General features: G+C 44.2%; 1 protein-coding gene and 1 long non-coding RNA gene across 3 annotated transcripts; both read left to right on the top strand.

Annotated features, from left to right (window-relative positions):
* Window positions 1-22,213: 22,213 nt before the first annotated feature.
* On the top strand, window positions 22,214-52,155 carry prkd1 (protein kinase D1). 2 transcript variants are annotated; one of them, XM_037486136.2, is made up of 21 exons: window positions 22,214-23,150; window positions 32,715-32,853; window positions 37,257-37,388; window positions 37,470-37,639; window positions 38,075-38,098; window positions 38,259-38,466; window positions 38,814-38,891; window positions 39,034-39,226; window positions 39,320-39,443; window positions 39,864-39,941; window positions 40,358-40,525; window positions 40,936-41,047; window positions 42,514-42,566; window positions 43,656-43,728; window positions 44,101-44,207; window positions 44,681-44,842; window positions 45,445-45,543; window positions 46,374-46,534; window positions 46,632-46,738; window positions 48,838-48,923; window positions 49,467-52,155. In XM_037486136.2, exons 1-21 carry the CDS (start codon window positions 22,929-22,931, stop codon window positions 49,692-49,694), a joined length of 2,724 nt encoding a protein of 907 aa, XP_037342033.2. In that variant the 5' UTR covers window positions 22,214-22,928; the 3' UTR covers window positions 49,695-52,155. The 2 variants fall into 2 exon arrangements, with proteins under 2 accessions (XP_037342033.2, XP_037342032.2); XM_037486135.2 differs by having other exon boundaries at window positions 38,256-38,466.
* Window positions 52,156-54,595: 2,440 nt separating this feature from the next.
* On the top strand, window positions 54,596-59,626 carry LOC134104007 (uncharacterized). The gene is made up of 3 exons (XR_009941586.1): window positions 54,596-54,815; window positions 58,463-58,611; window positions 58,786-59,626. It is a non-coding gene; the product is annotated as an uncharacterized LOC134104007 (long non-coding RNA).
* Window positions 59,627-72,089: the final 12,463 nt, after the last annotated feature.

Here is a 72,089-nt window from a genome sequence, read left to right as displayed (position 1 = left end):
AAACCATCCGGACCCCGTTGTGTTTTCTATTGGTTGTGTCTTCTATTGGTCGTATTCTATTGGTCATGTCTTCTATTGGTCATGTCTTCTATTGGTCGTGTTTATTCGAGGTAAACACATGACACAACTCGACCAATCGAGTCTTTGCATTCCAGGCAGGACGATATCGTCACTTCACAGATTATGAAAACGACAGAAAGCGACATTTAAGAAAAGACAAGTGGGACGTAGAAAGAGAGAGAAAATGATTTTCTGCAGCACTAAACAAGCACCACAAGGAGGCCCAAGGAGCACCTCCTCATGAGGAGGAGAACAGCCTGCATGCATTCAGGCCCAGGTTTAAAGTCCTGGCACCAAAAGCAAAAGTTAGTGGAAGATTATTCTCTATCAAACTGGTAAATGTGTTTTTATTCATAAACCATGTGGCGCAGAGAGCACCAGAGTCACACGTATGTTCATGTATGTAACATGTATGTTAATGTATGTAACATGTATGTAACACGAAAGGTTCATGTGTGTAACACATATGTTCATGTATGTAACACGAAAGGTTCATGTATGTAACATACATGTTCAGCTCGTTGTGATCCTGTTATTATCAACAGAGTAAAGAAGCATCTGTTTTTTTCTCCCGTTCACTTTGTGGACCTTGTAGACGTTTTCATTGAAGTCGAGACGGCGCTTTCGAGAGAAGGAAACGAGGGGACGAGAGAGAAGGAAATGAAAAAAGGAAACAAGGGGACGAGAGAGAATGAAATGAAAGAAGGAAGAGGTGAATGTAGGAAGAGGAAAAATGGCGGGGAAGGAAGGGTGGAGAGGAGAGGAGGAGAACGTGGAGAGGACACATAAGGGATTATTCTCTATTTTTCTATTTGATATCAAATCTCTTTAAGCACAGACCTAATAAACTGAAGAATAAATGATGGCGTTAGTGTCCCACTGCTGCAGTGCACTCTGGGTATTTTCTTTAACTTTTCCAGGGTTTTATCACAACTCTAAAATGTTTAAGGATCATCAGTAGATGCACCAGGAGTCTCTTTGAGTCGAGTGAGTGAATAAAGTGTCACTAAGTGCTCCTTCGTCTCCATAATTCAGATTTCACGCCGCTAAACGTCTCCACTCGTTGACACCTGAGGCACAAAAAGGTCTTTACACCTCAGAGTCCCACCATCGCCTTCCCTCTACTAATAATCACTCATTATTAATTCATTAATTAAGTTCTCCAACTCGGCGCCACTAATCTTTTTGGTGTTTCTGGGGGGGGGTGGGGGTGCAGGTGCTAACAGCCGGAGCTAATTGGGGCGCGGAGCCAATTAGAGGAGGAGGAAGCCTGACGGTATTAACGGTGATGATGCTCATAAAGATGGCGGAACCCGCAGCGAAGCAGTGTGAGCCGGAGAGGAGACAAGGACACAAGGAGGGAGGAGACAAGGAGAGCTTCCGACCTGTCAGGTGTTTGGGTAGAGTCGAGAAAACGTTGTTTGAAAGTGCAGAAGAGATGTGTGCAGATAACAACTTATACTGTCAGAGTAAATTTAATTACTGCAAATGACTCCTCTGCTCCCATAGACGTCTATGAGGAAATGACTCTACTTCTGTGTAGTGACCAGCAGGGGGCGACTCCTCTGCTCCCATAGACGTCTATGAGGAAATGACTCTACTTCTGTGTAGTGACCAGCAGGGGGCGACTCCTCTGCTCCCATAGACGTCTATGAGGAAATGACTCTACTTCTGTGTAGTGACCAGCAGGGGGCGACTCCTCTGCTCCCATAGACGTCTATGAGGAAATGACTCTACTTCTGTGTAGTGACCAGCAGGGGGCGACTCCTCTGCTCCCATAGACGTCTATGAGGAAATGACTCTACTTCTGTGTAGTGACCAGCAGGGGGCGACTCCTCTGCTCCCATAGACGTCTAAGAGGAAATGACTCTACTTCTGTGCAGTGACCAGCAGGGGGCGACTCCTCTGCTCCCATAGACGTCTATGAGGAAATGACTCTACTTCTCTCTTGATTCATTCCCTTTGTAAAAAACAATCCGTCTCTAGTCTCAGGCCGGTCAGGGCGTCCTCAAAGCAGAAAATTCTTCTCTACCTCATTTAAAGTATTTTAAACTCCAGGATGTTCCAGAGGTGAAGGAACTTCCTCTTCTTCCTCCTCCCTTTTTTCATGTTCTTCTTCCTCTTCCTAGTGACCTTTTGTCTTCTGATTGCACTCAGTGACATCTTCATGTCATCCCTGACCTTCCAATCACAAAAGTCAGCTCCCCCCCCCTCCCTCACACGCTGTCACCCTTCTTAGTTGCTAAGCAACGGGGACCTTGTATAATTTATTTACCCGCTGCATGCAAATATGTGGACAATTAACCACTTCTGTTTGCATAATAGATTTGGGAGGGGGGGGGGGTATTTAACTCCCAGTTCATCAAATCCTACCTGATGACACAAAGCAAACGAGGGGAAGTAGAGAGAGATAAAGGGAGAGCAGAAACCCAATAACTCCCCCTCCCTCTGGTTACAATCATTGCAGCCTCGATACCTTCATTCTCTGCGTTCACTCGTCACATTAAGGAGGGAGGAGGAGCTACACACACACACACACTCACACACACACACACAAACACTCACACACACACACACACTCACACACACACACACACACACACACGCAAACCCTGTAATTACCGCCCTCGCTCAGCCTCCGCTCGGCAGCCATTGATGTGCAGATAAAGATGGCCGCCGCGGCTGAAAGAAAACTTGTTTTGGTTGCTCTCTGTCAACCGAACAGCTGGATTGCCATTTTTCACTCAAATTAGATTTCGGCTGAAGCACCGGCGCTGGGGGAAATTAAGCGAGAGAGCAGCCACTTTCTCTCTCTCCACCTTTTCAACACTCCCTAATTCTGGTACAAAGGAGGGTTCAGAGCAGGGCGCTGTGGCAGCGGAGCCGCATCCATCCACCCATCCATCCATTGTTCTATCCATCCATTCATTGATCCATCCATCCACCCATCCACCCATTCATCCATCAATCCATCCATTCATCCATCAATCTATCCATCAACCTATCCATTCTTTCATTGATCCATCCACCCATCCATCCACCCATCCATTCATCCATTGTTTGATCATCCCTCCACCCATCCATCCATCAATCTATTAACCTATCCATCCAATCATTGATCAATCCATTCACCCATCCATCCATCCATTGTTTGATCCATCCATCTATTGTTCTATCCGACCATGCATCCATCCATTCTTACCTCCATCAATTAATTCTCTCACCAATCAATTGACCCATCTATTCATTCATCCTTCCATGATTCATTTATTCTTACATCCATCCATTTATTTATTGACACCTTTTCAGTTTTTAATCCTGCTGGTTGGGACAAAAAGAGAAAAAAACACGAGTTGAAGAATCCTGTCAAACTCTACAATGTTAAAAATGTCCTCTGCAAAAACAAGAAGAAGAAGAAGAAGAAGAAGAGCGGTGACATCAGTGAGGATTTAAGCTGCAGGAGAAACGTTTAGTTACAAGCAGATTGTGTGTCTATGTGCTACATATGTGTACTTTTACTACAGGATCAATACATCAACACTGAGGGCGAGCTGCTTTTAACCTGTGAGGCCGCTTTTGTTTGAGTTTTGTTAATGACGTCATCACATCGCTCTTCACATTATTATTGCTTTGTTCATTTTTCACCATGTGACCTGCCTTGAGTGTGTTTAGAGCGCTGCACTAGTTCATGTACCAATATTATGTTTATTGGTATTGATTAGCGGCTCAGGGCCTTACTCGATGTTAGTGATTGATCTTTTTTGTAAAGTCAGCATGAATCCAAACTTCCTCCGATGCGCTGTGAGATTTATTCTCTGAGAACATGTGATCAACACGTGATCTTTAATAATAATCTGAATGAATCTCCTCTCCGGATGATGACATCACAGTTTGTAGATCACTTTCTATCACAGAGAAGTAAATCCACATGAGAATCCAGATGTGTGTGTGTGTATTTTAATGTGAGTGTGTGTGTGTGAGCTTGTCCTGTAGTCCCAGTTGCCGCCTGTAGGTGGCAGCAGAGAACAAAGAATGAGCAGCGAGACGACTTCCTTTTATTGCTTCACAATTCTGTTACATTAACATTTACATAAACATGTCTATTGTTATTTTAATATGTGGGGAAACTATTAAATAATGATGTATCTTTTAATGGTTTTTTTTAACATTTCAACATGACCCAATGTATTGGTTTATTATTGACAATCACTGAATAAGTATATTAAATAAATTAAGTGAAAACAGAAGCAGGTAAAATATGTCAAATACATAAATAAACACATTTTTTTCTAAACATTTTATTTTTTTATAAAAAGCTCTACTGAAAAGCATTTTTCAATCATATTTAATAGTATTATTTAAGCATTTTGATTGAAAAACTAGAGAAACAAAATAAATCATTCATTCATAAAATTTGTTTACAAATGAACCTTAATCCAAAATGAACAAGTTGTCTGTTGCTGTTACAATAATAGACTTTATATAAAGAAGAAAGAAGACATGTAAAGACATACAGCAGCCTCCAATAAGCACTGTTTCAGTTTGATATGGGAGAGACAGAGAGGGAGAGAGAGGGAGAGGGGGGGTGGGGTGAGAGAGAGAGTCCTCTGTGGGGCTCGTGGTGTGTTTACTGTCAGTGGGAGTAAACACCGCCGCTGTTTGTTCTCTTTACGTTTAAAACAAACACGACGGAGGCTTCAGGCTGCTGCTGTCAGCGTGTTTGAGGTTCAGACGTCCAATTATTACACAGCACCAACCTTCATCCAATTATCATCCACAGACACACACACAGACACACACACACAGACACACACACAGTCTATTATCACCGCTCTTTATGTGACGGCACTGAACAACAAGAATTATACACCTTAATTAACCAGCCAACATGTCAGCGTATTTATAATAACTACTGACATACAGAGAGAGATTCAACAACTACAACACACAAACACACACACACACACAAATACACACAAACACACTGTAAAAAGAGTTGGAGTCAAGCTGTTAAAGAAACTGTTGAAATAAGATTTAGGTCTCTCTTTCAAACAGTAACCGTCTTTGTCTCTTTAAATCCTTCATGAAGACATGTGCATATCCAACATCTACTTCTCTATAGATAGATAGATGGATGGATGGATGGATGAATGGATGGATGGATGGATGGATGGATGGATGGATGGATGGATGGATAGATAGATAGATAGATAGATAGATAGATAAATAGATAGATAGATGTAACCAGTGTGAAGACTAAACACACTTTGTCTCCTTAAAAGTCTCCCTCCTGCTGCCTCAGGAGTCTCAGCCCATCTGTCTCCTCTCCACTGGGAGCCTGTGAGGGGGGGGGGGGGGGGGCAGGGGGAGGAGGGGGGGGGGGGAATTAACAAGTTGCCACATGTTTCCAGGCTGGTGAAAGTGTCTCTGCTGCTTTTAATTACACCTGCATGTCCCTCATGTGGTCTCAATGTGAGAGAGAGAGAGAGACAGAGGCAGTCGCCTCCATCCCTCTCTCTGTCTCCAATGTCTCATGAGAGGGACAGAGACACATAGAAGTCCACATAAAGCTTCATGATATGATAAAATACCTGTGAAAAACCTCTTCTTATCATCCCACAACATCGCCAAACTCCGCCCACTTTTACCCTGTCTGACACAGAGAAGCTAGTTCACGCCTTTATCTCCTCAAGAATGGCCTGTAACTCACTCTTCAATGGGATCACTGGAAAATCCAGAAGATCCAGGACATAAAAAAACAAATAAAACATCCAGAACTTTAAGAACACCATAGCATCCCGAATATTAAGATTATCAAGGACATTAAGAACATCTAGAACACCCAAAAGAGACTTGAGACACACAGAGACTTGAAATCGGATTAAGTATCTTTAACCAAGATAACCCACCTCCTTCCACCTGTATCCCACCAACTTCACCTCTATCTCCCTCGCTTCCCTCTTTCACCCCCTGTCTACTACCCAAGTTCTTACCTTGGTAACCTCTGCCCGTCCCACCACCTGCCCTCTTGACCCTATTCCATCCTATAATCTACAGTATATCGCTCCTGACCTTCTTCCTTTCCTCACCTGTCCCATTAACAATGCTCTGTTATCTGGCTGTTTCCCCAAATCTCTGAAGGAGGCGTTAACCCACTGAAGAAACCCACCCACAACCCTTATGAAGAAAACAACTACAGACCGTACAGATCTCTTCTTCCCTTTCTGTCCAAAACTCTTGAACGTGCATCTTTAACCATCTCTCTTCCTATCTCCACCGTAACAACCTCCTTGACCCCCACCAGTCAGGCTTCAAGGTGGGACATTCCACAGAGACTGCTCTTCTCGTTGTCTCAGAGCATCTCCACGCTGCTAGAGCCGCCTCTCTCTCCTCCGTCCTCGTCCTTCTGGACCTGCAGCATTTGACACAGTAAACCACCAGATCCTGATCTCCTCCCTTCAGGAATTTTGTGTCTCAGGCTCTGCTCTCTCCCTTCTTTCGTCCTACCTTGATGGACGCACCTACCAGGTAACCTGGAGGATCTGTGTCAGAACTTTGTCCTCTTACTACTGGAGTTCTTCAGGGCTCCGTCCTGGGTCCCCTCCTCTTCTCTATCTACACCAACTCTCAGTCATTCACTCGCATGGTTTCTCCTACCACAGCTACGCTGATGACTCCCAACTAATTCTCTCCCCTCACACAGATCTCTGATTGTCTGACTGACATCTCTCAGTGGAGGTCCGCTCACCACCTGGAGACCAACTCCGACAAGACTGAACAACTTCTCTTCCCCGGGAAAGACTCCTCCCCAGGACCTGACTGTTAACTTTGGCAACTCTGTGTTAAAGCCCACTCTGACTGATAGGAACCTCAGTGTGACACTTGACAGCCAACTCTGCCTGACTCCCAACATCACAACACGATCCTGCAGGTCCACGCTCTACAACATCAGGAGAATACGACCCCTTCTCACTCAGAAGACAGCGCAGGTACTGATTCAGGTTCTTGTCATCTCCTGGACTATTGTAACTCGCTCCTGGCAGGTCTCCCTGCTCCATTCCACCTCTGCAGCTCATCCAGAATGCAGCAGCTCCACTGGTCTTCAACCTTCCAAAAAGACTATACCTAGACTAAAGACTAACACACTGTAGAAATAACAAATTGTATCACTTAAATTGTACTTATAATGGCTCTTATCTATAATATCTTTTGAAACTGCTTATTTGACAAAAATTGCCCTTACTTGTTGAATTTGTATCTCTACGGTGGAAATGCACAAAAATCTCCTACCGCACCTATAAATCTACCAAAAACTTGGTCCCCAAACCAAGCTCCTCACCAAGCTCCACACCAAGCTCCTCACCAAGCTCCACACCAAGCTCCTCACCAAGCTCCTGACCAAGCTCCTCACCAAGCTCCACACCAAGCTCCTCACCAAGCTCCTCACCAAGCTCCACACCAAGCTCCTCACCAAGCTCCACACCAAGCTCCTCACCAAGCTCCTGACCAAGCTCCTCACCAAGCTCCACACCAAGCTCCTCACCAAGCTCCTGACTAAGCTCCTCAGCAAGCTCCACACCAAGTACCACACCAAGCTCCTGAGCAAGCTCCTGACCAAGCTCCTCAACAAGCTCCACACCAAGCTCCTGACAAAGCTCCTCAGCAAGCTCCACACCAAGCTCCTGACCAAGATCCTCAACAAGCTCCACACCAAGCTCCACACCAAGCTCCTCACCAAGCTCCTGACCAAGCTCCTCAGCAAGCTCCACACCAAGCTCCACACCAAGCTCCTCACCAAGCTCCTCACCAAGCTCCTGACCAAGCTCCTGACCAAGCTCCACACCAAGCTCCACACCAAGCGCCTCACCAAGCTCCTGACTAAGCTCCTCAGCAAGCTCCACACCAAGCTCCTGACCAAGATCGTCAACAAGCTCCACACCAAGCTCCACATCAAGTTCCACACCAAGCTCCTCAACAGGCTCCTCACCAAGCTCCTCACCAAGCTCCTGACCAAGCTCCTCACCAAGCTCCACACCAAGCTCCTCACCAAGCTCCTCACCAAGCTCCTCACCAAGCTCCTGACCAAGCTCCTCACCAAGCTCCACACCAAGCTCCTCACCAAGCTCCTGACTAAGCTCCTCAGCAAGCTCCACACCAAGTACCACACCAAGCTCCTGAGCAAGCTCCTGACCAAGCTCCTCACCAAGCTCCCCACCAAGCTCCTGACCAAGCTCCTCAGCAAGCTCCACACCAAGCTCCTGACCAAGATCCTCAACAAGCTCCACACCAAGCTCCACACCAAGCTCCTCACCAAGCTCCTGACCAAGCTCCTCAGCAAGCTCCACACCAAGCTCCACACCAAGCTCCTCACCAAGCTCCTCACCAAGCTCCTGACCAAGCTCCACACCAAACTCCACACCAAGCGCCTCACCAAGCTCCTGACTAAGCTCCTCAGCAAGCTCCACACCAAGCTCCTGACCAAGATCGTCAACAAGCTCCACACCAAGCTCCACATCAAGTTCCACACCAAGCTCCTCAACAGGCTCCTCACCAAGCTCCTCACCAAGCTCCTGACCAAGCTCCTCACCAAGCTCCTCACCAAGCTCCTCACCAAGCTCCTGACCAAGCTCCTCACCAAGCTCCACACCAAGCTCCTCACCAAGCTCCTGACCAAGCTCCTCAACAAGCTCCACACCAAGTACCACAACAAGCTCCTCAACAAGCTCCTCAACAAGCTCCTCACCAAGTTCCTCACCAAGCTCCACAGTAAGTTCCTCAGCAGGCTCTTCACCAAGCTCTAATAAATGTTCCAAACTCTCTCTTCTATTTCCAAACATTTTTTATCTGGAACTCTGAGATTCTTGTGAATTAAAAAGTGCGTCATGAATAAAATGGAATTCTATTATTATTAAAAGTCAAGAAAGTTAATAATGATCAAACATATTTAAGGGTTAAATTAACAAAAAACTATAAACCTTTATCACATTATTTTTACAGAAATTAGAATTCATAATTTTTCATCAATCTATTGTTATTGATATTCTTCAATACATATCTGAAATACTGAGACCTGTTTATTATTCAGGTTCCCCGAGGATGAACCGTATGAAATTTGGCAGCTTCATCACATCACACAATCCATTAAAAAAGAAACCGACAAATGAACATATCAATAATAAATACTAATAAAAATATTGTGCTGAAGAATAAGTGCTTTCTGTATATGTATTTATATATTTACTGTTACTTCAATGGGAGGGTCAACTTGTCCCTCCCTCTCACCCCCCCCCCCCCCCCCATCTCTCTCCCTCTCTAATTGGTCCTGTTGTTGTTCTGCTCGTATGCTACATTAATTATCACAGCAATCAGACCAGCAACAATATGGCTTTATTTGTTCCTGTGGGAGAGCCTGTGTGTGTGTGTGTGTGTGTTTGTGTGTGTGTGTGTGTGTGTGTGCTGACAGGTAAAATTCACATGCATGTTAGGTACAGTTGAGCACTTGTATGGCTCATTATAAGCTCTAACAAGGCTTCAGTAGCTGGATGTGTGGAGCCCGCAGGGAACTGTGTGCGAACAGGGAAACACACACGACAACAACACACAACCAGTGAAACAATTACAGAGACAGTCCGTGTGTGTGTGTGTGTGTGTGTGTGTGTGTGCTGGGTGTCACAGGAAATGTTTATTTTATTTTCTTCCTCAGTGTTTCATAACTCTGATCGTTATACGCTGAGAGGAAATATAACCAGTCTGTTCATATTAACCTACAAACATTTGTTTGAACATCATGCTGAATTGATGAAGACTTGAAACTAGAGACTGAGACAATAAACTCATGTTTACAATGTTTACTGAGGGAATAAATCAAGAGAGAAGTAGAGTCATTTCCTCATAGACGTCTATGGGAGCAGAGGAGTCGCCCCCTGCTGGTCACTACACAGAAGTAGAGTCATTTCCTCATAGACGTCTATGGGAGCAGAGGAGTCGCCCCCTGCTGGTCACTACACAGAAGTAGAGTCATTTCCTCATAGACGTCTATGGGAGCAGAGGAGCCGCCCCCTGCTGGTCACTACACAGAAGTAGAGTCATTTCCTCATAGACGTCTATGGGAGCAGAGGAGTCACCCCCTGCTGGTCACCACACAGAAGTAGAGTCATTTCCTCATAGACGTCTATGGGAGCAGAGGAGTCGCCCCCTGCTGGTCACTACACAGAAGTAGAGTCATTTCCTCATAGACGTCTATGGGAGCAGAGGAGCCGCCCCCTGCTGGTCACTACACAGAAGTAGAGTCATTTCCTCATAGACGTCTATGGGAGCAGAGGAGTCACCCCCTGCTGGTCACCACACAGAAGTAGAGTCATTTCCTCATAGACGTCTATGGGAGCAGAGGAGTCGCCCCCTGCTGGTCGCTACACTGAATGCAGCTTTCATTGCTTCCATCTGTTGCTGATGCCTGGTTCTGGTGCTCGGGGTGGCGTAGTCCTCTACGGGCCCCAGGGTTTTGACCCACTGGTTTCCAACATTTCCACATGTCATTTTAAGCATCATTGCTTGTACACCTTTACAAAAAACGACTTATTTGTCCCCTCAGCAGAGGGATCCAGCCTGTGATTGTTGTTAAAAGCCAGAAACTTTTATTGGCTCTTCTAAGACCTGTGTAGCTCCTGTTCATCTGTTGTACACAAAACTCACCTCACAAAATCTTCATTTCTTAACTTAACCAACCCATAGCTTTAGCTTACTAACCCATAGCATATATTTCACTATATTTTTATCTTATTGATGCACTACTGTCTGTTGTCATTGTCGTACTGTCTGTCAAGTCAAATTTGTCTGACATATGATGGCAATAAACGATTCCTGATTCCTGAATAAATAAGCGTTGTATTGCACTAGACCACCAGGGTGCGCTGCCCCCCGAGTATGTGACGCTGACACACAGACACACACAAACACAAAGTCATACTCACACGCACACTCCAACACCTGTGCTAATGAAGCTGAGCTGCAGCACACACCGTCCTCGAGTCTGTCAATCAAGTACTGACTGATGGGACTCAACACACAGTGGGACACACACACAGTGAGACACACACAGTGGGACACACACACAGTGAGACACGTGCAAACACTCAATAACAGACACACACACACACTCACACAGCTGTACCTTACTATTAAGAGGAGGGTTTCATTGAAAAGGCTGTAATCTGCCCACACGGAACGATAATGAGAGAGAGAGAAATCTTTATTTTACGTAAACCTAATTTTACACGTGGACAATCTAACAGGTATATCATATAAAATGTGTCTAGTGTAATCAATTAGGTGATCTGGACTCCGCCGTAGTCCTCCATCACCTTCTGTCAGTGGGCCGCCCCCCCTGCTCAGGATCCTCCTCAGCTGGACGGCCCACTCGGTCCCGGTAGTGCTCCCCCCTTCCTGTTTGAGCTTGAGGAGGAGCTTCCTCAGCCTGAAGACCTCCTGCTGGATGAAGTCTCCTAAAAGCCCCCCCCCCTCCATCTCCTCCTCGCTGTCGGAGATGCCCATCCCACCAACGCGCCCCCCCGAACTCCTTTACCGTCGCTCTCCCGACTCACCCCACCCATCCCATCTTTCACTCAGTCACACACGAGACTGGCCCACTGGGCTACATTCACCCCCCCCCATCCACTCCTACACTCACCCCCCACTCACCTGACAGACCGGCCGGGTCTCTACCATCCCCTCTTCGTCCTTGGCGTTTCTGGTCCTGAGAGGAGGGGGTCTTCACTGGACAACCCCTCGCCAGGCGTCCCCTCTCCACCTCAACGGAAACACCTCCCATCGTCCGATGTAGCGAACATCACGTATTCAAACCCCTCGATCCTCACCTTGGTCACCAGGTTGAGAGCCTGGGTCTTGGTGAGGACCATGTGGAGCTGTCTCCTGTGAGACACCACATGTCTCAGCAGAGGAGACTTACACCCTGAGGACACCTTCCTCATCTGTTATACCACCGTCCCGTGCCTCACCAGCTCGTCGAGCAGCGCATCGTCCGGTACGAACGGCGGAACGTTCGAGACGTGACTCTGACCGCCGGCTCAACGAGAGGCAGCACGGGAACGAGGGCGCCGCTCGCCACCACGGCTCCTTCTCCACGCTGTCCGTACACAGAATGACGCTTTAACTCATTAAGCTTTGACTTCTTTACGGGTGCACTCTCTCCTCTGTGGAACGTGCACAGGTAACAATCTCCCACCTGTACCTGAGAAGATAAACTGAGGGTTGTAGGAGCACAAAGGTGTCACAGTGTAACACCTGTTGGTGTGAGTAAGCATACTTTCCCTCTGGCTTTAATATGTGTTATCATCCCCCTTTATTCTATTTTATATAGTATTCATATTTGATTGTAGCCTTGTTGTTCATTTGAATACAGCTTTGTGTGAATGTATCACACGAGAAGTGTAGAGGTGAAGATGTATGGTTGTAAGTATTCAAAGAAGTTCATTTCTTTCTTACATTTTGAATTAAAATGTTGTAAATCGGTGGTGTGGTGGTCAGCACTGTCACCTCACAGTGAGAAGGTCATGGGTTCGACTCCAACCAGCAGGAGTCTGCATGTTCTCTCTGGTACTCCAGCTTCCTCCCAAAGTCCAAAGATATGCGCTGGAGATCAGGCTGATTGATGACTCTAAATTCCCTGTAGGTGTGTGAATGGTTGTTTGTCAGTCATGTGATTGGCTGACGGCTGGACTCCGGCGTATGAAGGATACGCGGTTTGAAGATGGACCAACGGACATTAACTATGTAAACATTACTTACTCTGTCTCTAAAGTTTTAATTCAAAAACTAATTTAAATATGACAAAAAAGGTGCACAAACAAGCAAGGCTGTGTGTGTGTGTGTGTGTGTCTGTGTGTAGTAATTGGCGTGAGGCTGTTTAGGAGGCGGATGACAGCAGAGTTAACGAGCTGAGCCTCAAGCTCCAATTAACCAACAACCTGCAGACATGGACAGAGAGGAGCTGCTGCAATTAACACACGGACTCACAAAGGTCCGTTTACAGCTAGCAACTGTAGACGTGCTCGTGTCCCGGTGGACTCCATTACACTGTGTTTTGTGCCGGAGACTGATGCTCTACACACACACACACATACGCAGACACACACACATACACACACATGTGTTAGTCCGAGGAGAGTAAACAACACACATTAAACATAGATGGACTGATTCTGAATTAGATATTTCGGTTTAATTAATGAAATATAAAAATATGTAATGGTAGAAGATATGCCTTTGAGTTTGTGTATTTCAACACAAAGAAACACAATATATTAAGTAGTGCTGATACACACAAACACAAACACTCACAAACACAAACAACCAAATTCAGAAATCTTGTGTTGATGGAATGTTTTGACAGAAAAAAATGATCCCTCCACTTGATTCTCCCTCAGATGTTTTGAAGAGTTGTGTGCACAGTGTGTGTGTGTGTGTGTACAGTGTGTGTGTGTGTGTGTGTGCTTCCTGTGTGCGTGTCCTCCTCTGAAGTGAATCACATTAATTATTGTGTGATTAAAGCTGCTGTTTGTTCTTATTGTCGTTCTTATGGTGACAAATATTCATCAGAGCAGAATCCACCGGATCCACCGCAGCAAAAGGTGCTTCATTAACTGTTGTGTGTCGTCCTTCATTCGATAAATGATTGTCAGCTATAATGCACACGTATATGATTCATGAATCATGAGCCTTCAGGTCGCCAACAGGAAGTCATTGTTTTGTTGATGACGTTTTTGTTCAGTGAGATTTAAACAGAACCAGAACCTCCCCTCCAGAGGGACCTCAGTGGGCCCATGAGTTCCTCTCTGGTTTGGTTGCCTGGTAACGTGACTTATGATCCATATGCAGCTCATACACTAGAATTTGTTGTCCTAAAACAGTCATTGAAAATACAAATTATTGACATTTAGGCAATAATGTTTGTTGTGAGCACAACAAAGCTAGAAAGTTGTATGACCAACCAACCTTTAAATCCATTAAAAGGCCCATTTAAACAGGACAGGCATGTTATCTTCTGACTGGTTGGTATTGAGTTAGTTCACTAACTTGTTACACCAGCAGCCATTAGTGTATTAATGCTAACTCTATAGTGCGGTCGCATCATTAGCTGACGTTTAGTGTCATCTGGTGAGTGTTACTACACAGTCAGCAGGTGAGCAGGCAGGTTTATGGGGACACGGAGGACAGGTAGCACTTTGCTGCCTCTAGTGGCGGCTGCTGCTCTTTCAAAGAGGGGAAGCTAACGGCCCACATCCTAAAGTATTAGCATTAGCATTGTCTGCCATCGTGTGCAGCTTGCTAGCTGGTAAGTTCACCCCTACGAGCAGTGGTGATTTCTTTAAGAATGCAATGGAAGCTCCGCTTCCCCAAAAATGTAAAAAAAGATCACATATGTTCAATTGTGTTAACCTTTTATTGACTAAAAATGCGTTAAAAGACTTTCATCTGAGCTTCTGCGTGATGATCGGAGGGTCTGTCGGGCATCTTCTTTTGATTGACAGTGCTTTTGTACTATAAAAAGTCGTTGTATAAATATTTCCATGTCCGACACCTTCTAGGTTACATTAGAAGTCAACTTACGTGTAAAGTCAATCGATAATAACACTCCTGGTTGCACTGAATCATGTGTTTGAAAACGCTGAAATGCATTGAATTGACTGCTCTGTTTTATACTGACGGCTGACTTTAATAACCTGGACTGTTGTAGTGTTTTAAATGAATATACGTTAGTTATAATTCATCTTCACAGCAGCAACATTTATTAAAAATGGGACAGAATATTATATTGTCAACTTTAGTGTCCAGTCTACATTTTACATTGTCATTAAATTGATAAAATGTTTGAAATTCCTTCTGACTGCTTTACTAAGGAAATCTTTGTTTTTCAGATTGAAATGAATGAATGAATGCAAGTTCACCCACACCGATGAAGCTGTTCTGCTGTATGGTCTTTTACACATGACTCATGTTTGATCTTTTATTCAATCTCAAATTTTACAAGTATATAAATGGAGCACAAGTCGACGACTGGGAGAATTGGGACTCATTAGTTTGGGATTTGATGCTGCTTAGTGTAAATAAAACAATGTTAAATGCTAAATTATAAAGTTGACTTGCATGTGATTAAACTATGTGATTTTAAATTCCTCTTAAATTATTCTGCTTTACTAACGTAACCAAATTAAAGTGGAGAGTTGTTACAATGTAACATTATAAATTAGTACAATTTACAAGAGAATTTACAAGTGAGCAGAAGTAAGGATTAAAAATGATTACAATGTAAAATCATGAGTTATAAAAACTTACTATTGAGTTGACAAAAAACTGATTTCAGAGTTGAGCAAAAAGCAAAACTTTAAATATTTGGTTTAACTGCCCAACTTAAAATTTTACTTAAGTTTGTTGCCTTGAAATTTGGAGTTCACCCCACTTTTTTTCAGTGACAGGTGAGTCACAGGTGTCCAACCTTCTGAACAATCTGTAGGGATTTGCTCCTCTAAATGAACTTGGAGAACAGGAAGAAACAATAAAGATGCTTTAAGTCGTTGAGACGACGTCACATGACGACTGAGAGACGTAATCTAGAGATGCTGCTGCAGACCTTCTCCACACACACAGCTCCCTCAGGTCATCTGGGTGAAGACCATTGTTTCATGATGACGCCACATGGAGGATGTCACAACTTCATGGCCCACCGTCCTCTGATCGCTGCTCTAAAGATCTTATTTCTGATGTATTTTAGTGTAACAAAAGACTTGTTCAGGAGGAGCTCGACATATGTTCACTTTGGAATAAATTACCAGATGTCTTCATTTAATCCCCTGCTGGAGGTGACGGGGCTCAGTAACACGTGGAGAAATGTTTAATGCATAAAGGCAACACTTCTGCAGCTTTGTGAAGATGAATATTAGCAGTTTTTCTTACTTTGATATCTGTGGAATGCTCAGCTTTGCTTATTCTGTCCAAAAAATCTGTAGAAAGTGAAGCTCGCCTCGTGGGATATAATGGAAACAACATTATTCATGTATTTCTTAATTTCTCTCTTTAACAAAACAACAATGATATGTATAATTCACTCTTTTCTACATTTTTTCTACTTATTAAGATTTTATTTTTTTACTGTAATCCCCAAAAGATTTTCATCCAGAAAATGTCACAAAATAGCGAAATTTGTGATTTCACGATGGGCGTATTCTACCAAACAGACAATATATTATATAATAAATGATTTTGCTATTAACGTATTATGAAATGAGTCCTCAGAAACCACACAAACACAAGCGACAGTTCAACCCCCCCGGCCCCCATCAAAGCAATGTGTGTGTGTGTGTGTGTGTGTGTGTGTGTGTGTGTGTGTGTGTGTGTGTGTTAGGGGAGGAAATCGTGTTTGATTTAAAATCAGTCTTTTTTGTCGCCGCCTCAAGAACAACAACGTGGTCTACTGAACGTGATGGAATCATCACAACAGAATCAGACTGAGGAACTACGTCAATCTTTTGTGAATAATCCTTAAATAATCACAACCCTGTAGGGAAATATACTCCATAATCAAATATGTAATAATGATATATAACATAAAAGCAATAAGGTACTGCAGAGAGTACTTTATGGTCAATAACATGTTACATCATAGAAGATAAAGTTCAGCCTCTTGTACCTTGTTGCTTTTATACACAGCGACATTATAAATAGTGAGTGAAAAGCTGTTTCTCATTTCAGGTGGCGAGAGGAAATAGTCCCCATAAGTGTGTCTGTTGCTATGCAACGCTCAAACAGCATCAGGGACTTCCTGTTAGTTAGCCTGGCACCAGAAGATGAGCTAGCAGATGCATGGTCTGAAATCATCCAAGGTCTCCTTGCAAGGTCTACAGCTTCCATGTGAAAATGAAAAGCCCAATGACGTTGTGACACAAAGTGGACGAGGTGAGGAGCTTGTAAGAGGACCTGGACTCAGCTGTGTGGGGACAAAGGGAGGCGGGAAACTAAAAAGAAGACAGGAAGTGACACCAGACGCAGTTCATGTGGGCAGTAGAAACCTGACTAGCTTCCTTCTGGTAATCGAGTTTTTACTTAAAAGTGATATTCAGGAGGGAGCTTTTTATTCTGGCAGGAGGTGTTACAGAGGCCCTCGCCAGTCCGAAGGGCCTCCTCTAGCTCCTCTAGCTCCTCTAGTCCCTCTAGCTCCTCTAGCTCCTCTAGCTCCTCTAGCTCCCCTAGCTTCTCTAGCTCCTCTAGCTCCTCTAGCTCTTCTAGCTCTTCTAGCTCCTCTAGCCCCCCTAGCTCCTCTAGCTCTTCTAGCTCTTCTAGCTCCTCTAGCTCCTCTAGTTGTTCTAGCTCCTCTAGTTATTCTAGCTCCTCTAGCTCCTCTAGCTCCTCTAGTTATTCTAGCTCCTCTAGCTCCTCTAGCTCCTCTAGTTATTCTAGCTCCTCTAGCTCCTCTAGCTCCTCTAGCTCTTCTAGCTCCTCTAGCTCCTCTAGTTGTTCTAGCTCCTCTAGTTATTCTAGCTCCTCTAGCTCCTCTAGCTCCTCTAGTTATTCTAGCTCCTCTAGCTCCTCTAGCTCTTGATGCTTTTCTCCGGGGCTCTTTGGGTGGGCAAGCTGACAGGTTCTTAAAGCTGAAATTACATTCTCATTGGAGTTTTTTTTGTTGCTGACATGAACATTTCACACGTTAGTCTGACATCGGAGATGTTGAATCTTCACACATCAGTAGTGTGAAGTGTGAATTAAAAACTCTTTACCACAAGTGTGAAGTCAGAGATCTTTAAAGATCTGACATAAACTTTGCTTTAACAGATCTTAAAGGACCTGAAAGCAGACCAAACAATCTTTAGAGTGGAGATGAAGAAGTGGCTCACGGGGGGGTGGGTGACCCCCCCCCCCCCCCCCAGCAGAGCAACCCTCAGCTCCTCACTGACGCGTTTCTGTTCCGTTCCTAGAAAGTGAGAGCGGTTTAGACACATGGTGGGCGTGGCCTATGACCCTAAACTGTCGCATTGTTGGTTTACCCCCCCTTCCCCCCACCAGCTGCCCTCAAACTACTGTTGTGCGCGCAAAACTTCCCCTCAAAACATTTGCACAACAACGACACCGAGTTTACGGGACGAGATGGCGGCTTCTTAGCACGCCGCCGCGTTCTAGCACCCTGGGGTGTAAAATGTAGTGACGGGTGGTGGGTGTCAAATCTGTCAGAGCCGTGTTTGTAAGAGTGTGTGTGCAAACCAACAGTGTGCGTTCTCGTTGCCATAGCGTTGTGTGAATAACTGTGTGTGTCTGTGTGTTGTTGGAGGTGTTGTGCAGAGAGGGAGACGAGTCCATCTTGTGTGAAAAGTCAGACATTTGAATTGCAGGGTTTTTTAAATCGTATGATTTATTTTACAGGTTGTGTAACTCGTTATAACTCGTGTGTGTGTGTGTGTGTGTTACTATGTGTGTGTTTGCTGTTAGTCTCTGTTGTCTGTTTTGTGTTGTGAAAATAAACTCAAGGTCTGAATGTGAAACTAAGCTACAGCTGCATTAAACCAAGAGTATTCTAATACTTAAAAGTACTATTACTGTGCCCTGAAAGTACTCCTGCCACCTCCTTTACTCCTGCCACCTCCTTGATCCCTTCTACTCCCAGCTGGATTCCATTTATTAACGTGTCTACATTCTCACGCCTTAGTAGGAAGATCAAATCCCAAAGAGTTCTAAATGTTATCTTTGTTGACCTGCAGCCTGATTCGGATCATCAGTGTCCCTCCAAGTGTCTCCTCATCGTCCCCTCAGTGTCCCCTCAGTGTCTCCTAGGTGTCCTCTGTGCGTCCCCGCTCTGAGGAATAACGCTGGTCTGTTTGAACAGTTTTAATCACGTTTGACTGATCAGTCTGGTGTTATTGTTTAATTAGTTGATTGATAGGTGTCACTTTACCTGACGTCCCTGTTCTATCTTCATGATCTTTGTGCTTTCTTATATCTGACGTTGCGTCTGATCCGATGGGCTTTCTGATTGGCCTCCTCTCAGCGCGCGATCACCTGACTGAAACGGTCCAATCACGTGGAGGTAGCTGTTGTTGTTGGAGGAGAGTTGGAGAGAGACGTTTGAATGAAGTGCAGCCTTTGCAGGATAAAAAACACAACACACACACACACACACACACAAACACACAACCACTCTGTTGTCTTTACACGGATCTCCGTGGCAACAGGTTTGCTTATTGTCTGACCTGCGATTTTTTTAGCTGAACATACTGTTCCAAGAGCTGTGACACACACACACACACACACACACACACACACACACACACACACACACACACACACACACACACAGTAATACCTTCGCTTGTGTTACTTGTGTAACAACGTTAGTTATTCAGATTTATGAGGCACAATAATTCAGTGTGCGGATAGAAAGGACCTCCGTTATGGAAGCTGCCCTGAAGCCTTTGACACTAATTTGTGCTGTTTTATTGTATAAGATTCCTAAAAGGCTCCCTGGTCTAAACCATCAGCTACCGCCTTCTAAAGGGAACATTTACCAAGTTTCATCTAAATAATATTAAAATATGCAAATCAAGCATTATCTTTCCAATGTGCATATCTTTCCATATCACAAAGGTAAACATGTGGTAATGTATAATTCTATGCTAAACTCAGGAAAAAGAGAAAAAAACCCTCATGAAACACGTTTTGCGTCCACTTTTGCGGCGTATTTGTTCCATAGCGTAAAAGCACGGCGAGGTCACAGCACAAGTACACAACGCTTGTTCACTTGGTTGTTTAAATGCACACAATGTGCAGTATAATGGGCGGAGAAAGGTGCTGATCACCTGGTGAGCTGCAGGTTAGTAAATACAAGGTAAGCTGAAGAACCACCGTGAGCGCTGACTGCTACGCCGTGTACGTACACGAGGCGTTTTTAGATCTCCTGAAAAAATAAATGTTACAGGAAAAAAAGGTTTGAATGCACCAGAACTGAAAAACGATGGATGCAAGAATACAAGGATGGATGGACGGATAGATGGATGTATGAATGTAAGGCAGGATGGTAAGGATGGATAGATGGATGGATGGATGTAAGACTAGATGGATGGATGGATGGATAGATGGAGGGATGGATGGATGGATGGATGGATGTAAGACTGGATGGATGGATAGATGGATGAATGGATGGGTAGATGGATGGATGTAAGACTGGATGGATGGATGGATGGTTGTTGGTGCAGCAGCAGGACTCTGGAGACTCCTGCAGCGTGTTTGTCTCACATCAGTCAGCTGCGTGGAGGAATCTAAATGACTCAGCGGTTCAGCTGCCTTCAGGAAATCCAGACTCCCACTCTGACTGACTCCTCCTGACACGATGCCTTCAATGACCTGCTCTAAAAACAACAACTTCACACCTCCACTAGTGCTTTGGAAGCATTATTAGATCCACACCAGCGTAGTGGTGGTCATCAGGTTCTACCTACAGGCAGTGGATGAACAGCCCTGTGTCCTATGACGTCATGATTCTATAGCCCAACTCTCACTAATGCTTCGTATGATACGTCATGAAAATATGTTGCTCTTATCGGCTGAAAGGAGCACATGTCCCCTTCCTCTCGCTACACAAATACAATCATTTCAGAATAACATTTTGCTTCACTGGAAACAATTCAGTTTAAAATGAACAGTTGGTGAAAGGAAGGAATAAAGGAAGTAAGGAGGGAATGATGGTCTGCTTTTACAGCTCAGAATGTGAAGATTAATATATGTCCTTCTTCTGATGACATCACATCTGAAGGCCCCGCCCCCTTGGCCTCGGACTAAAAGCATAATCCCTCGGACTGGAGCAAATCCCTTCATGCTGGTTAATCCTTCGGCACCTGCATTAATCCTAAAGAGGATCTCTTTATAGAAACAGCCGATAATACATAGAGTTATGCTTCAATGTCAACCTCCTCTGGTTCAGCGTGAAGCTGCTCCCTCAGAGATGATCCCAAGCAGATGAAATCCTCCACAGCTAAAGAAAGACGTTTTGATGTTTTTATAGCAGGTCGAAGAAGTAAGGATGTAAAGATTCTAAAGTCAAACTCTCACCAACCCTTCGAATTATACGTCATGAAAATATGTTAATCCCTATGGATGGAGAGATGAATGGGTAATGGATGGAGGGATGGACGAATAGATCAATTTATTGATAGATGGAGAAAAGGATGGACGGATGCCTAGGTATGGAAGGATGGATACTGTGTGGAAGGATGGATACTGTGTGGAAGGATGGATACTGTGTGGAAGGATGGCTGATGGACTAATGGAGGTGTGGGTGAAAGGAAGGAGGGATGAGATGAAGGATGGATAGAAGGATGGATGTGAAGTGAGGAAGGACAGACGGACTTGGTGTGAACATCATCACTTCTTCTCTCGTCTCACTGTTTCTGCGGCTCTGACGCAGGAAAACGTCGTCTTTTCAGATCTTTTAAAATGAATTGAGAACCAGTCTGAAAATGTATATCCTCGAAGAGACTTTGATTAGATGTTTAGAACGTGTGATTCTGTGGAAACAAACTCGTATCAATGCCATTCATTGCAATTAACTAAGTATTAATTAAGTAATTAAGAATATCAGTAATAATCAAGAAATTCAAAATCCCAATATTTAATCATTATAATATAAATAAATTAATGAGTTTGTCGAGACGCACACACATGGACACACACACACACACACTAACAATATGCCAGGGTTGTGCTATCGTCCTTGGTGATAAAAGAGGTAAATGGAGGCGGAGCTGAAGCGTGGGCAGGCTGCTGTGTCTTTGTGTTTATATATCTGTCTGCGTCTCCTAGCAACCAACACAGATAGATGGAAGGAAGGCAGGTAGGAAGGATGCAAGGCGTGATGGTGAGGATCCTCCCATCCCTCCTTCCATAGATGAATGGTTCAGTGTCACAGGTCTGCAAAGAGTTGCTTTGAAGCAACAAGGATCCAGGAAACATCACTCATGTGAATAATAACAAGTTCATTTCATGATTTACCTTTTAAAACCTGGAGAGGAGGTCGAGAACTGGAATGTGTTTTTGAAAGTATTTTATTCTAATAAACATTTAAATCATCATTAACACGTTTCCCTGCTGATTAATATCCAACAGGAAGAAGAGACAAATTCATCATCAATATCAGAGTTTAGAATTTACACAAACCATGTCGCTCCCTTCACACACCAGGAGGCTTCCTCCTCTCCTCCTCTCCTGCTTCTCCCATCCTATTCTCCTCTCCTCCTGTCATCCTCCCATCCTGTCCTCCTCTCCTCCTCCTCTTCTCCCTCCTCATACTGTCTCCTCCTCCTCTCCTCCTCCTCCCAACCTCCTCTCCTCTCCCTCTCCTGTCCTCCCACCCTCTCCTCTCTCCTCCTTTCATCCTCCTCTCCTCCTCTTCTGCCTCCTCATAGCGTCTCCTTTCCTGCTCCTCTCCTCCTCTTCTTTCCTCCTCCTCCCCCACCCTCTCCTCCTCTCCTCTCCTCTCCTCTTTTCCTCCCCCCCTCCTCCCCTCTCCAGCCCCTGTTGACGTGCGTGGCTCCGCAGCGCATCACGGGTGTGCGCGTTGTTCTGGTCCAGTCATGTAGTCATTCTGTCTCTCCTCCTCGCGTCTGTCCTCGCGTCCCGTCTCTGTCTGTCTTCTCTTACACTTCCTGTCGGACTTGTGTTCTACTTCCTCGGTCGTCGCTTTCTTTACCCCCCGTGACGCTTGGAGGAGACCCAGCACCGCGCGCCTCAGCACCGGGGACCCCCCCGCTGCCCCGCGCCGTCGCGACTCTTAATTGTTTCCCGGCAGCGTGGAGACCACCGGGGAAAAGGCTCACATGAGCGCGCCTCCGCTCATCCGTGCGCCCAGCCCGCTCCCGATGTCAGGGGGGGTGAACAGCTCCACCGCCGGCCCCGGGGGAGGAGGAGGTGGAGGAGCCGGCGATGTGATCTCCTTCCACATCCAGATTGGCCTGAGCCGGGAGCCGGTGCTGCTGGACGCCGCAGAGCTCAGCCTCAGTCAGGTCCGGGAGGTGGCGTGCTCCATCGTGGACCAGAAGGTAACAGAGTGGGCCGAGTCCCCCACGCAGCCTCCAACTCTGCACAAGTTGTAAGAATGGGGCAGGGAGATAGAGGGATGGCACGCCGCTTCCGGGGAGAGTTTCATGCAATTCAACAGGTGGATCCAGGTGTAGAGCTAAGTTTCGGTTGGTCCTTATATGTCCTACACTAGTTATTATACAGATATAAATACATGCACAGAAACAGTCTGTCAAGAATAGCTAAAGTGTACCCAAAGATATAAAAATAAAAAAATATAGCACAACTTTTACAACATTTTGGAATATTGAAGTAACCCAAAAATGGAACCACTCAAAGAGCCGAGGAGGCTCCGAACAACAAGGTGAGTAATAAGTAACACACACCAGCTGTGTCAGATCTCCAGAGAAAGGTCTCAATAACCTCATCATGAGTTATTACATTCATTTTCAACATGTTAACATTTAATGTCAACTAAAATGTTACATAAAGTTCAAAAACAATAAGTGCAGATATAAAAATATATTCAAATGATTATAATTAACTCAATGACAAGAGAACCAAACACATTCATTTACAACAAAACATGACGAAACAATCAACCAGAACTGATGCGCTAAAACACTCGATTCTAAAATCATTTACATGAAGTATTTAATAAAAACAACATGATGGACAATTTAACAGCAACTGCACATGTAAAAAAAACAAAAGGAGTTGACTTATTAAACGCTGTTCACTATTTGCAGGCAAAGTTTATCCTGAACTAAATGCGTAGATCTGCTAGCTAGGTTTCTGTTTCACAAAAGTCACGCTGGCCCCTGACCAATCAGAGCGCACGTAAATGCTACGCTGTACGTTAATGCTACACTGTACGTTAATGCTATGCTGTACATGATGCTACGCTGTACGTTAATGCTACGCTGTACATTAATGCTACGCTGTACATGATGCTACACTGTATGTTAATGATACGCTGTACGTTAATGCTACGTTGTACATGATGATACACTGTACGTTAATGCTACACTGTACGTTAATGCTACGCTCTACGTTAATGCTACGCTGTACATGATGGTACACTGTACGTTAATGCTACACTGTATGTTAATGATACGCTGTACGTTAATGCTACGTTGTACATGATGATACACTGTACGTTAATGCTACACTGTACGTTAATGCTACGCTGTATGTTGATGCTACACTGTACGTTAATGCTACGCTGTATGTTAATGCTGTGCTGTACGTTGATGCTACGCTGTACGTAAATGCTACGCTGTCTGTAGATGCTACGCTGTAGGTTATAGCTACGCTGTACGTTAATGCTACGCTGTATGTTGATGCTACGCTGTAGGTTATAGCTACGCTGTACGTTAATGCTACGCTGTATGTTGATGCTACGCTGTAGGTTATAGCTACGCTGTATGTTAATGCTACGCTGTATGTTGATGCTATGCTGTACGTAAATGCTACGGTGTCTGTTGATGCTACGCTGTAGGTTATAGCTACGCTGTACGTAAATGCTACGCTGTCTGTTGATGCTACGCTGTAGGTTATAGCTACGCTGTACGTTAATGCTACGTTGTATGTTGATGCTACGCTGTAGGTTATAGCTACGCTGTACGTTAATGCTACGTTGTATGTTGATGCTACGCTGTAGGTTATAGCTACGCTGTACGTTAATGCTACGCTGTATGTTAATGCTGCGCTGTATGTTGATGCTACGCTGTACGTAAATGCTACGCTGTCTGTTGATGCTACGCTGTAGGTTATAGCTACGCTGTACGTTAATGCTAAGTTGTATGTTGATGCTACGCTGTAGGTTATAGCTACGCTGTACGTTAATGCTACGCTGTATGTTAATGCTGCGCTGTACGTTGATGCTACGCTGTACGTAAATGCTACGCTGTCTGTTGATGCTACGCTGTAGGTTATAGCTACGCTGTACGTTGATGCTACGTAGGGTTGCCAACCGTCCCGTATTACCCGGGACATCCCGAATTATGGCAAATTTAGCTCAGCTCCAGTCCCGATTTCCAATCACAGCCTGCTAAGTCAATGACGCGCGAAAAACTCCCGGTTGTTGTGAAGTTGTGGCGCATCAGACCAGTGTGTGCGCGGGGGCCGGGTGGCCAGAGCGGAGCATGTGAGGATGTGCAAGCCCGGCAAGCACCCCCCCCCCTGTCAGCCCGCGAAAGTGTCCCTGATTTAGAGTTGGGAGAGTTGGCAACCCTAATGCTGTACAATAATGCTACGCTGTACACTGATGCTACTGTGTAGGTTAATGCTACGCTGTACGATGCTATCCTGTATGATGATCTTGCGCGTTAATAATGCAGTGTATGTTGATGCTGCGTTGTACTTTGATGCTGTGATGGACATGTCAGATTAAGGATCTGATTGGTTGAAGACCATGACGATGTGCAACGTCTACCTGGAGGACCTCGGGCCTCTCTCACACAGAGACACAGGGGCTGAATCTGATTGGATAAAAGCTTTACCAGAAGCCACAGAATGAGACAGGAGGTTTGCAACGAGAAAATAAACTAATGTGTAAAATGTCTATAATAACATAAGTAACAGAGTAAAATATAATGATGAAATGATGAAATAGATATTACTTTGTGATTCTGTGTAGGCCAGCAGAGAAGGCAGGTAGGTGTGTGTGTGTGTGTGTGTGTGTGAAGCGGGACTCAATAACACGTATGAATCATGTACAGCAATTCCATCAATAAGCCGTATCGGCTCATGTGACCTCCTACAACACGTCATCGTCAACAATTTGTTCTTCTCGAAAAGAACACGTCCAATTTCCTTACAACCTTTGGGCCTTCTTCAAAAATAAAGATAATGATAGAAACAGCAACAACTTTTAAATCTCAGAATCATTTAAGAGCTGGTAAATTTGACCAATAATTGATTTGAAAAGTGACATGTTTAGTTTAATATGTAAATTATTTGATACAATAACAACAACACAAGCCATTTTCAACTTTTACCTTGAGATACGCCGAACAATGTAGAACTTTCCCAACGCAGATTTCCTTTTGTTTCGAATGTCCTTGGTGCAGTGGAGGATGAGATCTGTCCATCACACTCTGACCTAATGGAGCCTCCAGGCCGGGGAAGCTTTGGACTGGAAGGTGGCCAGTTGGAGGCCAGTTGGTTGACTGCATTGAAATCATGTTTGATACTTTAAATGATGTTTGATAAAGATATTTCACGCCTTATTTTTGGAGATATTCAATCTACCTGTGAGCTCGTTAATAGCGATTTGGGTAGGGTAATTATGATATCTTGATTCATCCTGGTATGGTTAACTGGAAAGACGATAATTCACCGCATTGACTTATCGATCGCCCTACGATATATCGCCTCGTGGTGTCTGTCCACATGGTGACGTACACTGTTCACGTTGTACACGTCCGCATCAGCAGACTGTTGCTAGTGAAAGCTGGATGTTCAGGTGCTCGGCGGCGCCTCCTTCTCCTCCTCCACCTCCTGTGCGAGCCCAGAGACGATGGCGAGCTGCTCCGGGGTTAGTCAGCGCGGTGACTCACTGTCCGGGTCGGACGCCACATGGATCCTGCCTTTGTTCGCCCTCTCTCTCCGCAGGGGTCTGTCTGTTTTTCTGGCTTTTTGCTATATGAACCAAAGCTGTTGCCAAGCATTCACAATTAAACGACACACACAGACACACGCCATAACCAAGGCGCACACACAGACAACACACATGTTGGCGTATTTATGAATGTGATAGATAGTCCACGTTGTCACAAACACATCCGACGAGGCGGAAGAAATCCTCATAGTTTGTGAATATGAGCTTCTGCTGAATGGGATTCTTCTCTGTTCATCAACGTATTGGTATTTACATTGTAAAAGAAAATCTGAAGCAGTTCTTATCCATATTCTTGACATGTCTTCCTGTGGGATCGTGATGGTGTCCTGATGTAAAAGGACAGAAAGACAAGAGATCCGGATGCAGAAGGGAGAGAGAATCTGAGGACGGGATGGAATCAGTAAACGGACCAGTGCAAACTGGGATTTGATTGGGAATGGTAGTGTGATCGAGACTCGCTGTGGTTTGGGGAAGGTGTCCCAATGAGATGAGAGTTGAGAGTTGTTGGTGAAAGGATGGAGAGCGGAGCGGAGAAGGAGAAGCGGTGTGACACCAGAAAAGGTCCTAGTGGAAATAACACAGTGATGGATGGAAAAATACTTAATACACTTAATTTATACACCACCCGAGAAGCCTTTAAAAAGATGTTTTAATAAAACGTCTCTGGGCAAATCAAGTCAAACATAACGAAAAATGCTGAGAAATACCCCCCCCCCCCCTAAACACACACACAGACACACACACGCACACGCACACTGTCACGTGTCCATTATCTCTGTTTCAGATTCACTAATCGTCTCATTTCAGGTGAAAATCACCTCATTTCCCCAAAGTGAGATTTTCACACCTAAACGCAACACACCTGAAACCTGAGAGCCAGGACCCTAACAGCATGACACACACACACACACACATGTTGTTGTTTACTAGCAGGTTGTATTTCATAGAGGAATATAAAGTACAGCAGGTCAACACGACACCTTTTCACACACCTGAACCTGAGGGACGCCGCTCGTGGCGCGCGACACTTAACGCTTCCAAATAGCACGAAGTGAACTGATTAACCAGAGGTGTGTGTGTGCGTCTCTGCGCGTGAAAACAGGTTGAAATTCATTTTTAGATTTCTTCTTCAAAGGTTTTCACAAAGACTGTTTCCCTAATAGAAAAGTAATTAATTTCCACTTTCTCTTCTCCTGCCAATCTGAAAATGAATAGTTTGTTTGTTCATAAACACTTCTTCAGCTGTTCTGGATGCATTGAACTTATTTCTTAAATAATAGAAGCAACAGGAAAATAAGAAAGAGCCTGGATGTCTGAAAATAAATAGGCTCACCCCCCCCCCCCCCCCATAGACCCACGTATCGATCACATATCAATCACCTATCAGACCAATAGATCTCCAGCAGTCAACCAAGTTGTTCTCATCCAACATCCATAGGAACCACCTGGTGTCCACCAAAATATTCAGTACATTGCACATAATCCAAGGGGGAGGGAGGGGGGGGGGTCAAAGCTGTCTATCAACGGACTGGTCTCGGCCTGCTGACACTTGTGATTCTATGAAGCTAAATACATCTTCAATCACATTGATCGTTTGTGTGTGTGTGTGTGTGTGTGCGTGTGTGTGTGTATGTGTGCGCATGTGTGTGTGTGTATGTGTGCGCGTGTGTGTGTGTGTGTATGTGTGCGCGTGTGTGTGTGTGTGTGTGTGTGTGTGTGTGTGTGTGTGTGTATGTGTATGTGTGCGCGTGTGTGTGTGTATGTGTGCGCGTGTGTGTGTGTGTGTGTGTGTGTGTGTGTGTGTGTGTTACCAAAACACCGTAATAACAATCCGTTCATCAGGTGAAAAGGAGCTTCTGAAAGAAACCTCAGCTCAGCTCCCCGGGGGGAAAACCAGGGACTTTTGTTCCCAGTAATGACCCAAACAATGTCCAACAGTGTGGTGTCACCGAGCCGCTTTCCTCTCTCACACACACACACACACCCACACACACACACATCTGCCACTCTGCAACAGTAATAATAAAGGCGGATGTGTGTGCCGTGTTTCTGTCGATAGCGGTTTTCGCCTTGTTGCCAGGCAACCAATGATGATGGCGGCTGTGAAGTGTCCTTCCGAAAGCCATTATGAGACCGACACACACACACACACACACACACACATCTGCTCTCTCCTGTTTCAAGCAGTGTGTGTCATTGTTGCCTCTCTTTCATCTCCTCATTTTTTTATCCATTCAGATCTCTTTTTTCTGTCCGTCTTGTTTTTCACTTCTTTGCTTGATTTCTGCTGTTTTTCTTCATGTGAACATGTTCAGACAGCGAATGCTTTCAGTAGGAAGTGTGCACCACACACTGATATGTTCCAAAGACTTGGTTTACAACTGTACAAGCAGCTGTACAACAGGGTTTGAGGTTTAAATATATATTTTTCTTAACTGCCGTCACTTAAAAGTTATTTGTACAAGCTTTTCATTCATGTAGATTCTGTCGCCCCCTGTGGACCAACGCGGAAGTGTCTCCTCTCTCCACGGTGCCTTTAGAAAACCTCTCATTTTAGTGGTCTGAAATTGAGCGCCTGTCAGTCCCGGTTCTGGTTCTCCTGGGCCTCCCTTCCATCTAGAGGTTCCAGCCATGCATTATGGGTATCCAGAGTGGAGAAGCTCTTCTCCTGGGGGAGGAGGAGGAGGAGGAGGAGGAGGAGCAGGAGGAGAAGACACTGCTGCGACCGGGAGTTGAGATCTCCTCTTCCCTCCCGTGCTCCGACTGAAGGTCCAAGGCTGCAAAGAAGCCGGATCTGGGTCCACGGTGGACTGGTCTCTGCTGGAGGACTAAACTGGGACTGGTTCACAACCAGTTTGAAGTCCACGGTCTCTAGTACCGAGGGTCCCAGAGGGTTTGTGCAAGATAATCAGTGACTTCAGAGGAAAGTAGCATGAATAAGGCTCAGTGTCATGTCAATATTTTAATTCATTCATGGACACACAGAACTAAACACAGATGCACATCACTGAATCTGCTGCTGTCACTAAATATTGATCACTCACTCACTCCCATGCTGCTGCGTGTGCTGTTGTCATGGTGATAGCCCCGAGCGAGTGATTCAAACAACTTTGCTGCTTTTTTTAGAGTGAACCCCCGGCGCATTTGTTGAATCTTTGTCTTCTATCTAACGGTTTGTTTGATCAGAGTTGACGGCGCGCTGGTGCTTGTTTGGACCCGGGGCCTCGGATGGATGCCTTCCTTTTGTTCCCGGGGGGGCGGGTGGAGCGCAGGTGGAGCTAACGGCGCTAACGACGGCTCGGCTCGATCAGGTGTCCCGGCGAGAGCCGCCATTCACAACAAAGGCAGCGACCTGGAACGGGATAATCTGAGTCGATGTTATTGATCACGCCACAGCTTTTTCCTGCAGAGAGAGACAGAAAATGGTCCTTTGATCCGTGCTTCTGTGGAACCAGGACATTAAGTAATGTTCTAGGGTGTGGACCCTCAGCAGCGTTCTGGTCTGAAAATGGGGTGGTCAACGGTTACTACGGCAACAGTTGTCACTGTTCATCTCTTATTCACAGCTGCAGGATTTCACCTCTTCGAATCACTCACTGAAAAATCATCTTGTTAAAAGTACGGTGTGTCTCCTGGATGGTGATTTTACTGCGATTTTATTGCTATCGAAATTATCTAATTAAACTAACTTTTTAAAATTCATTATTTGTGATTAAATGTTTTTCTTTTAAGGAGTAAATCGTATAAATGAAGGTGTAATCACTTTAGAAAGCGTGTATTTTAGACATGTTGTGTAATTGTATTTTAAAAACAGCACCCACATGATCGTCGTGGAGGAACATGTTGAAGAACGACTCTTCCTGCTGTCCTCGTGCACTTTGCACTCAACTCTCCACGAATTCACGTGTTTGAAGTGTCCCACATATAGCAGGACGTTTTCCAGACCTCTGCAGGGTAGATGTTGAGATGTAAGTAGCCTAGCAGCTAGCTTAGCCTAACAGCTAGCTTAGCCTATCAGCCCTAAAGTGGAGGAATTCCTCGGCTCAGTTCTTCTCTTTTACTTCCAATGCAAAAAGTTCTGTCCATCTTCCGTCTCGCTCTCTGCAGCTTACTGGCTGCAACACGCGGCGGCTTCAGGGGTCAGGGGTCAACGCACACCGGACGGAAACAAAGCTGCATTGAAATATTTTATTGTGTTAATCTCAAGCACAATAATCACATATTAACGTGTTAACTTTGACAGCCCATGATATATACATATATATAATATATGTATATAGATATCATCTATAGTGTCATCAATGCAAAGGCCTGGAACATCTTAATCCATTCATCACTAAATTCACTCCACACAGACTACATATAGACCTCTTTATCAATGCATCGCACGCAACCCCCTAAAAAAGGTGGCAACCAGTGAGTAGTCTTTTGATGAGAGATTCATCAAGTCTTATTCAGCCCAGCGTCGGGCGCCGTGCCTTCAATACCCACAATGCCTTGCGGTCAAGGGGCGTCAGCTTAATAAACGCTACAATACATTCTGTACAGAAAGTATTGAGCTGCATTGAAGGGGGGAGACGGAGGAGAGGAAGCAGCCTTGAGTTCTTGCTGCCATGACAACAGGACTTTCACTGCTGCTATGGTGACACCAAACACACACTCACACACACTTATGAAGATGCATCCATGAATTCCATTGTTGAGGATCTCATTGAGTGTCAGATGGAGAGAGAGAGAGGTGAAGAACCATGAAAAGCTCCTCCTCTTCGTCATGTTTGATGTCATCTTCTGCCTCCTCCTCTTCAATGATCCTCTCTCCGTCCTCTTCTTCCACGTCAGTGGCTGTTTAATAATCCAGCGTTACATACTGAGTTAGACCAATGTAGCAAGTTATATTTAGTTTATTCCTCTTTAGAATGCTTTCGACCTTGCTTACCCACAATGCAACGTGTTGCTATGGCACTACAACTAAATGGCTTTGTACACTTAATCAAATTCACTTTGACAGAAATCTATTGTGTATATTTTGAATATTTCCAGTTTTACAAAAAGTCGTTGATAATCACATTTTAGCTGCAGAACATGAAGTTAAGGTTCGGGTTCATCGTTAATCCAATCATGACCTCTCATGTTTGTCTGGAGACTGAGGGCACAGCAGCTATTTCAGTTATTTATTATCTACAGTAAAGCAGTTGTGATGCAGTATTATCACCACTTCATTAACATTTCACTGGTCTGTGTATGTTTCTTTAGTTGAAGTGTGTGTGTGTGTGTGTGTGTGTATGTGTGTGTGTGTGTGTGTGTGTTCTCTGCAATTGGTCGATGTGTTGCTCATTTTAACATCTCCTGATTGATCCACAACACAACAGCGAGCTGCCCCTTCGCCGTCCTGTGGTTTCACTGCAGTCTGAGTGTGTGCGTGTGTGTGTGTGTGTGAGAGAGAGAGTGTGTGTGCGCGTGAGTGTGAGTGTGTGTGCACCTACTTTCTTTCGTAGCCTTCTGTTATCCGACTTGAAAAAACAAACAAAAAACAATAATATTCAAAGGAAAAGTCAGGTCATCATTTAATTCCTTCGATTGGATCATGATCACATGACATGGACATGAAGGATTGGTTTGGCACAATTCCCTCTTTCTTATATATGCACATTAGAATATTCATTTATTCTGTCCTGATGATAATTTAAAAGATTTATTCGTCCGCTGATGGAGATCAACGATCGTTGTTTTGTTTTTCCTCATCTTTCCCTCTCTTTCATTTAAATTTACTTCACTGGCACAACTACAATTAAAGCTTCTTTATATTCACATTCTTTTCACATATATGAAAGAAAGAAAAGAAGCGGAAACTACTTTGGTGTGAACATTAACACTTTAAAACCTTAGCTGACCAACTTGTTGATTGAACCCAACCGTTGGTCCTTCCTTTTGAAAATGCTGTTTCCTGTTTCCTCGTCAGATACCAGAGTGTGTTTTCTACGGGATGTACGAGAAGATCCTCCTGTTCCGCCATGACCAGACATCCGACAACGTGCTGCAGCTGCTGCGCTCGGCCTCCCAAATCCAGGAGGGCGACCTCGTGGAGGCCGTGCTGTCAGGTAGGAGGAGCCGAGGTGTCCACCTCACAGATGGGAGGAGCCACTCATGCTGTTCATTTGGTCAGATATCCACTCTGAATCTAAATCAAAAGCCTGAAGCTGATCTCATGAAGGTGTTTTGAGAACATTCCCTTCGTCACCGTTACGCATTCCACTCTTTGGGTGCAGTAGTTAAGTAAACCACATGGAAAAAATAAAAAAACGTATGGATGGACTGAAGAAAATAAAAGTACAACGTAAGCAACCAACAGTTAAGACCTTCAAGTATATTTACTGCTTGTTATTTCACTTTCTTTTGAAATCACCAGACGCAGAAGTCCTGACTTGGTTGGACTAGTTTGAAGGTCCTCTGTTCGTCAGCTAGGAATGTGTGTTTGCAGCAGGGTTTCTACGCTTCTTTTTGTGACGATCAATTTAAATTTAGAATGACCCATGTTTTCATCATTAAATTGTTCTATAACATCAATGATTGAAAAAACATAAGAAAAACCCACCTTTAGAATAAGGACTGTTTAACTGCATTTGTATGAAATGAATGTGAACTAAGTGCATGATTCTGGATCAAAGGGACGGATAAAGCTCGAGGTAAACTTCCATCAGCCTGATTAAAACCCAAAGAATCCAGATGTGAACGTTTCGGTGTTTTTCCATCTCTTATTTGTTCTGGCGGCGATCCAGCTCAGATCTCAGGTGTTAGCGCTGCGCTACGCTAGCAAACGGCCCGACAGCTGCTGCCTCCAAATATCCTGCCTCTCTGTAAAGTGTGTGTGTGTGTGTGTGAGTGTGTGTGTGTGTGTGTGTGTGTGTGTGTGTGTGTGTGTGTGTTTGTGGGGGGGGTGTGGGTATGTATGTGTGTCTGTGTGTATGTGTGTGTGTGTGGCTGTCTGTATGTGTGTGTGTATGTGAGTGTGTGTGTGTGTGCGTGTGTGTGTGTGTGTAAGTGTGTGTGTGTGTGTGTGTTGTTTCGAGCGTCTGTTCCTCTCACTAACGGATGTTTCCGGTTATTTACAAATTGGGTTTTATTTCAATTCTTTAATGGCAAGTTCACATCAATATGTACTTTTAAAAATCTTTGTTCCCAAGAACTTTGATTGATGTGATCAGCTTATTGTTGAGATAATATTAAACTGCTTGCTTTGACAAAAATAAGATGTATTTTGAAACATTTTAAAGGGTTAGTTGAAATTGCAGAGAAATACAAAATAATAGTTTATTTGGGTACATGGACATTATTATAATAATAATAATTATCATAGATTTCTATGCCATAGTTTTACAAATTTAAACTTTAAATTCAAACATATATGTGTTTAAAAAAGTTTTTCTTTTAAAAGCGAGTTTGTAGCTTCCTGCCTGATGAGGCTCCTTGATGTCTAATATAGAAAAACCAACATATGTAAGACATCAGTGGAGTCTGCTGGGTTCAAATGGAGTAAGATCACCTGATTGTTTTCCATTCTAAAGCATGCTAAAATGGGTAAACATATATGAAGTACGCTTAAACTCATAATAATACAATAATGATGTTGACATTTCTCTCTCCATTTACAAAAAGCGTAACTTTACTTCGCTTTAGCACGCGAGTAAACAAACAGGTCCAAACTGCTCGCTGCTCACTGGTGACGAGCTGATTTCACACATGGAATGAAGTCAAAGGTGCTGACGTCACGTTTCTATGTGCATCTCAAAGGAGTTGAAGCGCTGGAGATGAGACTAACCCCTCTTATGGATTATTTTCGTACCCCCCACCCTCCCTCCACCTTACCTCCTCCCCCCTGTGTCGCTCCGTAAAACACTTTTGTTAACAGCTTTGCGTCGGTCCCGCCGACAGCTCCAAGTGTGGAGGAAACAAACAGGAAATTGACTGTGCGGTGTAACAGGGATCTTCAGCCAAAAGAGCTGATTGGCCTCAAAAAACTACCAAACAACATCCTGATGATTCCCCAAACACTGCAGACAGGTTTCTATCAGCTGTGACTTCACCCACAGAACACCTTCACCAAAATAAACTAAATACAGATAAATGTAATCATCAAATGAACACATCAAAGTTGTCCGTTCCAACTTGTAAATAGTGGTCATCAATTCTAATCATATCACATTATGAGATGTTTTCCTCTCAATAATAAACGTCTGAGACCAAAACAATCAAGTCATCCGGAGTTCATCATCCAGGGTGATTAAAGCCCAAATGACTTAATGTTGAGTATTTTGCTTCATATAATCAATCGTTTCCTTAGTAACAATCCACCAAAGAGTTCTGATTTCTCTCCTACGTGAGCAGTTCATCTCTTTCTGTCCAAATACGTCACAAAAGACCCTCCAGGAGAGGGATGATGAGCACTTTGTGAATCGTTCCCTCATCATAAGTAGCCTGAACCTGAAGGATCTAATGTTTTAAAATGTGTTAATTAGGGATTGAATGTGATGAGTATTTCAGTCACACGCTCATCGATATTCACATTGGAAATATTCTCTTATTGTAGTATTCAGGCGTTTTGATTATAAAGAATGAATTAAAATATAAATGTTGGTGTTGATAGCTGCTAAAGTAGTGATAACGGACAGCTTCATGAACTCTGATGCCTTGTGACTCACACAGTCATTGAGCTTTGTGTATTTATAATCACACCGCCCCTGGTTCACAGTTGCTCTGAGCGTGTTGTTTGTTTTCCGGCGTTAGGAAGCCACCGGCGAGCGCTCCTTCACGCATTTAATTCCATCGCAGAGAACACACATAAACACAGCATTTACATTCACACAAGGACTACCTAACACACACACACACACAAGTCATTTTCTGAAGCATATAATAACAGTTTGGGAGCTCGTTCAGACTTCCAGACGTATGTTGGCCCTCTAAACAAAAGGCATAAACAATAATTTGAATAAATGGAGGTAATTTCCTGCAGCAGAATGTCTAATCAGAGCCGTATTCTGCTGGAGGACCACAGCACAGGGCGAGTGTGAGTGTGCGTGAAGGGAAGAGGCGAGAGAGGTTTCAGGAATTCATGCAGACAAGAGAGAGAGAGACACGGAAAAAAAGAGTTATCCCAAACTACCCATCATGCCTTGCCAAGCCTGCTGGCCGACCAAACAAACACGGGTCCATCTGCGCCCGCCAAGAGCCTCTCGTACCTCCAAAACATTTACCAAAACCCGCTAACAACCCTTCATTACTCCGTTTACCTCCCCCCCCCCCCGCCCCGCCTGGGCGAGGTAAAGAAACAAAACGCATCCTCGTGGAACCAGTGACCTGTTACTCCTTCTCAACTACAACAACTACGTTGAACATACATCAGTCCATTTTGGAGTTAAATTGTTTGTAAAAATGCTAATAAATGTATGGTACAGATGTCCCTCTTTGTTTGTGCAGCACTTGCTTCACAAAATCTCAGAACGCGCCGGCGTCTCGTTGGCTTGACTCCTCTCTCCTCCTTTGAGGAAAGGAATCGAGGAGGCGACAAAACGGGGTGAATGAAGAAAAAAGGCGCCTGATGACCATGAATCCGGAGAAAGCTCATTAAAGACGTATGATCTTCAAACCAGATGTTTTCTCTGTCATTAAAAACGTTTTCTTTTACTAAAATCAGGTATCACTTCTAAAATCAGGAAAAAGTGAAAACATATAATAATATAAAAGAATAATTATATAAATATTAAATCGTTATTTGTATTTATTATTATTAAAGTTATTCATTCCTTTGTTTATCATCATAAATAATACTCTAAAAATTTCAAAAATAGTATATATAATATAATAATATAAGTAGACCTTTTTTCAGTTACAGGAGCATTTTTAAATGCAGGTAAAACCTTTCAGAATGAAATATAAAATGTGTAACACTTACAGAAGAATAGCTCAGCAAGCCGCCGGGTTTTGTGAAACCAGCTGGAGCTTGTTTTTTGGGGCCCGTCGCAGCAGATCGACTTTTATTCACTTCAGAATAAGACATCACATTATTCTAATTGGAGTCATTGCTGTACTGTTATATGTTTTTAAGGTTGCTTTCAGTGTGTGTTAGAAATGACCAAAAATACAAATATTAAGTTAATTCAATTTCACAGGAAGAGGCAGAAAGTGCACTAGAATATTAATAATAATAATACATTGAATTCATAACGCACTCTTCATCAACAGATCTGGGGGTATGCATATCCAACATCTCAGCTCAATCTCACAATCATTCCTTAATGTCACTTCAACTTCCTTTAGCATCGCATTGGAACGACTTCTTTACGTGCCTTGAGTTTGTTTTACAAATCCATTTAAAAACTCAGAAGAATCACATTTTCAAGACTTTTCATCTGTTTTAAATATGAATGCAACGATAGGAATGATTCTTCCTCTCTGCCCCGCTGCTTGTCGGAACTTATTTGTCCTCAATCATCTTCTTTTGCAGCTTCAGTCACAGTCGAGGACTTCCAGATCCGTCCCCACTGTCTGTTCGTCCACTCGTACCGAGCTCCGGCCTTCTGCGACCACTGCGGAGAGATGCTGTGGGGACTCGTTCGTCAGGGACTCAAATGTGAAGGTAGGAAACCCCCCAACGAAGCTCATGAGAAACCAGGTTTCCGACCAAGTGTTTATTGATCTTTTTACTTTTTGTGATCAGGCTGCGGTCTGAACTATCACAAGCGCTGTGCCTTTAAGATCCCCAACAACTGCAGCGGAGTGAGGCGCCGTCGCTCATCCAACGTCTCCCTGACGGGGGGGCTGATTAATCTGGGTCGCCCCCTCTCCGCCGAGCCCTCGCCCCCCCTCTACACCGACGAGGCTTTACTGGTCAGTCAGCTGACGTATCCCACACTAAAGTCCACAATGCAGAGTAGTGAGACAGAAACGGTTTCTCACAGATCCGTCTGGCAAGTCAACATCCAAATGCTGAATCTGAATTGCTGTTCTGACCTGTTTAAAAACTGACTATAGACAAAGAATTTAGAATCAGATTTCTAGGAACGTTCTTACTAAATTTACACTTAATCAGGTTCTAGCAGCTGAGGGCTAATCAGGAGACTGGTTTGGTCCTCATGTCTTTCAGAAGGTCTGACTTTGCTGCTACAAACAACTAAAAAGTAGTTTCTTAATCCAATGCAACTTTGGATTTGAAATGCTAAAATGAGCTCTGTATTTTTTATGTGAAAAGGTGATGATATCTGTACATTATGATATTATCCACCGTATCTAATTATCATTCTTTTGCTCTCATTGATTTTCCAGTCTCCAGTCAGTCCCAGTATGGAGGTAAAATCCACCACTTTGATTCAGAAATTTGATCCCTGGGGTATAGTACTTGTATTAATGTTGGTGAAGGTTTAAAGGTCTACTCCTCTAAATCTAACCTATTGGTGGAAATGTTCATGTTCCACACTGCTCTCCTGATGTTTGCCTCTCGTCGCAGCAGAAGAACCAATTAGATTATTTCCCCAATCGAGAGCGGCGCTCCAGCTCCCAGTCGTACATCGGACGTCCCATCGAACTCGACAAGATCTTTCTGTCAAAGGTCAAAGTTCCTCACACCTTCTTGATCCACTCGTACACCCGACCCACAGTCTGCCAACACTGCAAGAAGCTGCTGAAAGGCCTCTTCAGACAAGGCCTTCAGTGTAAAGGTGAGCATCGTAAACACTTCTATTTGTTGAAATAATTCCTGATCGGTTAGACTTTGCAGTAAGCCTAAAAATTGCATAACAAAAGTGTTTAGACATTAGAGACACCATCTAGTGAATGATGGTCCATTTAGAGTCAAACAGACCATGAAGCAGGGGATGCTTTAGGGCGGAGCCTAATGCTGATACACAGGTTTCTACCATTGTAGACCAAGTATTTGGTGTCTCCATGTCGTCCTTAGTCCAAACATGGCTGCTTATTCTTGATGGTAACTAAATTTTATATTTTCTGCCAAATGTCTGACTATAATCTTTCTAATGGCTGCTCTCCCTCCTTGTTCCTCCCTCAGATTGTAAATTTAACTGTCATAAACGATGTGCTCCTAAAGTACCAAACAACTGCCTGGGAGAAGTTTCAAAAAATGGAGGCAAGTTTGTTCACAAAGTTTCTTCATACACAAAAAGCTACTTCACAACTACATGAACAAACCTTAATGTCCTGACAGTGATGGTTTAAAACATCTGGTCCTCACAATGATAGAAACATAAACTCATCTGTTTGTTTCACAGAGCTCCTCAGCCCGGGGGCGGAGTCAGACGTCGTCTTGGTGGAGGGTTGCCTTGACGACCACGATGTCGACCAAGGTGGTGGTATGTTGGACGATATGGACGAAGCTATGACATTAGATGGCGGCCTCTCGAGGGAGGCGGGGCCAGGTGACCTCTGCGACCCCGACCTGGACGAGTCCAACCGGGCCATCAGGTAACAGCATTACACACAGATACACAACGGCAGCAAGACAGAAACACACACGCACACATGTGTGAGGTTGACTTTGGTCCCGCCCCCCTGCAGCCCGTCCACCAGTAACAACATCCCTCTCATGCGAGTTGTTCAGTCCGTCAAAAACACAAAGAGGAAAACCAGCAACGTAATGAAGGAGGGCTGGATGGTCCACTACACCAGCAAGGACACCCTGGTATGTCTACCTGTTTACCTGCCTACCTATGTACCTGTTGACCTGTCGACTTTTCTGCCTGTTTATTTTCATGATTGTTTTCATTATGAATATTTAACAGATGAATACATCGTCATCATTTTGTCTTCCACTTATTGTCTTCTATATGTCGGCCATTGCTTCAACAGGATGAGAGACTTAGTGCGAAACAAAGAACTAAACATCCTGAATCTGAAATGATGCATCATATTAATATGAGCTGGCTTATGGAATTATCAACATGAAAATAATGAAAATATTAAACCGTATGGTATTATGTCTTCAGAATCACTCATAGACGTCTCTCATAAACTAAAACACACTTTCATGAGAGTTCTTTTAATTCAAGTGTAATAAAGTATGTACATTTGTTCACTCCTCCTCTTCCTCCCCTTGTTTCAGAGAAAGAGGCACTACTGGCGGCTGGACAGTAAATGCATTACGCTGTTTCAGAGTGACACAGGAAGTAAATACTACAAGGTAAGAAGACCTCCATCAGAGGCTTAGTTGTCTTATTAGGAATCTCCTTGTTGTGGATCTTGACTTGAAGACAGCAGAAATCTACCAGCATCCTTTTGGCTTTGCCAAAAAACCCGGTGTGCATCTCCTCGGGTCAATTTCCACGCATGAACCAATTCTAAATTATGGTTCAAGTTCCATTTGAGCTCTGGTTAGTTTTTGGAGAATAATTTGCTTCACCTTTCCACAAGATGAAGCTGTGAGAATTAAAATGAGTCCCACTGCGGGACCACTGGGTGGTGGGAGGCTGGTGAGCGATGGTGGACTTTGGTTTCATGCGTTTGTGTTTTCCGGGTCAAATCAAAGCCCTTTTGCAGCTACACACACACAGAACAAGTTGTATGTAAAGACAGCGATGCCCCACCTCCTCTGTGCAGGAAATCCCTCTGTCTGAGATCCTGTGTCTGGAGCCGGCTCAGACCTTGTCTCTACTCCCCGATGGGGCCAATCCTCACTGCTTTGAAATCACCACGGCAACGCTGGTTTACTACGTGGGGGAACACCTGCAGCGGGCCGAGACATCCAAGAGCAGCAGCAGCATTGTGGTGAATACCTGACCATCCGTTTGTCTCCTGTGGTAAAGCCTTAAAAAAAAAATAGAGTAAATGAGAGTAAATCTCAGGGGTCATGAGAGTATTAATGTTACCGGAGACAAAGAAAAGATCACATGGATACATACATTTTATATTATTGAATGATTGAACGCTCTATTTTCATTGAGGTATTGGTTCATTTGATCTCTTTTGAAAACCAACATACATTTAGGACATTACTCTGCTGAAACCTGATTGAATCTTTAATAAATTGTATTTTCTATGTCTATATCTATATATATATAGATATAGATATAAATTGAATAAAAGCACATACCTCCCACTGCTGCTTATGTCTTTGTAATTTCTCTTAATCACGGATGTGCGGTACTTTCTGATGGGTTTGTCCTGACTGGCCTCAGATCAGCGGAGTGGGACAGGATGTGGCCCGGATGTGGGAGATGGCCATCCAGCATGCCTTGATGCCGGCCGTCTCCACAGGAGTGTCCCACAGCTCCCACCGCAGCGGACACAGTAAGACACCACCAATATCCTTTTATTTTAGTTGTGCTATTGCTAAATACCACATTGCATTGAGCTCGCTTCACTCCGATGTTAGAAATGAGTTGGCGTCAACTCACATATTTATTTTGTCGATTCAAAAAAAGGATGAACATTACAAGGCTTGATTCTGGTTCTGTTACTTTTGGGCCTCTGTGTGTGGTGCAGGCGATGAGCTTTTGTTAATGTAAAATGCTATGCAGACGACACCCAGCTCTACGTGGCTGTTAGTTCTGACCGTTCGACATGTTAATGCATCTTTTTGTACTAGCAAACTTAAGGACTTCTAGTTTCTGATAAGACCCGGGGACTCAAATCAGCCGGTGAATTTCTAATTTTCATAAACACCGAACTTTATTCAAAATTGTTCTGGAGAATTTTCGAATGAAACAAGAATATTAATCCAAGCACAATTTAGAGGGACATTTTGGGAAGTCTACGTATCGTCAAAACAAATCTCACAAAAAGATGAATGAGATAAAAATGTATTTCACAAATAGGATTAAAGCATACAGTTTAGAAAATAGAATGATAACCAGACTTTAACAAATCAAATACAATACAAACTATATCCATAACTGCATCAGTAGGATTTTCAATGTTTGTGTGAGTTTACAAAACCAAAAATCACGAACCAATAGAACTTAATTATGTATTAATAATTATGTTGTTATTATTATTATAATAATCATTTTTGGGATGAGTGATGTAAAAGGAAGTAAACAATAATCAGTGTGTATGTGTTTTTTTGCATCCATATGTCATATTTTTTCCAGTGCAGGATGACGTTTATTCAGAATTCCTTATTAAAACAAATCAATCGATCATTGCAAAATACTAAATGAGTTAAAAACAACTTCAAGAATTACAAAGTAAGTGTGTAGATATTTAAAACTAATTGGCTTTCCATAAGGCGCAACATCTCTAAAATGTATTTTATGTCTAAATGTTAGACATGAGCTGATGAAATATCTGTAATTGAATACATTTTACATTTTTCAATCTGACGTATGGGTTTATCCATCAGAATGATGCAGTCTGGGGTCATGGTACATAATATTTACATCGTGATAGTCTCACAGCAGATATTTAGAAAACCACGATCTTACTTGACTAAAATATGAATGTTATCATGCTGTTATCAGTAAAAGGTCTCAGGTTCTAATGTTCACGGTGAGTTCTCAGATCCCGAAGGACCGCTGACTCCCACACAAAAACCCATCAGCGGTGTTTCACAGCTCCGCTGACGTCACGTCGGTGAGGGTAACACTTGATGCTCACCTGAGGGGGAAACACACATCAATGATCCAATGATAGAACATCCAGGACTCCACAGGGGCCTGGTCCCTGCAGAGAGTCTCAAATAATGTATTGGTCCTTTTAACATTGAAATAACACAACCATGAAGATTTATTTGTCTTTGGTTTTATCTTTAACAGAAGAAATCTCCGTCAGTATTTCTGTCTCCAACTGCCAGATCCAGGAGAACGTGGTGAGAGACACACACACACACACACACACAAACACATTTACACCCACACACAACACACACATACAAATGCACACATTTACACACACACACAACGATTACAAACTATCACAAAATACAAACATGCACACATACAAACTGTGATCTGACCAGAGGGCCGCACATACACACATACACTGTTAGTGAAGTTTAGGAGAGAGGAGAGGAGTGAAGGAAACACCTCGTCTCCTCGTTGAGTAGACGAAGGTCTCAAACTCGCAGCTATTGTTTACATCTCCATTCACTTCATTCAGACCCCCCCCCCCCCCACCAACCCCTCACCCTCAGCATTAACACCATAAAGATTATCCTTAAGAATGTCTGCAAACTCCATTCATGCAAAAAAACGCAGAGTCCCGATGCCCCCCCCCCCCCCCCCGCCCCCCCATAAAAGGTGAGCGGCGTCTTGGAGCACCTCGGATGGAGATTACTGTGATTACTCACTCAGCCGAGCGGTTTCCACGGCGACGCCGGATGGTAATTAGGCACGGAGGCTTCTGCGGGTGGAGGGGGCGAGGGGGGGGGGGGTTATGATATTGTATTTCTGTCCTCTCCACCCGAGGTGTGATATTAAGCTGTCAGCTGACGGGGGAGAAAAAGGGAGACGTGATTGCAGACAGGGAGAAAATATTTAGCGGCTTTGGTGTCAAAGCTGTGGCGGATCGGTGGCGCTGCAAAGCGACCCCCGCCCCCCCCCCCACCACACATACACAAATAAATAAGAGAAGAGGGAGCTTTTCTGGAAGAACTCCACCAGGTGACGGAGCCCTCCTCCACTTCAGATGCTTTCATGTCTCCCCCGGGGAGAAGTAGAACTTCAAATACAATCGATACACACAACCTGTAACACAACTACACAACTAGTGATGATGAAGTTTCATATTTACTCTTTCATCCTTTGACCCTCTTCATCCTTAGTGTCTTCATCATGTCGGTCATGAAGCCCATTTATTAACACGTCAAGAGACGCATTTTTACTACACATAATAATGAGAATATGGAGGGAATATTTTAAAATGTACGTTTAAGAACTTTCTTCTTCTGCTCCCACAGGACATCAACTCGGTGTATCAGATCTTCCCGGACGAGGTCCTGGGCTCGGGTCAGTTCGGCATCGTTTACGGAGGTAAACGACTAAAACTTTATACCTTCAGACTTTCAGACCTTTATACCTTCAGACCATCAGACCTTTAGACCATCAAACCATCAGACCTTTATACCTTCAGAGATTCAGACATTCAGACCTTCAGACCTTTAAACCTTCAGACCTTCAGACCTTTAGACCATCAGACCATCAGACCTTTATACCTTCAGAGATTCAGACCTTCAGACCTTCAAACCCTCAGAACTTTAGACCTTTATACCTTCAGCCCTTTAAACCCCGTGTGGAGGTACTGTGGGGGGAAGGTCCAGATGGACGGATCAGCAGATGAAACCTGTACTTGGAGTATGAAAGATGATCAATAAGAAGTAGAGTTTTGATTGTCTCCATCTTCAGGTAAACACAGAAAGTCCGGCCGAGACGTCGCCATCAAGATCATCGACAAACTCCGTTTCCCCACCAAGCAGGAGAGCCAGCTACGCAACGAGGTGGCCATCCTGCAGGTACGCACACACACACACACACACACACACACACACTCGCAGCGGAGCCCGTCGGCTGCGAGCGAGACTTCCTGTCGTGAACGACTTCATTACCGTGGCAACGCCGTGGGGGTGTGACATCCTGTAATATTCCAGCGCTGCTCAACATGCAGACGCACACACACGCACAAACGCACACAGACACACACACACACACTCCTCGGGTCTCTGGTATTTACTCAAATATTGCTTCGTTATTTTGAGACACCTGAAAGAAAGATGAAGGAGAGTCGTGACGGTTACAACTCAACAGAAGAAATGTCGGATGAAATGTTTAATAGTCATTTGAGTTGATAGAAGGCTCCGTTCTGATTGGTTCATCACAGGTTTTGACTTAAAAAGCGTTTTGTGACGTCATCAGTGCGCACAGATGGTTTATGGGTGTGATGCTCAGTAGTAGCTCTGTGGATCACCTGGACTCCTCCGCCCTGTAGAGTCTGCACCACCTGGGCGTGGTCAACCTGGACTGCATGTTCGAGACGCCGGAGCGGGTGTTCGTGGTCATGGAGAAGCTCCACGGAGACATGCTGGAGATGATCCTCTCCAGCGAGAAGGGACGACTGCCTGAGAGGATCACCAAGTTCATGGTCGCCCAGGTAACGACAGGCAGAGCCTCCTCCTCCTCCTCCTCCTCAGGGAACATGAACTAAGGTGGTGTTTGCTGACTGACAGGAACACCAGAAGAAGAGCTACAGGTTGAACATCTAAACATTTAAAGAGCTTTATACTGCTTTCACCGTGAGGACCAGGGGGCGGGGCAGGAAGTAGTGAGTGGCAGGAAACAGCAAACGCTGTAAGGAGTGTGGTTTGTGGAGCTATGAGGGGTTCCGGTCGCGGTCTCAGCCAATCGCTGAGCACGGTTTTGATGATTTACGGCTAGTCTCTGTCGAGCAGAAGATCTGAACGCCCGACCGACCGGTTCAATTCAACCGAAATATTGGGTTCTGTTATGGAATAAACAATATAATATGATACATGTTTTAGAACAAATATTGAACCATCTGGACCAATACAAGAAGAGCCTCCGTGTCATGTGGTCACCTCGGTTATCGTTACCATCGTCTTCGGTCAGAAAACTCGTAGTGATAAATCCACCGGGTCTCATTCATGCTCCTAGAACAAATGACTCTTGTTGAATCATTTGTGTGTCTGTCTGTGTGTGTGTCTGTGTGTCTGTGTGTGTGTGTGTCGCCCTCAGATCCTCGTGGCTCTGCGTCACCTTCACCTCAAAAACATCGTCCACTGTGACCTGAAACCTGAAAACGTGCTGCTGGCTTCTGCAGACGCATTTCCACAGGTACTGTGTGTGTGTTTGTGTGTGTGTGTGTGTGTGTGTGTGTGTACAGGTGTGTGTGTGTGTGTATGGAACTGAATCCTTTGATCCTTTATCCATTACAGAGATAGGTAGAGGGAGCCTGTGGTTAGCCTAGCTTAGCATAAATAATGGAAACGGGGACACTGCATCGAAAGTAAAAGGTGACATTTGAAATTTGTTCTTGAATTGAATATTTGTGGTTTATTTATTTCTTAATTTCAGTGTTATTCCTTCCAGTGTTAGAATCAGAACCCGCAAAAATAATACGCCAAAATATGAAGGAAACAAACTCAGAAAACTAGAAACATGAAAGTGCAATTTCATCAAATAAGCTGATTTACAACTTGTTATAGATAAGAGCCATTAAAAGTACAGTTTGTTAGTGTTTTAGTGGACGTTTAGTCTGAAGTGGTGTGTCTTTAGTTTGAAGAGGTGCAATAAGACTGTAAAGCGCTGATTCATCTTTAATACAGGAAATGCATTAAAATAAATTCTCTTGTAATTTGCTCATTTTAGTTTTGACAATTCTCGTGTTTTTCACATTAACCCTTATTTCATTCCAGATTCTGTGTAAACCTGGACTCATTACTTCTGTAGTTATTGTAACTCAAACAACAGAAAGTTTTCTCCTGTGAAAAAATAATTTCATTACAAGAAGGTCATTGTTGCATTTTTAATTTGACATCATGAGGATTCTACACTTCCTCACGGAACCCAACGGATATTTGTTTTCTAAGGGGAGCAAGTTGTGTCTCTACGATGAAAACCTTCTCATCAACTAAGTGATTAAGTATTTCATTGAATCGTTCCAGGTAAAGCTCTGTGACTTTGGCTTCGCCCGGATCATCGGCGAGAAGTCGTTCCGGCGCTCGGTGGTGGGAACGCCGGCGTACCTCGCCCCCGAGGTTCTGAGGAACAAAGGCTACAACCGCTCTCTGGACATGTGGTCGGTGGGCGTCATCATCTACGTCAGGTGGGAGGTTTTAAGGCTCTCTTGAAAGCACATGAAAGCAAACGATAATATTTGAGAATAAATGTTCAGAGTTCCATCAATTTGTCGTGTTCTTCAGTCTCAGCGGAACGTTCCCGTTCAACGAGGACGAAGACATCAACGATCAGATCCAGAACGCCGCCTTCATGTACCCTCCTCATCCCTGGAAGAAGGTCTCCCAGGAAGGTACGTAGGTTCTCGCTGGGAGAACCCGATGTCCGATCGCGTTCTGATCCGAACATAATCTTCATCGTCATGGGGGGTGGGGGGTCTAGAAGCTTCTAGGGGTTTGAAGTGTCAATCAAGGGACGCCTTGTGTTTATAGTCAACTATCAGAGGTAATGCATGTATCGGATGAAGGTCCAGGAACACGGGCGAGGATCATGAAATCCCACTTTTGGTCGGTACCACGCTGCCGGGGGTCTCTTCTTCCTCAGAGAGCAGCCACGACATTCCACAAACCCGGCTGTGGCTCAGTGGTTCTTCTTCTCTGGTGCTCCGGTGTCGTATCTACTCACGTTGTTGTCGTCACAATCTCTAAATGAGTCATCGTTAAACCAGCCTGACTCACTGGATGCACCGGAGGGCCGAGGCCTCTCAGGAGAGCCCCCCCCCCCCGCCCCCCCGGCCCCTCCGCCTCCTCATACCGCCACTTTAAAATAAAACCTCTCTGTAGAGTCATTGCCGTCGGGCGATGCATGTCACAGAAAGAAAGCATTTAGTGCGTCACCAACTCTGCTTTTCTCTCTAAATAGATTCTGTGGCTAATTTATTCGTCTGCCCACAAACACGATTCATCTTGATAATGTTGACACTGGAGTGAAGAATTTGTGTTGTTATGTTGAGCCAGAAGTGAGTATGAGTGAAATAGAGCTTTATATTGTGTGTATTACCACTTCAAAAGGTGCGTTTAGGAGAAGTCATATATGGCAAACTTCTGATCTGGAAAGAGAAGTTTCCAGTTTAAAAAGGTTTTGTGGAGGAAAGAGCATAAAAAAGCAGAAGTAACTTTAAGATATCACTCGAAACTGTAAAGAAGAAGTGGACGTATTGATTTGTTGCAACCAGTCAACCTTGAAACGATCCATATTTAGATTGAGGAGAACTTAAAGATGCCGTACATGTCTCTAGTAAAGACCTGTCAATCAGCGGGTAGCCCCGCCCCAAAGCATCCACTGCTTTATGGTCTATTAGAGACCTGTCAATCAGCATGTAGCCCCGCCCTAAAGCATCCCCTCTTTATGGTCTGTTTGACTCTAAATGGACCATCATTCACTAAATGAACATAGTGCTGCATTGAAGAAGACTTGAAACTAGAGACTGAGACCATAAACTCATGTTTACAATGTTTACTGAGGGAATAAATCAAGAGAGAAGTAGAGTCATTTCCTCATAGACGTCTATGGGAGCAGAGGAGTCGCCCCCTGCTGGTCACTACACAGAAGTAGAGTCATTTCCTCATAGACGTCTATGGGAGCAGAGGAGTCGCCCCCTGCTGGTCACTACACAGAATGCAGCGTTAAGACGTGAAGCTGTGACTTCACTTTGAGAGGTCTAGTTGATGTTGTTGGAAAATTATTGCAGGATTATCAACCTAACAGCTAAACACTAAATGGACATTTTATTATTAATTTAATTTAGTTTTCAAAATATAAATAAAACATTTAGTGACTGACAGTATTTTCTTCAGTTTGCATCATCCCTTGAACATCCAATCAGGTAGTGTTCAAGCACCTGTGGAGGACAACTTTCTAGAAAAGGAATAAACGTTGTAAAAGTTGTTAATGTGTCTGTAGACCTGCTCCTCCGAGCTGGTGCTGGATGGTCGGACGTCGCCCTCCTTCGGCTCCGCTCTTACAGAAAAGCAAAAGTGCGGATTAACTGCCTGGTCATGTGACTCTGGTGAGAAAAAAAGAGGATTGAGGGAGGGGGGGGGGGGGGGGGCTTGAAAGGCAGCGAGAGTCCGGGTGGTTCCTGGAAAGAGAGTGAGACGGACAGGTTCGGGGCGGTATTCATGTGCCGATCTATTCATGTGCATAATGCAGAGCGATGGAGGCCTCTGGAGACCTGAGGGGCCCCAGGGTCCTTGAGCTGTTCAGACTGCTGACCCCTGAAGAAATGTTAACATCATGTTAGCTTTGCTCATTAGCCCCGACTGGCCCCTCACCACGGGAGGTGGGGGAGCTGTACATCCCCCCCCCCTTTTCATCCCTCCCTCCGCTGGACACTCCTCTACCTCATCATTTCTCTGGCTCACCGCCTCGTTTCTTTCCTCCCCCCCGCAGCGATTGACCTGATTAACAACCTGCTGCAGGTGAAGATGAGGAAGAGGTACAGCGTGGACAAGACCCTCAGTCACCCCTGGTTACAGGTAACCGTGGTTCTGCTGCTCGTCAATACATCAGAGGAGGAAAGTTCTCCACCTTCCTTCAGAAAACTCAACAAGCAAACTGAAGAATGAGGCCGTTGAAGCTAAAGGAAAAACACAACTAAATAGAAGTGTAAATTACAAACTACATCCCAGATGATGCATGTGGACTTAAGACTTACTTTTAATGATGAATATCCGACTGAAGTACATTTTACAAAGTAATTCAACAGAATTCTAAATATTTAAAGTCTAAATTCACAAAAACACGTCAGCAGGCTCTCACTATACAGCTATGAGCAGAGGTAAATACGTGGTGCAGTGGGTGAAGTAGGACTACGGTGCCATTTAGGTCATTTAGGTCTTCTGGGGTAGCAGACGGAATTTGAATTATATTCATGGTTTTACGACTGGAGAGAGATCTCCTTAGAGTAGAGAGTTCCTCTCCAGAACGCTTCAAAAATTCTGAACCTTTTTGGTGGGGAGAGAAAAATCAAACACATATGGGACCAGTTTATTTCAGGGTGCACTCGCTTCCCCCACCAGGACTACCAGATGTGGCTGGACCTGAGGAACCTGGAGTCCAGGATGAACGAGCGCTACATCACCCACGAGAGCGACGACCTGCGCTGGCATCACCACGCCCAGCTCAGCGGCCTCGAGTACCCCGCCCACCTGGCCAACGGGCCCCGCGCCGCCGGCCCGGGGCTGGAGCGCTACCAGGAGCACGAGGAGGAGCTGGAGACCCTCAGCGAGAGGGTCAGTGAACTGTGAGGACGCAGAACCAGCAGCTGTCAAAGGAGTAAAGAACAAAAGCACCAATCAGAAGATTCAGAGACGATTCACAACTTTCCTTAAAGAAACAAGGCCGAACGTAATGTAAATGAATCACAAATTAGAGATGTTAAGGAAGTGCGTCGCATTGACCACATAATGAGATTCTTGTTTTAAAATGACAATGTAAGGATCTCAATCATTTTATTTTGTTATTATGAAGTACCTGTTGCTTGGTAACACGGTTATGATTTATTTAAGATCACTATTGAAGATCTCTTTGTAAAACCAAACCATAGCTCCTGTGGTTTCATGATGAGTAAAAACAGAACTGTGAAATGCTGAGTCATCGTACGTATTTGCTCCTTGCTGAATGGAAAGCACTTCCACAGTTACTTTATTTTGAGAGCAACTAAAAGCATCACTTTTTGAGTCAGACAATCAGAAAAAGACGACTCGAAAACACAAAGTATAATAACTTCTATACATGCAAGACTCTCACAAGGATGATCCTCATCAAACCAAATCTTTTTGTATCTGCTGGTTAATTGTTTGTTTCGCCATAATTTCATGATTGATTCCTCAGACTCTAAACTTCTTTCTGATGAAGAGAAACAATGGAGAACATCAAGAGAAGCTCCTGCTGGGTTTGACCTGATGAAGAATTGATGTGCAAGAGTTTACCCACTGAATAGGTTATTAAGAGTGAAAATAAGTACTGTTGGTGTGATGTCATTATTTAAAGCTATGAATGTCTTCTCTTTGGAGAAACCAAAGCCTTCTAAAGAAGGTTGAGAATACAAAACAGAGGAGGCGTTCCAAAAGGAAACATCCTCAACAAGGTCCCTGCCAGGTCCATTTATTAAAGGTTACTGCTGAAAGCTACGCAGCCTCCTTCTAAATATGTTTTCACTTCCAGAGGCTTGATCCAAAAAGAGCAACTTCAGGTCCGAGTCCGTGTGGACCGAGACGATAAAAAGAGTATTTAATAATGAGGGTTAAGTCATGTGAACGCTGCTTTCTTCATGACGTTCACATGGATGTGTGCGAGCTTCATGAAAGGTTCGTCCTCAGAACTGAGCACATTTTAATTCCTGCTCCTCATGAGACGAGACAAATCACTTGAGCATTCAGAAGGACATTTTTTCCTCCTCCAGCCTTTTTCCCAGCGAGCGCGCGGTGGAGAAAATGCCCCCCAGGGGGGAGGCCTGTTTACCAATAAGCGTCTCCAAGTCCCTCCAAGGCAAAGGAGAGCGACTTGTATCAGGGTTATTACACTGTTGTTACACTGTTAATACACTGTTAGTACACCCTTATTACACTGTTATTACACTGTTGTTACACTGTTAATACACTGTTAGTACACCCTTATTACACTGTTAATACACTGTTATTACACCGTTGGTACACTGTTAATACACTGTTATTACACTGTTGTTACACAGTTGATACACTGTTAATACACTGTTATTACCCTGTTGTTACACTGTTGTTACCCGATTATTACATCGACCCACATCGACCTAGTAAGGGCTGCTCCTCCCTCTCTCCCTCCCTCTCCCTCATCGCTGCTCCTGTCTTTCGGCGTTCACTTGTCTCACTTTAAGTACGAAGGTGCTTCATCAAGCGTTGAGTGAATAGTAGTTGAACATACGTGTACAGGGAGTACTATGAAAAGGTTACTAGGGTAGAAGTAGTATTCTTCAGCCTTTGTATTTTGTAAACAGAAGCCGAGTTCCCGATGAGTTTAAACTTTGGATCCAGACTCAGTGACACGGCATTAAATTGTATATTTATAATATACGTCACTAAAGGACTTGTGCTACTCTGTGACTGCGTGGTGTCATACATGTACATTTATTCATAGAGATGCAGAGAGATCTTTACATTTAAAGAGCCAGAAACAAGCAAAGTTGTTTAAAGAATATTCAATATTTTATTTACTTTAGTCTTATGTTTAAATACTGCAAATATCAGTGAATAAGTAAAAGGCTGCTTTAATGAGATTGTGTACCTGTAGATATACAGTACTTCCCTTTGATGAGATTGTGTACCTGTAGATATACAGTACTTCCCTTTGATGAGATTGTGTACCTGTAGATATACAGTACTTCCCTTTGATGAGATTGTGTACCTGTAGATATAAAGTACTTCCCTTTGATGAGCCCTTCTTCATTCCCATGCCTGTGGCCTTGTGCTAAGCTAAGCTAACCATACTGCTCTTTAAAGGCCTGACGCCAAGCCGAATTATTCCTCCACATATTCCACAAAGTAAGTTTACCTCCTGAGTAGTGACTGGCCCGGCCCTGCGGGTGAAAGGTCACAGGTCTGATGCTGCCAGCGGGGAGACGTGTCTCAGCGCCCTCTGAGTCCACTTCAGTGTCTCCGCTCCTCCCAACTTGTGACGTGTTTGCTGCACCTGCAGGAGCTAATAAAGATATTTGAAAATCTTGACTATACTTTTTTCTCTCTTGATTTATTCCCTCAGTAAACATTGTAAACATGAGTTTATGGTCTCAGTCTCTAGTTTCAAGTCTTCTTCAATCCAGCATGATGTTCATTTAGTGGATGAAGGTCCATTTAGAGTCAAACAGACCATAAAGAGGGGATGCTTTAGGGCGGGGCCTAACGCTGATTGACAGGTGTTAGGAGTCATATGGGGTCACTTCCTGTTCTCTGGTTTTATTCCAAGATGATCAAAGTCAAGTATGAGGTAAAACATTAGCAGAAGAAATCTTTTAGTACAACCTTTAGTAAAAATCTACCCAACAAGGTAGAAATACTTGAAGTAGTACTACTGGTATTATCCCATCTTTACAGTTAACATTTATTCAAATATACAGTTGTATAGTTAAAAACTTGTTTGAATAGTACTACTGCAAGAGAGCTGAAAGGACTAAAAGTACTGCAAGCGCAATGTAGATACTACATAAGTATTCTAGGATACTTTCACTTCTATACTCAAACTACAACTTCTCATATTACTGCTGATATCACAGATATATTTTTTATTTAGTTAATGGACTGATGAGTCCTATCGTTATTTTGTAATAACACTTTTTAGGTATTTGAATGTGTATTATTAATGTTATTCATGGTATTAATCCTCACATCGCAGAGAGGCTCTGAGCTCCAAGCCGCCACTAGATGGCGCTGCACGAGAAGCAACGGCTCCATCCGGGCGTGTGCGCGCGCGTGTGTACGTGTACTACGACTACTATCAGTCTTTGTGTATTTGTTGTCTTCGTGGGTTTCTTTCCTTGTGTGTCATCCATTTTTTCGTCTGCTGCAATTCCTCGTGCGCGCGCGCGCGTGCGTGTGTCTCGCAGAATGCGCCTCCCAACATCCAGCGCGGTGCTTGTTGGGACACCGGGGGCCACATGAACACGAACACACACATTTAAGAAACAGCACACAACAAAAACAAACAAGCCTCCCTATATGCCAATTAAAAAAACAGAGAGGGAGAAAGAGAGGGGGATGGAGGGGGGAGATAAAGAGGGGGAGAGAGGGAGAGGGGGGAGGCAAAATAACTTCAGATTCAGCAGAAAGCTTCTTCTTCCTCTTCTGAGGCTCAAAGACTCAAACCAAAAGCACAAGAACCACCAGAAGAAGATGAAGACGAAGAGGAAGAAGAGGATGATGAAGAAAACGAAGAAGAGGATGATGAAGAAGACGAAGAAGAAGAAGACGATGATGAAGAAGAGATACTAAAGAACTAAAGTGTAAAACACAGATTAAGGAGTTGGTTTCTCTGCAGATAAACCCAGTGCCCCCCTCATGCCCCCCCCCCCCCTCCGCACCCCCCATCTCACACCGCTGCAGACTCCACACAAAACACGCTCTCCCACACGCACGCGCACGCTGTGAAAGCCGTCACACGCGTGTAAATGAGCAGCTGCAGCAGATCATCGATAAAAACTATGATAATCACGTTATTACTGAAATATAATAACAAGCAGTCTGCACATATTCTGCTTTTTAACATTTAATTCTCAGGTTTGTTTGCTGGTTTTGAAATAAATGTTTAATTTAATGTTTAATACAAACTCATTTATTTTGCCAACTTAAAATACGCCAAAGTGATCAATCAGAAGATGTAATAAATACAAATTTGTGTGGAATAAATACAAAATGTATGTAATGTAATCACATGCTATATATTAACATTTCCAGTGCATATATGAATAACACAATAAATATCTTCAGTTCATTCATTTTTTATTAGTTTCATTATTCAAAAAACAAACGGCAAGCAAATCATTTTTATTATTTAAATGTAATATCAACAAGTCCTTTAAGACTGTTTAAGATTAATAAATTTCTAATTTGAACAATCTTTCATTGCATTTTATATGAACAAATGTCGATAGTAACAATTAATACTGTTTGTTCATGATTTATATTTACGATAAAAAACAAAATAACTAAAGTGATGTCAAAAACGAGGCAGCACAAAACACCCTTTGGGATCATGTTCTTTATTACTAATAAAAATAATAACGCAAATTTGTAATATAACAATATTAAAATGATCAATTCTAAATGAATCAATGTTCTATTATTATTTTTTTATGCCGAGGTTTAAATGACAGTTCAGCCCTTTCACACAATGGTTTGAAATATGATGATTGTTTCAGAAATAAAATAAGAAATCATACAATGTATTTAAAAAAAGATAAAATCCACCAATTTAAAAATATAATAATTCGCTCCGCATTTAAGTTTTTGAAAATTTAAATAGAACCGAATGAAATATTCCTCCGTACATTATTTTTACGCGTGTTACATTTGAAATGTTTTTTTTAGTCTCGTGTTTGGAGCCGCTCGCTTCTCCCCGGTGAGGAGGAAGAGGAGGAGGAGGAGGAGGAGGAGGAGGAGGAAGGAGGCGCTGAGGCGATCACCGGACCACAAAGCCGCCTCCGTGTGACACCTCTCCGGCTCCTCTGTGGCGGCCTCAAAGGGGCCCCGCGGGGGGGCCGAGCCGCAGCATGAGAACCTCCGGGTCAGCAGAACCGTCGGGACGCTGCTTCTTGTTGACGTTGTAAAATCTCCGCGCGTTCATTCCGTGACGGACGAGCACACGACGCACGAGCTTTAAAACCAAGTTTATATTTTAAGGTATGTTTCACGTGGTTGTTGATTATTTTTCACCTTTAATATATTGTTTAATCCATGAAATACAATCAACCTCGTCTTCTTTAAATGTATATTTTTATAAATTGTCTAATTATTTCTTTAACATTATTATTATTATTATCATTATATTATTGTAGAACTCCAGAGAGAGCTCCAAATCTGTTTATTATTATTATTATTTTAAACATTTTACACATTTTATAAGTGCATTATTGGCTGCTTTACAATATTTCTTTATTTATGATCATTTCTATTTATTAGCTATAGTGTCTGTTAACGCCCATATTTATATTTATGTGTCACCAACAACAACAACAACAATGATTCCATTTCACGTCTCTTCAGATTTCTGATCGTTTGAAAAAAAATACTCTTTTCAATGTATTTTGCCTTTTTAAACAGAACCGATGAAGACATGAGCCACGTGAGCTCATTTCATGTATTAATTGGCTTTGTTGCGCCGTGATGTTTGATCCCGTTTACTCTGTTTATGTGTATTTATACACATCATCAGTAATGATGCATTAATCTCTCACATCTCTTCCCTTTCTGCTTGTCGTGTTTGTGCCTCGTGCAACTTATCGTTCATATGTCAACACGTCACGTGAGCGCACGCGGATAAAGGTTCCCGCGCGCGTGTCTCCGCACTTCCGCCCGCGTCTGTTGTCTCTACCTTCGTTTCTATTTTTACACGTCTTGCTACCGTCTGAGAGGAAGAGGAGAGGAAGACACAAAGCAGCAGGAGGTCTCTCTGTGGGAACCAGTCTCAAAGAAGTCCTAATCCGACCAGGTCATCAGCAATGATGATTCTGGTGAATCCAGATGAGCTCATGCAGCTTCACCAGAACCTTCTTCACCTCAGACTCCAGCCGAGACCAGTCCACCGTGAACAGACCCAGATCCTCTAGCAGAGACCAGTCCACCCTGGATGGACTCAGATCCTCTAGCAGAGACCAGTCCACTGTGGAAAGACCCAGATCTGGCTTCCCCGCATCTTTGGACGTGTGGGAGGACGAGAGCTCAGCTTCCAATAGAACCAGGACCAGAACCAGAACCAGAACAAAAACAATTCTACCGCGGTGGAATGAGAAGTTCTCTAAAGGGACCCTGGTGGTGGAGGCACTAAGACTTTAGTCCACAGGGGGCACCACAAGATGACAGTCCATTGTAGTTTAGAGACACCTACATCTTCACCCTCCACCCTCAGTCCAGAGGCCTCAGTCCTCCCTCCTCCACCCTCAGTCTTCCACCCTTTGTCTTGTAGCCTCAGTCTCCCAACCTCCAGCCTTAGTCCTCCATCGTTCATCCTCCACCCTCATTCCTCTGCCCCCCCTCCCTCCTCCATGCTCTCTCACATGTGACACAGAACACAATTAGATTGTTGTATATTATTGTTGTTGTTGTTCACATCTGAGCTTAGCTCATCTCATACATCCTTTCCTCATCTCCTAAGTCCTTTCTTCAGCTCCTATATTCTTTCCTCACCTCCTATGTAGTGTCTTTATCCCCTTCCTCCTGCCTTCACCTCCTACGCCCTGTCTCCATCTCCTTTACGTCCTGTCTTTGTTTAATTTGTCCTGTCCTCATCTTTGTCTTGCTGTTATCTCCTAACTCCTGTCTTCATCTTATACGTCATGTCTTCATCTCCTACATCCTGTCTTCATCTCCTAACTCCTGTCTTCATCGCCTACATCCTGTCTTCATCTCATACGTCCTGTCTTCATCTCCTACATCCTGTCTTCATGTCCTACTTCCTGTCTTCATGTCCTACGTCCTGTCTTCATCTCCTACATCCTGTCTTCATCTCATACGTCATGTCTTCATCTCCTACATCCTGTCTTCATCTCATACGTCATGTCTTCATCTCCTACATCCTGTCTTCATCTCGTATGTCATGTCTTCATCTCCTACATCCTGTCTTCATCTCGTACGTCATGTCTTCATCTCCTACATCCTGTCTTCATCTCATACGTCATGTCTTCATCTCCTACATCCTGTCTTCATCTTATACGTCCTGTCTTCATCTCCTACATCCTGTCTTCATCTCATACGTCATGTCTTCATCTCCTACATCCTGTCTTCATCTCATACGTCATGTCTTCATCTCCTACATCCTGTCTTCATCTCGTATGTCATGTCTTCATCTCCTACATCCTGTCTTCATCTAATACGTCCTTACCACATCTCCTACGTCCTGTATTCATCTGCTATACGTGCTGTCTTTATTGTCTTCATTTGTCCTGTCCTCATCTTTGTCTTGCTGTTATCTCCTAAGTTATAGTTGTCAAACAAATTATGTCTTTATTTCAGGAGGAAAATAAGAAACATTTTGTTTTCTTTGACCTTTTCAGAGTAAAAATGGTCAACTACGTTCTTTCCCTCCGTCTCAAGAGCCCAGAATGCTTTGCAGCATGAGGACGAGTAGCTCAAGTCGTTGGTCCCTGAAGTGAGCAGAGACAAATGTGACATTAAATGTGACACAAGATCCCCACTTATTCCTCACACCAGACACTTATTGCTGGGGGGGGGCTCCATGTTTAAGCAGCGATGTAGAAAAACCTCAAAGCTCTTCAGGTGAACTCAACACCTGGAGAGCTTTTACACTACAACACGAGAGCATGTGATTGTATGTAAATATCGACACACCTCTGTTTATCCATATAACGGGAGTGTCTCCTGACCCGGTCAGCGGACGCTAATATTACCCGGACCCGGACACTTTGACGCCGTTTCCTGTCGTTTTTAAACGAATCTACGCGTCACATCTCATGAATATAAAGATTTACATTTCTTAATTACAGCAAGAAAGTTAGTTGGATGAGAGAAAGAAGTAAGACTCACTCAGGCGATGATGAAAGAGCTTTTTAAATAAAGTTTATTTTAATATTTATATTTTATTGTATATTTAATTGTAAATTACATTTTTTATATTTCCTGCACTCTGTCAAATTCCATGTTAACTTCCCTCCATGTGCAACATACTTTCGCAATGAATGTTCCTTTGGACGTGTTGAGGAGGATGTTTTATTGTGAAAGGCCACGTTCCTGGATATGTTGTCAGCATTGATGGTACTTTTGGCGAACCTTTAACCAACGTTTAATCTCTGCGAAAAACAATGTTTAAAATGTCTGTCCGGGTCACGGCTATAGCAGCGCACGGCTAATTCACCGGCGTTAACGTCTATTTACCGACTCTAGTTAAGAAAATCTTTACTTTCATTATTAAAAAGGTAAGGAGTTAACGCCGACTTTAACACCATTAAATCACCTGGAAACATTACACAAATATTTTCATCAATAGTTTTACTGGATAGTTAGCTAAAAACTGTCCAGGTCAGGAGACCGGTTGGTTAGATGTGTGTGTAACTTATCAAGGTCATCCATCTCCAACCAACGTTTTCCACCTCCTGATGCTTCCTCCTTCCTGATTGGTTAGTAGATGGTGGGTATTTTTGTTCACCTGATACTTTCCGTTCACCTCTTTGCATTCCTGTGGGTGTGGCTTATGGATCTATTAAGTGTAAACTTCTGGTTCCTATTTTCTGGTCCTGCAGAGACTTCCCTCTGGATAAATAGAGTCCTGTACTGATCCAGAACGTTGATAACGATGGTTCTCTCTCCTCGCCAAGTGAAGAGCAGGAACAGAGCTGATGTGGAACAACATGGCCGACGTGCGGAACAAGACGCCACGGTTTTCACCTCTCGGCCTTTCCCTCTCCTCCCTCGCTCCGTTTGAAAACAAAGCCCCTCCCACCCCCGGCTTCACGTCAATCACCCGGTAATAGCTGGCGAGCTCGTGGCGACTCGGCGAGGAGCCTGCTCACGAGCCGATAGGATGAATTAGCGGCTGCGGTCGTTAGCGCGCCTCAGACAAGCCTCTTAATGTCTGCGTATTAGCACTAATGGAATGCAATTTCATCTCTCCTCTCCACCCGCTCCCTCTCTCCGCCAGCCCCACCCGCCCCTGATCCCGGGGCCACCGCCGGACCGTCGCCTAGGCAACGGCCATCACATGACGACGCCCCGGTCCTCCGTTTCTCCACTCCTTCCACCTCCTCCTCCACCTCCTGCTCCTCCTACACGTCGCGTGGACCCCTCGGAGAGACGGAAAGAGAATTAGAGATGTCTCTTAATAAGAGTCCCGGTGCTGAAAGAAAATGACCAATATTCTTCTTCAGGCAGGAAGTGATTGGAACTGCGGACATTTTTCTTTTTTTGTGAGAAACCAGCGCGGGAGATTAGCTCGATTAAGGCCAAATCAGACCTGCTTCCAATCTGATGAGGGAAGAAGAAGATAATGGTTTCTCATGCGGCTCGAGGGAATTAAAGCGCGCTTTGTCTCTCTGTCTCTCTGGGTGACTTCGGCCCCACAACCAATCAGAGAGGAGGAAGCTAATGTCACATTTCCTCCTGTGAATTACCTTCATGTCCAACATGGTTTCATTAGGTGAATTCCGTTTTAAATGGGGGGGGGGGGGTTGGTTTTAGACTTTTGAAAATAGTTGGGTAGAAAATTAGTGTAAATGTGTGAAAATAGCCGCAGATGTAGAAGTACAGCAGTAACCTGCAGGTACTCACAGCAACAATTCAGATTCTAATCAGATACTCTAAACACAAGTTCTCCACATTTGTTTCTCTTGATTAAAGAAACACAAATCCTGCAAAAGACTTTCAACTTCTCACTGGTTGAGTCCTGCAATGTTGATGTATGTTGACAGAATAAAGTCTTTGGGTGAAAATGGTTTTAATGAGTGTTGTTGGCAGATAGTAATAGTATCGCTGGTAGCCCAGAGCTAATGGAGCCTTTAGCCCTTAGCTAGCAGAGGCATTGGCCCAGAGCTAATGGAGCCTTTAGCATTTAGCTAGCAGAGGCATTAGCCCGGAGCTAATGGAGCCTTTAGCCCTTAGCTAGCAGAGGCATTGGCCCAGAGCTAATGGAGCCTTTAGCCCTTAGCTAGCAGAGGCATTGGCCCAGAGCTAATGGAGCCTTTAGCCCTTAGCTAGCAGAGGCATTAGCCCGGAGCTAATGGAGCCTTTAGCATTTAGCTAGCAGAGGCATTAGTAAGTAGGTTTTGTTCATGCTGCCTTCACATCTAAACGAGTTTGACCTTTGTGAAATAACACAATCACCTGTTGAAGCAGATGTAGTGAGCCTGCTGCTTTGAGGGCTCTGTTTATTAAAATCACTAAGTGGAGGCGGAGACGTTCCAGGTAACATTTTAAAAGCAGACACACATCAGTGAATTTAATAAGGTTCTCCCAACTCAGGATGTGCTGTTTGGTGAGAATATTGCAGTGACGGTGACTTTAGTTTTCCTACATTGTGTGTAAATATTTCTCCTTTTAGCATCATTATTGATTAACTGTGTAAATTTTAAAATAACTACATTTTCAAAAGGAAAAACTCACGAGAATGTCAATTTTCATTTCTTTGTTGAGGTACATTAGGAGGTTTTATTTCGAGGACGAGATGATGAGTTTATGATCTTTGTGATAAACTGGAAGCCAACTGATGATGTCAGAAGGTTTAATTTTTTTCACTTTTATCGAAAATCATTTCAAATTTAGATGTGAGAAGTATAAACAACAATGAATTAAAAACATGGCTGGTGTAAATGACAAAAAAGTAATTACACTGACGCTTCCATTATCTTTAAAGCATGTAAACAATATTTCAAACGAATCTATTCTTCTTTCTGAAGATAAGTGGTGAAGATATATTTTCTACAGAATATTCAGCGTCTCTAAAAAACAACACGCAAACTTGGAATGAGTTTGATCCGCAGTGGAGGTCAGGATCAATGAAAACTACATCTTCATATTTTAATGTCTTTTAGTTTATGTTTGTTTGTTTACTACAAACTATCAGTTATGGCTCAAGTTTGTCTCCACACCTGCAGGGCTGATGAAGCCTCGGAGAGACAAGATCTCCTCCTCAGCTCCTCCGTCTCGATGCGCTGTCTCTCTCTCTGTTTCCTGTCTCTCTGTTTCCTGACCGTCTGTTTCCTGTGCGTCTGTTTCCTGTCTGTCTGTTTCCTGTCTCTCTGTTTCCTGTCTGTCTGTTTCCTGTCCGTCTGTTTCCTGTCTGTCTGTTTCCTGTCTGTTTCCTGTCCGTCTGTTTCCTGTCTGTCTGTTTCCTGTGCGTCTGTTTCCTGTCTGTCTGTTTCCAGTCTCTCTGTTTCCTGTCTGTCGGTTTCCAGTCTCTCTGTTTCCTGTCTGTCTGTTTCCTGTCCGTCTGTTTCCTGTCCGTCTGTTTCCTGTGCGTCTGTTTCCTGTCTGTCTGTTTCCAGTCTCTCTGTTTCCTGTCTGTCTGTTTCCTGTCTGTTTCCTGTCTGTCTGTTTCCTGTCCGTCTGTTTCCTGTGCGTCTGTTTCCTGTCTGTCTGTTTCCAGTCTCTCTGTTTCCTGTCTGTCTGTTTCCTGTCCGTCTGTTTCCTGTCTGTCTGTTTCCTGTCCATCTGTTTCCTGTCCGTCTGTTTCCTGTGCGTCTGTTTCCTGTCTGTCTGTTTCCTATCCTTCTGTTTCCTGTCTGTCTGTTTCCTGTCCGTCTGTTTCCTGTGCGTCTGTTTCCTGTCTGTCTGTTTTCTGTCTGTCTGTTTCCTGTCCGTCTGTTTCCTGTCTGTCTGTTTCCTGTCCGTCTGTTTCCTGTCCGTCTGTTTCCTGTCCACTCACACAGTGCCCCCTGGGTTAGAGCTGGGGGGGGCTAAGCAGAGTCACACATCCGTGACAGGGCGGAGGGGGGGGGGGCATTGTGCGCCCCCACGTCAAACACCTTTTCAAGCCTCTGCTTTGACAAACGTTGATTGGAGGGTGAGGCGGGGCCTCCGCCCCCCCCCCAACCTGGCCCTGCCTGGTATGAGTACTACTTAGGTCTTTTTTTGACACGTGCAGATAAAAGTTCCTTTTTACAATAAAATGATTTTCTTAAAGACGAAATAACAAACCCTCTGACTTGGTACAGTCCAGCGTGGCGTTCAGGTACCAGACGTCTGTTCACTAGTGTAAAATAATAAACAATGCTGGCTATCATCTCCTCGTTTTGGGGGGAGTTGAAGGGTTGCTACTGGTGATATTGGTGCTGATGGTGGAGCGGGGAGGAGGGCGGGTGGGGGGGGGGGGGTTTGCTCCATCCATCCATCCATCTAAGCATCCATCCGCTCAAATCAGCATTAATCAAGATGGCTCGCTTCGTTCCTCCTCGTCTCAAATCAGGAGAAATGATTACTGGCATTCAGCCGACGAGGGCCGAGGGGGGGGTTGGAGGGGGTGAAGGCGGCGGTGGGTGAAGGGGGGGCAACGCGACGGCGTGGGGGCCAAGCATTGCCGCAATCAGACTGCCGCTTTGCTCCCTTGGAGTTCCACAGAATCACAGTGTTTTTCTTCTCTTAACTAATGGTTTAATGAAAGGACGATGATTGACATGTGGGGACATAAGAGTGGTGTGCCCCCCCCCCCCCCCATAAGAAAAAACTATGCCCCCCCCCCCACAAAACACTCACACCTCAATCCCAAAGCTGAGAGTATTTAGATCTGCTCATCCTCCATTTAATTGATTTTATTGTATTTCTTTATCTTCTCTAAATCAGACTCGGCTCCGACTGGAATAATCATTTCCTCTGCGGTGTAAATACAGCAGACCGGCCTCCGAGCACCACAGAAGAAGAGATGATCTAATTTCCTCTGCGGTGTAAATACAGCAGACCGGCCTCCGAGCACCACAGAAGAAGAGATGATCTCATTTCCTCTGCGGTGTAAATACAGCAGACCGGCCTCCGAGCACCACAGAAGAAGAGATGATCTCATTTCTCATATCAGGAGCTTCACAATCACCTGAGAGCACTGAATGATGTAACGGGTCATGTTCCATACAACGTTAGCTATTCCTTTTCCAAGTACGACGTCCTTCTTCCCAAAATGTCTCCAAAATGAAAGCCAGACTAAATGTCCCCCCCATCAAAGTAAAAATGTCTTTGATCTTCCATGTTCTGATTGAGGACTAGATAAGTTGAACTGTTGGAAAATATTGTCTCTTTAACAAATGTCTTCGAAGGGTCCTCACGATCCGTTGATATCCTCAAAATGAGGACTAAAGTGTCCTTAATTTATGGCCTTCATTTTTTTTTGTCAATATTTTGTCCAGCTTTTCAAAACTATCCCTTTTTCCCCCAAATATCATATCACAGATCATCAAATGTTGGGATCTGTCCTGGTCAACCAGACCAATGTCTTCAGTCTCATGTCTGAATGTCAATGACCAGACAATATGTCCTCTCTGTTACTTAATGGACCAAACAAAATATATTTTTTCCTCATTAAGCAAAACAGTCTAAAGATTGATTTTCATTCGGTGTCTTCCCTTATATGAAGATGAGATACGGTGTCCCACTTTTCAAAATGTCCTCTCTTTCTACTGAGTGTTCTTACTACACCAATTGTCCTCTCTAAAATATGACTGGTTTTCTTGAAATGAGGAGCAGACAGGACGTCCTCACATTCCAAAATTATTCCTCACTTTTGGAGCTTTTGTCACAATGTGAAACTCAGTAAAATATGTCTTTTTCTAACGATGTCCTCGCCTTTCGTTTCGTAAATGTCTTTGTCTGCTCTGACAGTGAAGACGGGCCTCGTGACCCAGAAAACAATTTGAATCTGTAACACATGATGAGTATTATGAAACAAGAGAAACCAGAAAACCAAGTATTGTGAGGGACAAACCTGACACCAGGTAGCTCACCTGAGCTAACAGAGGAGGCTCAGAATACACTTGTGATGAAGATGCACTTTCTTGGATCTGGTTCTTCTGAGTTTGTTTCCTTATGATTGAAAAGTCGCTTTGGATATAAGCGTCAGCTAAATTAGTGGTTCTCAACTGGTCTGGCTCCGGGACCCACCATCACCCCTTAATGACAAGCCGCGACCCAATCGAGGAACATTCAACTTCCCAAATTTATTCAAAATGAAGTTCATAAGCTGGATTTTATATTTAATATTCAGGATGTTTACTTATCCTAAAAACCCAAAGTCTCCCCCATATCAGAACGGTTTGACCCAACCTGGCACACGCTGCTGAAAACATGGACGGACGAGCCGGCAAAAAAAACGACGCTCCCCTGCATTAAAAAAGTCCCTTCAAAATAAAATAACAGGATGAATTTTTTTGTGATTTTTTTTTATTCAAATTTTTATTTTCCCATGCAAAGGCCCGGGACCCATTAAAAACGGGCACCAGTTGAGAATCACTGAGCTAAATGACATGTAATGTAATGTACTGTAAAGTAAAGTATTGTAATGTACTGTAAAATAACATAAAGTACTGTAATGTAAAGCAATGTAATGTAAACTAATGTAAAGTACTGTAAAGTATTGTAATGTACTGTAAACTAATGTAAAGTACTGTAATGTAAAACTACAGTGTGTTGATAAAGGACCATTTTTGACAAGGAAGGTTAATTCATTACCTGCATATCCGACTGCCTAAGCTCCACCTGCTCCTCCAGTTGACCTCCTCACCGCTCTCCTCGGGGACCGGCTGTGGTTTGGGGGGGCGTCTCAACCACCCCCCCCCCCACCGGTCCTAATCCCTGGAGAGCTCTGAGAAACCCGGCGAGAGGGTTCTCCCAAGAACCTGTCCTTAAACCACAGATTGGATCATTAGGTGCTCCCACTAGTCGGATACAGAAGAAGCAAAACCTAGCTTCTGAAGCACCAGGAGAAGAGGAGGAGGGGGAGGAGGAGCTCCACGAGGGAGGCCCTACAGTGGGAATGTTTGGTATCAGGAGGCCGGCCGAGTCCCGATCGTGTTTCTGGATAATTGAAGGATCGCTGGATGTGAAATGCGTGGCGGTGGATCAACAGACGGCCCAGAAGTGATGCGGGGGGGGCGGGGGGGGGCACTTTGAAGCCCCTCCTTCAAAATGTCCTTTAAAAGATATAACTTGTGTAGTTATTCAAAATCAAACAACGACTGAAACCCAAGAAGCTTTACTTTCTCCACTTAACAAAGTAGTTTAGTTGAGTTGTCTTAACCCAACGAAGACGTCTCACTGTGTCTCTTGTGGATTCTTTACATTATTTGACCAGAATTGAATGATGATGACAACGAACACTTCATTGTTGGCGGGGGGGGGGGGGGGCACCGTAAACAATCCCACGACCCGCCTCGGACCCCTGAGCCATATTTCCAGGGAGCCGGGCCCTCGGGGGACAGCGGCGATACCTGTTGGCCCCTCCCCTTTCTTTCTGATTGACAGATGGCTGCTCCATTAAATGAGAATGGTAAGTGGCTCTCCGTCGGCAGAAAGGACTTCCTCTTGACCTCCGACCTCCAGCCCTGAATCTTGACCCCTCTCTGTCCTGGCCTGCGTGATGGTCCCTCGGCCGTCCACAGGTGCAGGTCAGGACTAAGTGATATTGAGAGCAGCTATTGTTCCTCTGGAGGAGGAATCTTTTCAGAGACGATGGTGAAGGGGGGACAGGAGGGGGGGGGCAGGACAGAGAGAGAATGAGACAGGAAATAGATGAAGAGAAGAGAGCGCGGGGGGAGAGGGTGAGACGGAGGGTGACATAGAACAGGATGAAAGAAAAGAAGTTTGATCTCTTCACTTCCTTCTGGTGAAGTTAAAACTCAGTTCAACTGACTTTGAGGTACATTCCTGAATTAAAGGAATGTATTAACAGTATTACTATCATACCACAGGGCCAAAATATTCTTTATTAAAATTATTTTCATTTGTTGGATAATTTATATTGTAGTTTCTTCCCTCTTTTCTCTTTTTACTTCCTTCCTTTCTTCCATCCTCCTTTATGTTGTACATCCTTACCTTCTTTCTTCCTTCCTTCCTTCGCTCCTTCCTATGTGTTCTTTCTTTTTCTTCCTTCATAATTATTCAACACATGCTTCCTTCCCACCTCCTTGCCTCCTTTCCTCTTGTCCTTCATGTTCATTTTCACACCTTAAATCATTCTTCCTCTTATTATTTATTCCACTGATCTTTAAAAAAGGAAACAGGCCCCTTCCTCACAGCACCTTCTTATTTTTGATTCCAGATGTGAAGCGGCTCAGGTGCTCCTCCCCCTCCGGACTCAATTAATAATTACAATAATCCAGCTTCCTGGTATTGTTCTCTTCCTCTTTATTCTTTAAAGTGTTTACGATAATAGCAGCTCTGCCCTCTGCTCTCCCTCTCTGTCTCCCCCCCCCCCCCCCCCCTCTCTCTCTCTGTGTATTAATAAGCATCGCGGTACTCAGCACAGTGCGTGGTAAAGCTTCGCCATGATTACAGTACGCCATCGAGAAAATTAGTTGTTTCCCACACACGGCAAAGCACAGCGAGGGGTTTGCAACATAACAAGTTGCTTTTGTTTACGGCGGCTCGCTGGCTGTTTTCATCACGCCGAGACGAGCCGGAGACTCGGAGCCAGCTGCCACAAATCACACCTTCAATTATTCTGCTTTGCTTATGAGCATCCAAATATTTAGTCCACTTACCGAGAACAAAAACAGTAGTAGAGTGATTACAGCCGCCGAGGAGTTCGGGTTCTCCTCGGGTGGGGGGGGGGGGGGGGAGAAGGAGGGAACAAGCAAAACATTGGTTTCCTTCCATGCTTTAAGTGATGGAGGGTGGAAAGGCAAAAAGGAAGTAAAGGTGAGAAAGTAGAGGAGCCAACAGAAGAAAAGGGGGGGGGGGGGGGCAAAGACAAAGGAGGAAGTAGTGATTGAATAAGTAGTGATGGAGGAAGTAGTAATGGAGGAAGTAGTGATGGAGGAAGTAGTGATGGAGGAAGTAGTGATGGAGGAAGTAGTGATTGAATAAGTAGTGATGGAGGAAGTAGTGATGGAGGAAGTAGTGATTGAATAAGTAGTGATGGAGGAAGTAGTGATTGAATAAGTAGTGATGGAGGAAGCAGCAGAGGAGTCAGACGGAGGAGTCAGTGTAGCAGTGAGATGGGGGGGGGTCATCCTAAGGAGGATTACACGCTTTGATAACACTTTAAACAAGCTGTCCACTAATCCCTTAAAGGCTCTAACACCACGCTGAGACTTCCTGTTGTGTGAGGCGAGCAAGGCAGCAACTTTGATGGGGTCACCGGTTCAACTCCAACACGGTTCACTGGTTCATGGCCATGAATAACATCTCAGCTGGTTGGTGCTCTCTCAACATGTTCCACAATAAACCTCCAGAATATCTCCAATGAACTAGAGAACCTTCAGCAAGACTCATGCCACCTCCTGAATGACCACCACTGCCTTATTCTGGACGGGCAGAACCTCAGTGACCACCAGCAACCTTCTCAAACCTCCTGAAGCAGCACTAGAAACGAGTCAAAGGTGCACCCAGGATTTGTGGGGGACCGGAGACACCGAAACGTTTCAGTGAGAGGACCTTTTATGCGTTTTGATTATTGTTGCTTTATTGTGGTAAAACCTTCTCATCAGTTCATGAGATGCTCCTCAACTTCAGTAAATGATCTTTAATTATTTCACTTGCGATGATTTAAAAGTTCATGAAACACGGTTTGGGGATTTTTAGGTACTTGTACTCCATATTCTAAAACTTTTTACAGTACATAACCTTTTTACTATTTCGTCAGCGCTAGTGGAATTATAGATTAAAGTAATAAACTAAACTAATTTATTCATTTAACTCTGTGGTTCATATTCAAATATTATTTAATTAAATACAGAAAAATATAAAATGTGTATCATAATGTCTCTATTGCTTTTCCTGGAGCGCCTCCCTAAAGTGTGTTAATAACTATGTTGTTGTTTTTTAAATGTCTTAATGCTCCTCCAGATGTTTCTATCTGTAAAGATATTTAGGAATATAAAATGTGTCCAACACCAAGAGACCAAACACGTTTTCTCTCATATTTCATAGAAAAATAAGCCGGTCTTGTAAAGAATTTCACAAAATTCAAAAGGCTTCGTGACCTCTGCAGAGACTCACACGTCCGCCCACAGAAACAACAACAACAACAACAACAACAACAACAACTCTGGAGCAGATGACGATCCGGCAGCCAGGACGGACCTGCAGGAATAAATAAATATTAAAAACCTGCAGCGATGACTCATGGGACGGACTGACAGCATCATTTCAGGGTGAGAACATTTAAAGAGAGAAGGAAGGGCCCAGAAGACTCCAGAGGCAGACCCCCCCTCTGAAAGCGGGGTCAAAGGTCGCGGGCCGGTCTCAGAGATTTCATTTGCGGTGTTAGAATAATCTGCTCGTGAGGTTAACGTCTCTGAGAAGATCAAACCTCACTTCACTCGTCTCCTCACAAGTACGATGATGTCACTCAGAGCTCCTCTACAGCACGACATCATCATCGTCATCATCATCATCATCGTCATCATCATCATCCGGACCAGAAGATCCACCAAGAGAACTACTGAGAAACTATTCACCACAGAGCCCACATCTCACCAATGAAAGCTTCTTCTTCCCCCCCCCCCTCCTCCTCCCCCCTCCCAGCACAGATTTACTTTGATCAAATTCATCCCAAACTTTCAGATGAAAAATGAAGCAAACTTTACGTATTAAATCTTTGTTTTATGAAATGTAATCATCAACGTGCTGCTTCTGCACTTCGTGACTAAAGCGATGATGTCATCGTTCGCTTTTATAAAATTCCAATTTTTTCAACTTGTAAAGCTTTGTAATTTTTGTGATAACTTATATTTATATATTTAAAATACAATTAATGGAAATCAAAGCTTTTGCATTGGGAAGTAAAGACTTGTTTCTGTATTTCAAAAACAAAACTTGATAAAAAGGGACCCGGCAGCAGAGAGGAGAGCAAACGAGAGTCTTCCGTCCCTTTGTAGCTTCACCTGCTCGACGTTTGACAAACACCTCGATGGTTTCCACACTTCACTAAAGGTAAATTATGTATTTATGTATTTCTGGACAATCGGGGACACTTTGAGCTCAGAACTCTCTGAGCGGAAAAATCACCCCAAGAAAAAAGTTAACAGCTCCCGGCCGTGACGCAGCAGCAGCCACCCCCCCCCCCCCCATGCATCCATCCAGCCAACCTTCCCCATGACCCCCCCTCCCTGCACCACCTTTCTCCATTAGCTGCAGCTATTACAGCCCTGAGAGAGAGTCATTACCGCTCCCATAATCCATGATGATGAAGCTCTCAGCTCGAAACACCAGCAGCTTGTACAGGCGGCGCTTGATTGGCAGGATGCAGGGGGGGAGGCGGGGGAGGAGCGTGGGGGGGTGATGGAGGCGGAGTGGAGGTTTGCTATAGGGGGTTTGTGTGATGGGAACTCCACTTGAGATGTGAATTGGCTTTGCCACTCCAATCAGGCCGCTGGATGACAAATGAAGTGTGTCTCTTTCACTCTCTCTCTCACCCCTCTTCTTCTTCATCCCCCCCCCCCACGCCCCCACCTCTCCCTTCACACTTCTCCTCTCTGTCCGGGTGGAGAAAGAAGACGAGGGGAGGGGAGGGGGGGGGGGGGGGTTCATGTGGGAGCGCTTGACAGCAACACAATCACATCTCTATTCAGCTCCCCCGCCTCGCCTGTTTTACCTTCCCGGCACGCCGTGCACGCCAACGCGCAGGCCGGCCAGCCAATTAGAAAGCGGCGCAAAAGAATCTGTGAAAGACACAAAAGGTCTTTAGAGGTTTGGACAGGTGTCTCATTTGGCCGCGGGACATAGTTTCCAAGCTTTTCTTTCTTTTTTTGTGTCTTTGGTCGACTTCGTGGGCAGAGAAGCGGGTTAAATGGAGGACGGGTTATTTGTCACGCTGTCACTTTTTTTTTTGACGGGACCCGTCTCGCCGTCGCCCTGTCGCCCCCCCTCCCCCCCCCCGCCATGGGAATGATGGGTAAATCAGAGCAGGAGAAGAAGTACGAGGAAAGTGAAATCAAACCTGATCATTTGGCGTGATCTGAGTCGGGTCACCCCAGCTTTTGTCTCACGCTGCAAACACCCCCCCCCTCCCTGCCCCCCCCCCCCCCCCCCTCGTACGGTAATTACAGTGAGCTCAGAGAAACAAGAGGAGGAGATAATTGGTTTGTTGGTTTTCGGGCTGAGCTTTGTTTCTGCCGGGTTATTATTCCAGCGGCTCCATTTTGGACTCCCTCATTAGCATACACAAATATACACAGGGGGGGGGGGCAGAGGGAAAAACCTGCACCGGTGTTTGATACCAAACGCACCCCTCTTCTAACGCTCCAACACACGATCCACAATAGAGCCGGCGTCACCGCCTCCAGCTGTGAGGAGACGCTGGGAGGTGTCGGGTGGAGTAAAGAGGAGGGATGGAGGGAGGTGGGGGTGTAGATAGCGTGAACTATTTGTTCGGCAGACATGGAGGAGAACCGGGGTCAGAAGAAGGAGCAGAGGAGGGACAGATGTAGCGGTAATTAGCACCAGGTTGGCGTTGGTTGGTTGGTGCTGTTGGTGCTGGGTGGTGATGGCGGAGGCGGGTGGAGGCTGCGGTGCTTTCACCTTCCTCATCCCGGATTGATCCGGATCGACTCGCTCTGCTTTGTTGGTTGGTCTAGAGAAGAAATCGAGGGATTTGTTCGTCGCTAACGAGTTTCTCCTTTGAATGCAAGTGGAAACGGACTAAAATAATAAATAATGCCTGACCTTTGACCTTCATGGACCAGACCCTGAGCCCAATGTATGACGACATCAGACCCTCAGAGAGAGGAGCTCTGTCTGGGAGGTTCTCCACCTTTAAAACTGATCCTTCTGCTCCCGTTTGTGTTCACCTGATGCCACAAAAACCTCCTTTAAATGTGTTTTTAGTCAAGGCTTATTCTAAAGAGGTTTGTCTTTAGTTTGAAGTTTCCACCAATTAGGAGCCAGGACAGCAAAGCTTCGGGATCTTATACGGTGTTCAATATATCCAGTAGTTGGTAGTCGTAGACAGATGCACATATTTCATCACATTGAGCTGACACTTTTATCCATAACAGCTTACGTTGCATTTGGACCCATGATCTCTACACGTCTTGCTCAGGGACATTTCAACGTGGGACATGGAGCAGCCGGGGACAGAACCGCCCACCTTGTGGTTCCCAGGACACCGTCTCTACTCCACGCACCACCGTCACTGCGATGTAGGGTGTCAGTTTTCACCTGAGATGTTGTGAGTCTGTACAGCATGACGTGTTGTGGGGTACAGCGAGTGGGAGGACTACTGCAGTAGTTATTTATGTGTTTGGTTCAGTTGTGTTTGGAGATGTATGAATAGTTTACATCAACTGGTAGCCCAGGTCCCGCTGATTTATGGGACATGTGACATCAAATATAACTTGTGATTAGTGAATTCATTAATGAGTCTCCTCCCAGCGCCTCCACAGGGTTGGTGTCTAACAGGCTGACAGAAACTCACACTGTCCCAAGTCCTCACATTGTCCCTATAATAGAGTCCTCACATTGTCCCTATAATAGAGTCCTTACATTGTCCCTATAATGAGTCCTCACATTGTCCCTATAATAAGTCCTCACATTGTCCCTATAATAGAGTCCTCACATTGTCCCTATAATAAGTCCTCACATTGTCCCTATAATAGAGTCCTCACATTGTCCCTATAATGAGTCCTCACATTGTCCCGATAATAGAGTCCTCACATTGTCCCTATAATGAGTCCTCACATTGTCCCTATAATAGAGTCCTCACATTGTCCCTATAATGAGTCCTCACATTGTCCCGATAATAGAGTCCTCACATTGTCCCTATAATCATAGCAGTCAAGATAAAGTTTAAGACTTTCCTCTGCTATAGGTGGCTACAGTATTGTGCTTTATTTTCTCGCAAGCTTCCATGGATCATGGTTTTATCTGGACTCTGTAGATGGTGGTTCCATATGAAGGTGGTTATATCCAATGGTGGTTCTATCTGATGGTGGTTCTATCTGGTGGTGGTTCTATCTGGTTGTGGTTCTATCTGATGGTAGTTCTATCTGGTGGTGGTTCTATCTGGTTGTGGTTCTATCTGATGGTGGTTCTATCTGGTGGTGGTTCTATCTGGTTGTGGTTCTATCTGATGGTGGTTCTATCTGGTTGTGGTTCTATCTGATGGTGGTTCCATCTGGTGGTGGTTCTATCTGGTTGTGGTTATATCTGATGGTGGTTCTCTATGGTGGTGGTTCTATCTGTTTGTGGTTCTATCTGATGGTGGTTCTATCTGGTGGTGGTTCTATCTGGTTGTGGTTCTATCTGATGGTGGTTCTATCTGGTTGTGGTTCTATCTGATGGTGGTTCCATCTGGTGGTGGTTCTATCT

This window comes from Pungitius pungitius, chromosome 14 (genome assembly GCF_949316345.1).
Source record: "Pungitius pungitius chromosome 14, fPunPun2.1, whole genome shotgun sequence".
NCBI classification, from domain to species: domain Eukaryota; kingdom Metazoa; phylum Chordata; class Actinopteri; order Perciformes; family Gasterosteidae; genus Pungitius; species Pungitius pungitius.
The sequence above is the reverse complement of the archived record's forward strand: the minus strand, read 5'-3'. Positions and strand labels throughout refer to the sequence as shown.

What these genes read in the sequence shown, in the direction of transcription:
- prkd1 (XM_037486135.2), top strand. Translation starts at nt 22,929, where the DNA reads ATGAGCGCGCCTCCGCTCATCCGTGCGCCCAGCCCGCTCCCGATGTCA. An exon ending in CAGGAAGTAAATACTACAAG is followed by an intron (nt 39,942 to 40,357) that starts GTAAGAAGACCT and finishes TCCTCTGTGCAG; the next exon opens with GAAATCCCTCTGTCTGAGAT. An exon ending in ACGAGGTGGCCATCCTGCAG is followed by an intron (nt 44,208 to 44,680) that starts GTACGCACACAC and finishes TCCGCCCTGTAG; the next exon opens with AGTCTGCACCACCTGGGCGT.